Source organism: Lactuca sativa, chromosome 3 (assembly GCF_002870075.4).
Source record: "Lactuca sativa cultivar Salinas chromosome 3, Lsat_Salinas_v11, whole genome shotgun sequence".
Classification (NCBI taxonomy): domain Eukaryota; kingdom Viridiplantae; phylum Streptophyta; class Magnoliopsida; order Asterales; family Asteraceae; genus Lactuca; species Lactuca sativa.
The window spans coordinates 160,482,645-160,554,733 of record NC_056625.2 but is presented as its reverse complement, the minus strand read 5'-3'; the positions used below and the strand labels follow the sequence as shown (position 1 = coordinate 160,554,733).

General features: G+C 40.5%; 2 protein-coding genes across 3 annotated transcripts; both read left to right on the top strand.

The window, feature by feature from the left end:
* The first annotated feature begins 35,281 nt into the window (after window positions 1–35,281).
* On the top strand, window positions 35,282–35,620 carry LOC111900003 (protein RALF-like 33). The gene has a single exon (XM_023895886.1). The coding sequence runs from the start codon at window positions 35,282–35,284 to the stop codon at window positions 35,618–35,620; it is 339 nt and encodes a 112-aa protein (XP_023751654.1).
* Window positions 35,621–36,468: 848 nt separating this feature from the next.
* LOC128132657 (uncharacterized) lies at window positions 36,469–45,804 on the top strand. Of its 2 annotated transcripts, none has more exons than XM_052769432.1 (4): window positions 36,469–36,801; window positions 37,107–37,184; window positions 37,952–38,019; window positions 38,301–45,804. In XM_052769432.1, exon 4 carries the CDS (start codon window positions 38,961–38,963, stop codon window positions 40,206–40,208), a length of 1,248 nt encoding a protein of 415 aa, XP_052625392.1. In that variant the 5' UTR covers window positions 36,469–36,801; window positions 37,107–37,184; window positions 37,952–38,019; window positions 38,301–38,960; the 3' UTR covers window positions 40,209–45,804. The 2 variants fall into 2 exon arrangements, with proteins under 2 accessions (XP_052625392.1, XP_052625391.1); XM_052769431.1 differs by having other exon boundaries at window positions 37,102–37,184.
* The last annotated feature ends 26,285 nt before the right edge of the window (window positions 45,805–72,089 follow it).

Below are 72,089 nucleotides of genomic sequence, written 5' to 3'. Positions count from 1 at the left end.
AGTTATACTAGAAACATGAACATACACAACTATACTAGAAACATGTACATATACATCTATACTAGAAACAGGACATATACAACTATACTAGAACAAGAAACATTACATATACATGAATACGTTAACAGTTGTGATCCACTGTGTCGGAGCATGCCTTAAATGTCATGGCCCGAGTTATAGCCAGAAATCTCTTGGAGGGAGAGCGTGAGTTTGCGTATAGATCTATACTGGATTGACTATCCTACACCTTGCTGCTAGCTACAGCCGGACCTGCAGGTCTGCGGGTGCCAAACGTCATTTCTTTTTATTACGACCATTCAATATGTCGTTGTTACCAGTCGATAGCATGGTGCAATTTATCACATTATACCTTAATATAAATCCGGTTTAAGGTGGTAGTAATTAGTACAGCAGTAGTTCTTATTATACAAAGCTACAGTACTACAATGATTTACCCATTACATAGTTTAGTGATAATCTCACTTAAGCATTAATGTACAAACTATATATTATCAAATGATAGTTATACTTGGGTAATTACACACTTTTACAACAGACGAGTTTACAAAACAGTTAAGCCTTGGTAGAAGGTTACTTTAATAGAAAATATAGGATTTTCTGAGGGATTCAAACTTTTACAAACACTTTCGAACATTTACTTACACTTTTACTAACTTATACATTGAGACAGGTTCAAACGTTTTTGACAACAAACATTGACACTAAAATACTTATGAACTCACCAGCTTAATGCTAATAAACTCTTTCAAAATAACTTGTATTCTCAGGTCATCAGTAGACAGGTACCGAGGCCAGCTTTTGAGAAGATGGAGTGCATTCAAGACTCATCTCATATTATTTGGTGTTACATTATTTTTGGTGTCTATAGCTGTACAGAACACACTTGTATTAAAATTATATATATTTAATGCAATGGATGATGTTGTTTGCTTATTTACATTTACTGTGTTGTGATACTATACATGACGTCCTCCGCCCCAGAACGTTTCCGCCGTTCTTGGTTTTGGGGTGTGACATTTACGGCCGTAAACTCCCTTGGGAGGGTGTTTATGGTGTTTTCAAGTCTCTAAATTAACTAGGAACTAATCTAGGCTTTTGTACTTGGCTTTAGAAGAGTTTATGGCACCATTTGGCACCATTTTATGGAGTTCACGGCCCTAGAACCTTTTGGGCCGTAAACTCCCTTACTCTTGGTGTTCTAAGTGTGTTAGCTATTCCAAAACTCATTTAGGTACATGCCCAAATTGGTCTCTTGGCTTAAGGAAGGAGTTAGGGTGTCATTGACCCCTTTATAGGTGTTTACGGCCCAAGAACTTGTCTTGGCCGTAAACTCTTCAACACTTGTGCTTCCTTATGTTTTCTAGGTTCTAAACACTTTAGGGTACATGTCTAAAACAAAGTCTAATCCTTGGGTGCCTTAAAAGCATCATTTAGAGCATGTTCTTTGGAGTTTACGGCCTAAGATATTCTTGGGCCGTGAACTCCCAAACTTGGGTGATTCTAGCTTGATTTCATGTTCCTAATACACTCCTATACAAGCCCAAGGCAGTAGTACATCACGGGGGAAAATCTAGGCTTGGTTTCGGGAGTTTACCGCCCAAGAACACCTTGGGGAGTAAACTCCTAAATCGGATGATTTAGCTATGTAATCTATGTTATGAACACAATTAAAGCTTTCTAATAATACTAGAAAGAGTTACTCACAAATTCGGATAAAAACCCGAAGATCCGTGAGAGAGAATTTTGACTTTTCTCTAAATGGAATTCAACAAATGAACCAATTTGGTTCAGAATTCTATTTATAGTCCTGAGATATTTTTGGCAGAAAATATTTTTATTCCTGGAACGAACTCTAATGTCCTAGAGTCTTGGAATAACAGTGTTGCACAAAACCCTAGTGCATCCACTCTCCTAATATCTCCTTAAGTGTAAAATCCTGAAAACTGCCAAACTTATACTCGACGTCTGAATTTTCACTGTAACTGCTCTACTTCTATTGGCTTGATATGGTTTGTTCAGAATGGAAATTTCGGGTTGTCACAACCGTAACCTGTAAGCAACTATGACACACTCAAAAGATGATGTATAGTCTTATTGTAAAACAAAACCATAAAAAGATTGTGTTTGAATATGAAAAGAACTGTATCTGTTTCTTTTCCCGTGAAAACGTAATACCACGATAATTGTCTGTCCGGTGAGTTTTTATAACCGCACTATCATAATTTTCCTGTAGCGACGTTCTTCATGCGTCGAAATGAGATTACGCTTGTCACTCGGGGACTATAGCTAGCAGTCAGGGCGCGGGATCATTAGTCCCGTATAGATCTATACACACCTGTCACGTTCTCCGGATGAGAGATTCTGGTTCTAAACAGGACTTCTAGCGGTACCTTAGAAGGTATATTGAAGATGAATCACTCACGAATTCTCAATTAACTCACATATTAGAATGAATATGTTTCCTTCTGAAATAATTACCCTTTTCTACATTTTTGACAAGGCAATATAATGATTCGTATGTTCTTACATGTTTATGAATGTTATAGTAAAAATGGTTACCCTTGATATGATGCAAACATATAAATAATACTTGAAATATTCATAATCATGTTTCATCCCGAGAGGGTAAAGTGGTGTAAGATATTTGCATGTTAACCAAATCCATGTAGTAGTTATAAAGACAACATGAAATGTTTAATAAAAGATTTATGTTTGCACATGGGATTAACCGTGTGTTAACTTGTATTCCACCCCGTAAAGTGTTCAAAAGCATTTAAAATCATTTAAAAGCATAGAAATGGGGGTATAAACTCACTTGGTTGAAGAGGCGGGTTGAAGAAGATAAGGCAATAATCGAGCAGAACTTCGACAGGAGAAAGCGGATTTCTCGGGATTCTCGGGAATCCTGGGAGCGTAAAACTTCCTTCGGGACTTGGATATGAAAACCGGGACTTCGGGATATTTCTTGCATGAAAAACGAGGTAAAAATGCAAGAGAAGGAGAGAAAATGTCACACCCCCGAACCAGACGGAGGAAACATCCGAGGGTTATTGTGACTCAATTGAATACCATCACAATGAATATACATGAAACATAACATCATACATTACCAAGCATTGAAATGTTACAATTGGTAGCGTTTACATTCAGTACATTGATCCAAGATATTATATGCCCAAAAGTAAATTGTTCGATACTATTTAAAACAACAGCAAGACGTTACTGAGTACATTTTTCCTTTTCGATTTACCTGTTACCTGAGAATACAAGTATTTTGAAAAACATCAACATATGAAATGTTGGTGAGTTCATAAGTAATGTTTGAAATATAGTGGTTTGTATTGTTTTGAAAATCACCAGAAAATCCGATATTTTCTGAAAAGAGCATAGTATAAAAAGTGTGAAGATCCGTAAGTATGCTTGTTTGTTTCTATAAATGTAAAAGTACGATTTGTAAAACTCGGTATGTAATCTCATAGGTGTATTTATTGAAAACCCTAGGAAAACCCGATGTTTTCCTAACACTTTGCATCAAATGATTTATGTCTTGTTATTTCATTACGACGGGTGTATTCGTTGAGTCTCGGTGACGTTGGATTAATTATGGATTGTGAATTGTTATAAACACACATTAATGAAAATGACTAGTGTACAACCATAGAAACGATCTCTTAGGCGTCGCTCGCACTATTCACTTAATCCAATCACCCGGACCTCTTGTAGCCCCACAACCGAGGAGGAAAAGAGGGTGCAAAGCCCCGATATTTTCCGTAAGTCGTTCAAGGCTATCGTGAATGCGAAGGGCCCTTAGCCCGACTCGCATTTGGTGAATTCTCGACTTTACTAGCAGCACCAGAAGGCCCTTGGGGTCCAACAGCACAAAGCCTGTAAAAGTCCTTTTACACGAAATTAGGTCATATAAGACCCAACTACATGTAAGCGAGTTTCCTTCGGGCCTAAAGATCATGTCATTGGGCTAGCTAGGCCCAACAAACACGATTTGAAACTTTTGGGCCCAAAGACGGTTTATTGACGTCTGGTGTATTCTCACGTGTGTATTGACTTCCCGAAATTTCCGCGTGTGTATTGAAGTTTCGTCGTTTTAGTAATTTCAGATTCATTATTGATTCGAGACCGAATCAATTCGTTTGATAACGATTTTTGGTGTTGAAGGTGTATTATGATTCGCCGATAGTCGAGGTGCTAGTATTTCATCATGTCGGATTTATTGTTTAAAACATTAGGATATTTCATTATTGCAGCCCCTTTCTTTTGGGTAATTTACACATTTAACCCTTTGTATAAAATAAATTTCTATTTTAGTCCTCAAACCATTTTTCTTGACACTTTAGTATAAAAACTTGTAGAAAAGTTATTTTTCAGCTCAAAGTTATTTGAAAAACAGTTTTAGTCCATCAAATGAAATTTTTCTCGGCTGAAACCCTTGTTTTCGCAATTTTTACACATTTGGCCCAAAATAGAAAATTTTTGCATCTTTGGTCCCTTTTAAATATGAAAAGCATTTTTAACCCTTGAAATGGGCTTGGAGCATTAGTAGTCCCCTGTTTTACAGAAAATCACAGTTTCAGCCCCTCTAATTTGAAAATCTCGCATATTGGGCTTTATTGGGCCGAAAAATTCATTTTTGGCCCATTATGCTTAAAAATTTCACATTTAATCCTTCAAAGAGAATATTTCCAGAAAAATACATTATTGAAACTGTTTTGACTCATTTCATCCATCAGAATTTGTATTTTGTCATTTTGGGCCCTTTAACTTTATATTTTTAACATTTTGAGTCCAAAAATGGGATTTTTAGCCCAATGAGTTCATATTAACCAACTTGGTTATTTCTCTAGAAATGATTTGTGTGTAATAATATGTTTAACACTTGTTTCACACATCCTGATGCAAATCTCGATTTTAAGGACTTTTTGACTAGTTTCATCACCATAATCACATAAGAACATGTGAATAAACATAGAAATCATACGAAGCATACATATACTCATAGATCTACACATTTGCTTGTATTCCCCCCCCCCCCACAGAACTTATAAAAACCGAAAATTAGGGGGTATGAAGCTCACCTTGAGTTGTAGTTTCGGTTTTGAAGAGAGAAAAGGGGAAAATTTCGATCCTAGCAAGTCTCCTTGGTAGATCTCGAGTTTAGTGACTTCTAAGGTGCATGATCATAAGTTGGAATAGATTTAGAAGAGATTTTTGATGAAATGAAGTAGCTAGATCATGGATTAGTCATCAACTTACCTTAGATGATGTGTTTGTGGGAAAAGCCTCCTTGAAAAGCTCTTGATTCTCGAAATTATTAAAGAAGGAGGGAGGAGATGTTCTTCAAGATATTAGAGAGAGTGGAACAAATTTTTGTGAGTGTGTGTGTGTGTTGTGTTCGACCGAGAGCAAGGAGAAGAAGAGAGAGGGAGTGGAAGTGACACTTCTAGATACATGTTGGTCCATGCATGGAGGCATGTGAGGTATAAGTGAGGTGACACTCCAATAGTCAACTCTTCACCCTTAGATTTGGGCTTTGGGCCGAGATTTTGAAAGAAAAAGGAGAGTATTGGGCTTTAATGCCCCTAAGCCCATATTAGAGTTAGGTTTGACGATTGTTGGCCCTATAAAATATAAGTGTGATTTTTATACTTTGTTGGGCTAGTTTAGGTTAATTATGGTTCATAATATTTAATTTATTTCATTCTAGGCCCAATATGGCCCAAAATGTTGAAATAAATGAATGTGGGTCCAATTAGAGCACATTTAAAGGTTCTAACCCCATGATAGTAAAATTGGAAGCTTATTGGTCCATTGAGTCCAATAAAGAAGTCCTAGTCCAAAATGGACCTAAACAAGAACTTCTAGGGTTTCCAATTGCTTGTTGACTATTTGTAATACTTGTATGGTGTATTTGATTGAAAATTTTGATGTCATAGAGTAAGCATCATACATGCTCTTAAGTTTTTGATTCTACCTTTTACTTGAGTGTAGTGATCACAAGACACAAAATTTCTAGTTGTGACAGAAAATGAGCAAAGAAACCTAGAACCCACGCATCCCTTTTATAGGGGCTGGAACCTTCGCGTACGTGGGGCGTACCTCTGGGTTACCGTGGGCGTACCGGACATCATGCATGATGCACTTCGGATGGGAGGTCCGATGGGAGAGCCTATGGACGATGGGACGAGGTTCCTATCCTTTGGTATGCGGGCGTACCTCTTTACGAGGGGCGTAATTCGAATTCACAAACTTCTAAATTACATAACTTTCGCGTACGAGCTTCGTTTTTCGCGTTCTTTATATCCACACGTAGGGGAGAATGTACTCTACAACTTTCATTTAGACTCCGTTGGCTAGTTTTGGCTAGTTTCATTTAGACTCCGGGACACGAAAATTCCGATAAAAATCCATAACTTCTTCATCCAACGTTCGTTTTTGTCAGACTTTTTACTGTTGTTCTACTATTGATGAGTTCTTCGATTCTCTTTAGGTTGTGCCGGCCACAAATCACTCGATCACCGTTTCGAGATTTTAGCTGTCTACTGCCACTCCGAAACTTAGAAAAATCATAACTTCCTCATACGAAGTTAGATTTGGGTGTTCTTTTTATGCGTGTTCATGTCTTAACATAATCTATGACTTTCGTTTAGATACCTAAAGATAAAAAGTGGTTTATTGAAACTTCGCGTTTTTACGTTTAACAGTGCTTTACCGGTTTCGTTGCCAATCTTACATATATTAACTATTCCCTAGGTTCGTTAATAATACCAATGAATACTTCAAGCTCTAGTTGATAATGAATAACCAGGTTAGATCATATCAGAGGTAGGATCTATTTGGTATACAATATAGACTATTTGGAATATCCATTTTGAAACACCTCACTAGATATAACCTAGATATCACTCCTGCAAGTAGATCAATTAGTATTAAGTTTGGATCCCTAATAAATCTTATTATTGGTTCATAATAACAACTATGAATATAAATATAAGTTACACTTAAAACATAGTAAGTGCAACTTTACATATAGAGTTTTATGAAAAAAGTTCAAAAAGTTCACCGGTAGATCCTTGACTCCAAAACTTATTTTCATAAGCTCTCTATTGACTCAGAGCTTCACAACAATACTCCAAATAAGTAGGAAACTCCGACTTCGAAGTAGAAATTTTTAGAGGAAATTGATTTGCAAGATATGAAGAAAATGGGATGCTTTCGCTTCAATTTGTAGGCTATCTGAATGGGAGGCATGCCATGCTTCAATATGGGCAAGCCACATCTATGTATAGGTGGAAAGGGATGTCCTTTGGTGATGACACGTTGCACATTTTGACTATTGTTGCGTCGATTGTGCCGGGTAAAATCATGAATCATCGAAATATAATTTCATTTGCATATGAGCTATGTTTTTCGACATTTTTTTATATCCCCGAGTATGTATCGATGAGTACTACAACTTTTATTTAGATTATGTTGGCTAATTTTCAATCTATTTTATGGTTTACGATCTATGAAGATTACACTCTAAAATACCTTGCAAAATTCCTAACTTTTTCATACACTCGCTGTTCTCGATGTTCTCTATATCAACGATTTTATATTTACGAGAAGTCAGACTTTTATTTAGGTTGTTTAGGCTAACAGTTAACTGATTTTTACTTTATTTTCAGGGTTGCACAATATTGTACTGTATCGCACGAAAATTTCGAAAAATTATAACTCCATCATATGAAGTCAGATTTAGGAATTCATTATGTGCACGCTTTCGTAATTACGATTACTAAGAACTTTATTTACATCACTTAGTATAATAAGGAACATATTTCCGATTCACATTTTATGACACACATTGTTGTGTAGGGTTAAATGTGAAACTTCATAAAATCATAACTTCCTCATACAGAGTAAGATTTGAGTGTCTTTATATCCACGTGATCGGCATCACAACTACTACAAATTTCGCTAAGTTTATTTATCCTAAATAATATATAATTTTTTAATTTTATTTTATCGCTTCATTGTTAAATTTTACAATAAGATTTGTAGTTTGAATAAATAGAGTAAAGTGAAAGAAATCAGAGGACATATCTAACAAGAACACAAAAAGTAAATAAGATATGTTTGGCTCTATTATCACTTCAGAAAGAGTATAGGAAATGAGAGAATAAAGTGCACACTCGTTACCCTTACCCTAGTACTTATCCCTAATTATAGGAACAACTAAAGTGCACAAAAAATACATAAGGACGTAAACATGAAATCTTTGAAAACTAAGCTACCCTTACAAAATTCATATATTTGAATCTAACATATAGACTTTGAATCCTATTAAGCTACAATTGACTTCAACACCTAATATTCGAACCCAACATTCTCCTCCTTTGTGGGCAGTGTTGAACTTAAGTCATTAACAACTTTGTAGGCTGATGAAGTATTCTCCGAACCTCAGTATACAATGTAATATTCTTTCGAAATTCAGCTATATCTCCTTAATTATTCTTCTTGCAATTTCTCATTCAAACCAGAAGATTAGTATACTGGGAATTCATATACTTATCAACATGTCAAAGTTAGAAAAGAAATTTTGTCATTTTGTTATTCTTGTTCTTCCCAACAAACACCACTCCTAGAGGCTTCAAAATAATTTCCCCATCATCCAAATTCTTTAAAGTTCTGGGAACCGTTAACATTGATTGAGGTATTTTCACTTGAGGACCCATTACTAATGCCAGCTCCACATCGGTCAAGGCTAGACAATCATAATAATTGTCTATAAACAACTTGATATGAGGAAGTCATAACAAGAAGTCTTCCTTGTTATTGACTTTTAATTTTTGATGCATCCACAGTGGTTAAAATGTTAGAAACATTGATGAGGTCGTTCATGTTAATTAACGGAAAATCGATCACTGAGAAATCGCATGCTACATTGTTGGTTCTGACCACATAAAATTGATACTTCTACAACAACCCTTCGAATAACACATCGTTCAAAATGTTGAGAACTCTCACTATCTTTACTAAAGACCAGATGTCTTCTTTTCTTTTACCAAGTACAATGTGAAATCTTAACTTCAACATTTTGTATTCCTCCTTGTCTTCGAATTTTCAACAATTTGATATTGTGTTGAAATAAACATCATTTCGTTGAGAAGAAAATCCAATTGATTGAAATCAGTGTTTTTAGTATCAAAACTCTTTTTGGGAACTTTCTCAAAATCATGCATGATCTTATTAAAAACTATATCTTCAATTGTCTCATAGAAAAATGGCTTTCTTGGATCACCCTTCTCAAGCCCCGGAGGATCATTTTGCCTTTGACAAACAATGTTATGGATTTGCCTTTGCCTTTCAATTTCAGCCTCTTAGGCTTTCTTGTTTTCTTCTGTAGAAGTCTCAATCCCCTTCCCTTTATCACCTTTAGCTTCTTTTAAGATTGGTGGTTTTGAACTCGAACCTCCACCTGATGAACCAATGATAATTCCCTTAGTCAATGGCTTTGAAGTCATGGTAGTTGAGGTTGCTGATAAAAAAGTGGGAAGCGAAGTTAGAATTTGTGTACTGAATCTTTTGATGAACCAATACCAGCAACTTTCGAAGAGCCCATGCCAACACCTCTTTCTACCCTTTTGCACCACATGAGACGTAGGTGGGGCATTAGTTGGCATCAAATTAACCAATCTTAATAAAAGGGGCAACTTCAGCTTTAAGATGAGTTTCGAAGGAAGAAAATAACTTTGAAAGAGACTACTGAGAAATTGAAGTTGAAGGAGAAACCTCAAGCTTTGACAAAGATTCTTTCAAACTCCCCAATAACTCTTCCAGCTTTGCAAAAACTTTAGAATCAGACTCTGAATTCATATCAACCTTGGTGAGAAGCGAATTGTCGAACTCGACAACCTTATTAACATCATCAACAATTATATCAACCTTATTATGATGATTGGAATAATTCTAATCAAGTTTAACTATCTCCTTTGTCATCTCAGTACAAATCTCCTCAACTTTGAAATTAACATCCTCCACTTTCTTAGCTACTTCGACAAAGAGATTATGCCATTGTTTGGATACAACCCTCAAATCCTTGACCTCATGGTTAAAAGAATCAGACTGATGCTTTAAACGCTCTTCAATTTTCATTTCAATCTGTTCCATGATTGTTTTCAAATGATGTTCTTGAGCTTTGTGTAAGACATCAACTTCGACCCAAGAGAAACTATTTCTCCTCCCAGTATCCACTTAAAGTTGTAGTAAAGAATTAAACTTTCGATTGAGGATCTTGAATTGCTTACCAGATATAAGCATGTGATCTGGAATATTTTCCTCGTCAGGATCAAATTGGATATCAGCAAATGAAACCATAACATCATCATCTTCTAGATTATCATTATGAATGAATTTTTGTCCTTCAGTTTATTGTGAAGGAAAAAGAGTAGTGATGGGTTGATCCATAATGTTTGAAAAAGTAGGTGATATAGTAGGAGCAGGTAATGAAGTGGGTGTAGGAGAAATGAATGGTGGTAACGAAGTAGAAGTATCGATAATGGTTGATTTGAGTGTGGATGATGGAACAATGGAAAGAGGAATTGATGAAGTTGAAAGAGAAGATGAACCGTGGGCTACAAAAGTCAACATCACATCACCTTTATTGATATTTGTGTCCATATGAGATATGTTCACAATGATGAACCTCCTTAGAAACTGATTCGACCATCGATACTTCAGGTGTTACGAGTTGAGTCTGCTCAGGGATGGATGAATTAGAAGGATCACCCATTGTATTGGTTATGTCCATATTAGATGCTTTCATATTACCACCAGGACTTCTAGTCGCCTCAATACTCGACAGAGTACCATCATCAGCGAAATCAGTCTCCATCACGACTTCAGTCTGATATGATGCGAAGTCCGTGTCTTCAGTTTGAATGGGAGACAGAGTACCATCATCTTCGAAATCAGTCTCCATCATGACTTCATCAAGTAAGACTTCCAACTACCTCTTCTTCTTTAATCTTCTTAACCATATCATGTGCTCTTCGTTTCTTAGACACTAAAGAAATTAGAGCTGGGATTTCGCGAATAAGCCCCCATTTGATTTGTCCGGGGTTTTCGAATCTTTTGAAGCTTCAATGGAAAATTAGCTTTCGGTGAAGAAAGTGACCTCTCAGGAACTAAAAATATCCAAGTTCTTGTGATCATGGTGTATTTGGCTTATGATTCATGGATCATGATGATTAAAGATGTCAAATACAAAGTTAATGAGAAACATTTTTATCGGTTATTGTTGAAAGTCGGGTTGATTACTAGGAAACTTTGATTTATTATGGTGGCTTGGCAGATGATCATGGAAGATTGATATTTCAACCTCTTTAGAATATTGTAAGTTTGATTGAAATAACCTTGAATACGTTATCTTGGTGTGAAAATCAAAAGGAAGGAAAAGAAAGAGAATTATTCAAAAAGGAATTTGTTTCTCTTATTAAAGACCCAAATGATCTTGATGTTCTTAAATTTGTTGGAGTTCAAGAAATGGGAATTCAATGTGATTTTGATGAAGATGCGAAAGTTTTTCGTTCAACTCGAGTTCAAACCAATGCATGCTTGAGTACTTTTGATTAGTTTGAAGGAATGGTACCATATCGAAAGCCTTCAATTCAAGAAGTTCAAATGTATCAAACTCCAAAAGATTTGATTCAAACTTGCTAAATTAAAGTTGTCAACACTGATATTGTTCTTAAATTCAAAACTTCAAGATCCAAAAATATGAAAAGGAAGAAAAAGAAGAAGAAGATCAAAAGCAAGAAAAATTGGGCTTCTAAACAAAAATCTTCAAATGTTGTCTTGAACCTGAAATCTATGAAGCAAAATTGGGCTCCAAAGAAACAATCATCAAGTGTTGCCATGGATTCGAATTTCAAACCCAAAATTGTTGAAGATTCTCATGAAGATGATGTTAGATCTTGTAAAAATGAGAAGAACGGATCATACAACATGCACCTTTGGTGGTACAATGTGAAGATTGAAGATTTTCTTGTTCTAACGAAAGAACCAAAATCTTCAATGATTGATTTATGTGTTGCAAACGGAAAAAGAATTATCAAGAAGGTTTATAAAATTCTCAAATGGATTCCAAAAAATTCTCATTAAGATCAAAGATTAACGATGAAGGTTTTTCTCAAAATCTGAATTGAATAACTTTTTTTAAATAGTGATTTTCGTTTTTTATTGTTGATCGTTTTGACTTATTGGATCTATTTTGCTTCAACCCCATTGATTATCCAATAATTTTTTTAGATCAAGACTAATAAATTTTATTTAATGATTCATGATCCATACTTCGAAGCCACATTTCTAATCAGTCGCTGTTCATGGTTATTTTGAGCCCATAATTCATTTGGATCGATATCAACTATTTGACATTGTTCATATTTGACTGTTGAGCCCAAACGAATCAGATTCCGAGTATTGTTCATATAATTCGAGCCCAATTCACTATATATACATGTAAGCTATTAGGGTTTTCAACTAGGAAACCCTAATTTGACTGCTTATGCCCTAAGCAGCCCATGGGCCCTTTTAGAATATCCCTTGGACGATTTCTAATGGTTTTCCGCATAGAATTCGTCCAACCTATTATTCCAAGGTAATCCATAGCCCAAATGGAATTATCTCATAATTACAGTTCCAGTCCCTTACGTTTAATTAATCTCTTTTAACCACAAAATTAATTATCAATTAATTCTTGACTAATATTAATTAAACAATATGATTTCTCCTTTAATATATTATTCTCATAATATATTAATAAATCATAATTAATCCTTTGTCACCATAATTCATCCTATCAAGTTGCTTTAGTGAAGGCAACCCAAAAGGACCATGCACCATCGGGTCAAGTACATACCAAAATAGTTATGGAATTAGACACTAATCCAACAGTCTCCCACTTGGATAAGTCTAATAACTATTCTGCTTATGACTTCAGATCCTAATCTGCAATCGTAGCTTTCAAAAGCCGCTGTCAACTCTGAGCTTGTCAGATCCGCGTCCTTTAGATAAGGGATCATATATTCCTCCATTCTAGATATCATATAGACTGAGACATGGATTTAAATCATTCACCCTGTCTATGTGTTGTTTCTCGATTCCCGATTTATGACGACTGACAACAGACTACAATTGAACACATCAAATTAGTCCTGGCTTGGCCAAGCACTTAGTGTCATCACTAAATCATCGAGGGGCCCACAGATATTGCTTTCATCCTACTTTGGATAAAAGGAAGGGATAAACTTTGATTCAATGCTTGCTTGCACTCACTCACCAAATCACACATAATAATATGTTTTATCACACCAAGTTACTGGTGAATTTACATATTATCAATGTGTAACCTACTTGCAAGATACAACTCACACATCTCGGTTTCAAAAATACAAGATGTTATCGTCTCACCAATCACTCGTGATAAAATCCATGAAGTGATCCAAGAGAGCGTGGGTTTAATCCAATGCTCAAATCATATTCATAAGCACTCATGAACGTTGTAGCAAACATTTGCTTATGTCTAATACACTTTAGAAAATCCACACACCAATTCACGATAGTCTTCATTCATACCTACTTCCAACATATGAACGCCTGTGGTCCGTTCGAATAATTTGATTGTTCAGAATCAATTTAATTATTCAGGAAGTCAAAACATGCAAAGTGAAACACAAGAATAATACTAATCCTATATGGCTCCAAACTCTGGGTATAAATAAAACATTTTATTTAATCACCGTATTGATTACTCATTATTTGTTGTTTCGGGTAATCAACTTTTTACTTGAATTATAACAACAATTGTCCCTTGCTCTTCGCATGCACACAATGTTTACCTATGGTCCTTACTTTGTGAAATAGATCAAATGAACACATTTCCAATCATACTCATTTCACAACTCCCAATCCTTATCATAAGTATAAGAATATCAAATTCTTGCCACTTATAGAATATGCTAGATTCTAACATTTAATGCAATGATCCTTTCGTAAATTCATAGCTCAAAATCATCAAGACTTGGCCATTCTCTATCAGAAGCAATTCTATAGATATGATGTCTCTCATTCAAAGTACATTCCTTTGAACATCCTTCTTGCATAAAAGTTTATAATCTAGACATAGATTCTCAATATCCAACTCCCAATATGGAAACATTTCCATATTTTGCTATGTGACAATTCATTCTTAATAGAATCTTATCTATTCATAATAATGTCAATATGGTCCATCCAATACCATACTTCCAACTACTCACAAGTGACCAATCCTTAGCGAGCTTTGGATTGTCCTTTGATAGTTGTTTAATTATCTTAGTCAGAACCGATTCTTGTCCTTTTTCCCTCTTAATGTGCTAGACATTTGGAAAATTTTAGAATGGTCAAATATTATATCACTTGCAATTGATCCTTTACCCGAAGCGTATGGGACACGATGCATAATGTCTTACATAAAGCTTTGATACTTTATCAATCTTTTGCCATAATATTTTATGTGTCATGTTCTCACAATTCGAACTATGAAGAGGGATGCCATAATCATAATCGAAATTTTGAGAACACACTATGTCTCCTTGACTAAATTTATTAACATTCCACAACCTAAGCCTTTAGATTTGAAATGAAGCATAATATTCTCTCCCTTAATTATAGCAAAACAACTTTTCAACCCTTATGACTTTGCAAAGTATAACTCTTGTTTTCTATAATTAATATTGCTAACCTGCAATACTTGCCTTAATAATCATACAAGCGCAAAATTTATGCTCCCACTATCATGATGATTATTATCATATAAGCATAACACTTATGCTCCCACTAGCTTTGACATGTATTTAGAAACCAACTTAACTTCCAGAAAAACAATACCTATTGAATTTCTATATTTCTAATACCTTATACACCTTTGTCTTAAATAGCTCATATGTGTGTCTAAACAATTCAAACTAATTGCGAAATCTCACAAATCGAATTATAGAATGGGATACCGTAACCATAATCGAATTTGAGAATACAATTTCACAATCACTATCTTCTTAAAATCTCTCTTAGTGAAAGCATTTCCTCACAGCCATTTTCATGAAGGAGGGAATCTTATGACACTTAGATTTTAATGGTGTATGTGTTCCTATCCATGCGAATTTGCCCAAACCCAAAGTTTGCGACAAATCCAAACTCATATGGACCGAACTTTCTTAATCTTGATTTCTTCCCTTATGGTAACACGAGTGCCCACCATGTCTTCCAAGTAGTTAAGCAGCTCATCCGTTCTTATCAACGTACCTTTCATTGATCAAGGTCCTTGCCTTTTATGCATTCAAATGAGAACTCATAGAACTCACATGCATAATTAACTCAATTGGAACGACACATAAAGAAGATAGTGTCAACACGATAGGTTGTAAACCTCAAGTCGTGTGCTTGTCATGATTGATAAGGTTTACTCTTGATTAGTTCTTGAAACCTTTCAAGACCATTAAGACTCCCACTGACTCCTTAACATATAAGATTCTCTTTTCAACAAACATTTCTTGACAAACAAATACTCAAGAGTTAGTGTAGCTTTTATCAAGACAAAACACTTCACAAAATTGGTTCTAGTTGGTCTTTGTCTTATTAAAGACATCACAACTTTCCAATTTCAAAAAAATAAGAAAACTTTTTCAAATTCCACATTTGATGAATGTTATAATCCTTCTTAAGACTTGTCACTCAATGTCAAAATCTTAACTCTAAGACTTGTTTTGGAACGAAGTATGACTGACTTCTTGATTTAACCATTTCTTCAATTCTTGATTCCTCTTCTCAGACATACAATTGCACTAAGACTCACCTAGAGGATCAATTGTGATATGGTTCTTAATCATTAAGACCTATCATAAAACATAATAAAAGGTACTCTCCCTTCTTCTTAGAATAGAGAGACTTTTATCTTTTTGCCTATTTGATTCTTCTTATTCGTTCTGCTATTGATTGAAACTCTTTCAATCAACTGAGAATTACACTTAATCTCATAAGTATAATCATATTTACTTAACCTTAGTAAATCATGACGAATATCTTTGTTACTCTTGTGGTGGACTTGATCAACACACAACCTTGTGTACTCGATCTCCTAGTCCTTCACTTGACACTTTGTCAGTGAACTAGTCTAATTTCCAAATATGAAATTTTTGATTCATCATGCAACCAAGTTGTATGATTCCAAGTTTCTGTCCATTTGAAACTTGGGCGATAATAAACTTTCCCTATTTGGTAAATTCTTGACCTTTCCACAAATAACATAATTAAGAATCAAATCCATTATTGCTAATAACAGAAACATTCAAACATCAATTTTTTATACACGCCATTGCAAGGATAAATATAAAATCAAAATCTATTTTATTGTGGAAAAATTTGTCCTTACAATGCAATTCATTGAAAAAACTATTTCAATACGTATTTCTTAGCAATCTATTCTAACTCTAAATAGTAGCTTAAGAATCCAATCTTCAAGCAATGCGATCGAAATCCATTTCTTCACGATTAGATTCCGCTCACTTCTTCCCTTAGGTTTCCTTTCCTTTCTTCGATCCTACAAAAAATCAATTGTAATCTTATCACATCATGTATCAAGAATCTATAATAGGAACTTAAAAGAGTTAGTTAATGGATTTTACCTAAAGCAGAGCCATACGTTTTGACTCTCCCATCTCTTAGATCTCTTAGGTAAATAGGACAGCTTCGTCTCCAATGCCCTTCTCTTGGCAATAAAAGCAAATTGACTCTTTTGGAACAGCGCATGGAACTACTTCAGACTTTGCCTTTCTCTTATGATCAAACCCTTCGATCATGGCATGCCTTTCGTTGCCTATATCCACAGAGGTCTGGAAGGCAGATCCACCAATCAACTTTGCTTTTCCGGTGCGCCCAATCATTGCTGATTTAGTAGCAATAAGCATATAGGTGAGATCAATGAGGGTTATTTCGTGGTTCATCATATAGTACTCTCTTACGAACTCACTATATTAGTCAGGAAGTGACTGAAGAACCCAGTCAGTAGCCAGCTCCTCACAGACAACAGATCCCAACTTTCTTAACCTATCAATGTGTTACTTCATCTCTAGGATGTGTGCACACACTGACTTTCCTTCTTCATGTTTACTTGCCAAAAAGGGATTGAGTGAGTTTAAACTTTTCAATCTTTTGAATTTGTGGTTTAGGGAGAATAATAGGAGGAGGTGGAGGAAGTGAAGCATGATCTCGTGTTTCTCGATCGAATCGTGGAATATCATCTTCATGTGAAAAACTTATTCCACGGGATTTGTGAATACCATAGTTGTCATACTTTGACATCTACAAAACGGCAGAAAAATTAAATTCAAGTTAGTTGATTGATTGAGTCCTTAATACATCACCCAAATGATATATTAAGGCTAGGAACCAACACAATACACTACAACCTAGAAAAGGGATGTCGTAATCTGGTTGCAGAATATTTGAAGGTAAGTGAATGACGATTCACTAATTTCCACCATGAAAAACGAAAAAGAAATTTAAGTTTTAAATCTATTGAAAATTCCTAGATCTTTTGAGATTCATTGAACTTTTCAATGGCATGTTTAAATCTCGATATGCCCCTCTAGTTAGTGACTGGGATACCGAGGATCACAAAGCGGGTGTGAATAACCATGCAGACTTACATGGTGCCCCCACATGTTACAGTCACCTATTCGATGTGTCGGTTAATCACACACACTCCACCAAACTATGACAAACATTGAGTCACCCTTTGCTACCTTTGCTTAGAACCATTTAGTGTGTCGGTTAACCACACACGCTCCACTAACGTCTTCGCAACGGCACAAAGTGTAATTTCATGGAATTGCATCAATTCACTTTTTCCTAAAGTAACTAAGATTGGGAATTTGTAAAAGCATTTAGTTACTTTTGTACTTCATTATACTTATAATGGAAGGTTTCAGTCCTATCCTACCCATTCGGCTAGCGACCCTCCACTAGTCAAGAGTGCGGTGGGTAAGAGTGGATACCCATTCAATCGCCATTTTATAGGCAATTTCCTTAAACACCCCTTATAGACCAGCTTCGTAAATGAGGCCTACTAACGGTAAGACTGAATTTTACTCATACATATATATTAGACTTTTAATGTTATATATAGTATAGGGTGTATTTTACACTTTTAAAATACTAGGTGGTCAAATTTAATCATCATGCATACACTTTAATTAATTAATAAGACCATAAGGGTGTGATTTGAACTTTTCAAAACAATACTAGGGTTTTAGAATTTAACATTTCTAAGTTAAACTTTTAATCAACTTTTAAATTCCAAAACTTGAGGGAAAGTTTTGAAACATTTCCAAACATTAGGGTTTCAACTATTTAAATTTCAAAACAAAACCTTTAAGTTCAAATTTAAACCATAAAACTTACATGGGCACAAATGAAACCTTTTCACAACACAAGCATCAACTAACAAATAATAAAAATTAAACAATTAATTTTTTTCATTATCTATATTTGACCTAATTTCAATTTCTTGCAAGATAAGTTACCCAATTAATACAAATAATCAATCTTTATCATATAAGGAAGTTATTATCTAATCAATTGGCAATTATCTTGTGTTTTGGAAAGGATAATCTTTTAGAAACATTAAAAATCGTATTTTATAAGTTGAAAATGAATATGGCAATTATCCTTAAGCAAAACAACAATAAATTCCGAAATTCCCTCTGTCTGACGCTCTGACTCGCTGAGTCACACATTGGAACTCGCCGAGTAGGGCAGACTCGTCGAGTGCATGTAGTGACTCGCCGAGTCAGTTCGAACAGAAGGACAGAATTCGATTTTCAGTTAATAATTCAATCATAGCATCACATACAACAGAAACCAATCAAGGCTCTGATACCACTGATGGGTTTTAGCCAAAAGAACATCCTATATGCTCATGCAAACCCTAATGCTTGGATCTAGGTTTATGTATTGTATATGTAATGTATCCAAGACTTACAATCTTAGATATAACATATTATAAACTGAAATTAGGGTTTAGAGAATTACCTTTGATTGTTATATAGCAATAACAATCACAAATCCTCCTTGTAATGACTTTAGAAAGCTTAGAGTCACAATTGTCACTCCTCTAATGGCTCACAAACACCAAGAGCAAGAGGATGAAGAATAAGCAGAGAGGAGGCTGCCCAAAACGTCCAGAAACCCTAGTGGCACTCTTCTAGCCACGTTTTTGGGGCTTAAGGGTACTATATATACATGTAGGCTATTAGGGTTTTCAACTAGGAAACCCTAATTTGACTGCTTAAGCCCTAAGCAGGCCATGGACCCTTTTAGAATATCCCTTGGACGATTTCTAATAGGTTTCCTCATAGAATTTGTCCAACCTATTATTCCAAGGTAATCCATAGCCCAGATGCAATTATCTTATAATTACAGTTCTAGTCCCTTATGTTTAATTAATCTCTTTTAGCCACAAAATTAATTATCAATTAATTCTTGACTAATATTAATTAAACAATATGATTTCTCCTTTAATATATTATTCTCATAATATATTAATAAATCATAATTAATCATTTCTCTCCATAATTCATCCTATCAAGTTGCTTTGGTGAAGGCAACCCAAAAGGACCATGCACCATCGGGTGAAGTACATACCAAAATAGTTATGGACTTAGACACTAATCCAACATCATGATCAAAATCAATGAAGTGGAATAGATGTTCTTCGATTTGACTCGTATGGATGAATTTCGACTGAAATCGAACTTGGCTAGAGCAATAAAGCTTAAAATCAAACTCCATTTTGATATTATTTTTTGATTGAGTATGAGTCAAAGCTGATTTCGTTATATTAGTCATTAGTTCAAATCAAGATAAGCTAGAATCGAATTGTGGTTTGCATTGGAGTCGAATCCATAGTATTTTGAGTCGAAAATTGGTTGGTTTGTATACTGCAAAAACATTGGAGACGAATGTTTTTGGTTAGCATTGAAATCGATTTCGAATTGGTGAAAGATGTTGAGTCTAAGTTGAACGCTGTATTGGAGTAGTTTGATTTGTATTTTGCTATTTCGACTTATGTAAGTGGAATCTAATTTCAACTAATGTACTTTGATTTCAAAAGTTTGTGCTAACTAAAGTCGAAATTGGAAGTAAAGAACGTAGTTGTTTAGAGTCGAACGCCTTAAGCTTGTAGACGATTGAAAAGTCAATATTGAAAGTCAAAATCAGGTTCTTGGTGAATATGGAAACAATTTTGATTTCATCTGGATATTGTGTTGGGGTCAATTGGAAGTCGAACAATTTTTTTGATGATGTCGATGGTATATGTGTGTTAGTTCGCGTCTACAGGGAAGGTAGAATTGAAGCTCGATGTGCATGGTTGTAGAGAGAATGTGAGATTGATTAAGTTGGAGTCGTTCGATGTGTGCATGGCTATTTCAACATGTGAAGGATCTGAGATCGCATTCTGGGTTCATAGTCGAATTGAAAATACTTGGGTCGAGATATGTTGCTTGGTTTAATTGGTATCGAAATCAGTTTCGACTTGTGGTGATTGATTTGGATGTCGAACACCATTTCGACATGAGGTCAAAGAAGTCGTGCGACCTGCGAATAGAGATTTCAACATGTGATGCTTATTGTTCGCATTTGGTATCAGTTTAGGGAAGGAAGGATTATTTCGATTCGAATCCCTAAAGTTTCAACGAATTGACAGATTTTACCCACTTTCGATAGGGAAAAGGACTGATTTTAAGAGAGTGAGCTTACCACCAAAAGAGAGAAACTGGCCTTCCATCCGTCAATCCTTTTTCTGATATTCATTTCTAAATCATTCAAATATGATGTTTTTCTTCTACCTTTGAAGATAGGGGCATCAAAATACACAATAGGGGACTCTTGAACTGAAAACCAGTCCAATGATGAATTAAAGTAAAGACCCTATATTTGTGTTTTTTGAAGAGCAGAGAAAGCGAACTTCTTTTGAATCAAATCAAAGCATATAAGAAGTGGCTTGGAGAACACACTTTTATGTGAAGAATGCGTAATTTTTATTTCGAATCCCTATTGTTTAAGCAAGTTGGCAGAATTTACTCAGTTTCGACATTGGGGTATAATTATGAGATATGGGGATATTTTCGAATTCAGTTCTTGAAGCTTATGCGAATTGTCACTTTATGCCCAATTTCGCATTTGGGGTACAGTTTCGAATTTGAGGCTGTTTTGACGCAACAAGTTCGTCCAGAATTTTTCAAATTAATAGTTTTAACTAAGTTTTCGAATTTCTTGCAACTATCACCCAAAAGTCAAAATTTTCACAAAATTTGGAAATTTTTCTTTGGTTTTTTGTGCAAGATTTTCATGATTTCATTTTGGTCACACTTCGCGGGCGAAATTCGTCAAGTTTATTCCTCGAGAGCTTCTCCTCCTTTGTGGGTTTTATAATCACTTGTTGATTGTAAAAGGGGGGGGGGTGTAGAAATGGGTATCCGAAGCTTCTCAGGTATTCATTTGCAGATTTGAAGATCGGTGTTACTTCGAGGGGTAGTTGGTCTTAATCGCACGAGCTCGTTTGGAAATTGAAGTCGGGACATCCAATCATAACTTTGAGGGGGGAGAATGTTAAGGTAAAAAGTTCTCCTTGGATGTGGCTTAACCTCTTGTATGTATAATGAGTTGAGTCTTTCCTATATACGAAGTGAGTGACTCCCTTTTATGGATGAACTTGTAAGACCCATTCGGAGAGTTAGGTTAGTCAGAGAAATAACAAAACCCACTTGTACGGTTACTATTCTAATGGACCTTAAACATCTTTATTTACTACTGGTGTTCTTGATGTTTGTATGATTCATTAGATCTTTACAATTCGCACATGTGATCATAATCTGGGTCACTACACTTTAATTTTGTAATATGCGGTGTAAATCCGAATATACCATTGAATCATTTTATAGGGAAAATAAGACATCAGCCCTATAATGTATTTGCATGTTTTTCCATTCAGTCCCTTAACTTATTTTCATGCTTTCCGAGTGAAATAAAACTAACTTTTTTCAGGTCTAACAGGTTACTTTAGAAAAAATGAAGGGTCACCCGGTTACTCCTTTGCCACATAAACATTTGTTAACACATTTTCTTTTAACCTACATTTGCTTTAAATGTACAACCCCATGAAGGACCTAACAAACCTAATACTATTCATCTTCTTCATCACCCTAAACCCACCATATAACTCTATAACCAACCCACCACTCACAGCCGGTTCATTACGTTCGAATACCACCGAGAAACCTCCACCAAAAGCTCACTTGTTTCTATTGAAACCCAACTGAAAATGTGAGAAACACCACCCACACTCACCTCAAGTCCTCATCTTCATTGACTAGTTTGTCATCTGAAGCCATGTTACTGATATTATGGTGCATACAAACTTTTCAACTACAAGCTGGTCCAAGTGATTAAAAACACACTGTTTGAAGACAAATTTTGGTTACAAATACACATATGAATTTTTCTTGTTGAACATAGAATCTTAGTGGGCTTATCCTCTTCAGGTCTTCAGATCATTCTTAGTGATTCAAATACTTATGTGGCTTATGAAACAAATTATAGTATGTTGTAGTGATTAATAAAGCACGGTGACAACAACTTTATCCCTTTAAAAAGCACAAAAATAATTTAATAGACTGAATGAACAAATATGCAATACATTGCAGGAGTAATTTGTCATTTTCTCTTTTTTATATGGTTAAAAAGAACATTTAATTACTTTATATTGTTGTAAAGTACTTTTGAGTATTATTTAATACGTTGTATACCATTTCATTATTTTGTTTTTCATTTTCCCTTTTTTATATGGTTGACATAATTTTTGCTTAGTTTGATATATATCAACATACCATATTCAGTGTAACGCCCCGATTCTCAGGTATTGTTTAAATACGATTTATTGGGTTAAGCTCTACTCGACGAGTTGGTTGACCTACTTGTCGAGTAGCAGCGGGGTGGGATCATGTGTTAACTGACCTACTCGATGAGTCCATATTGGGACTCGGCGAGCAAGAGCTGGCAGATGACATCCTACATCCCAGGGTTTGCACCTCTATTTAAAGGAGCCTCAGCCTCATTTGGCCTCTTTGTAGTCTTTGAGAGCTCCTTAAATCAATAATACACATGTGTGTGCCCATTGTGTGTTTGAAGCTTGAAAAGAGGATCTTCGGAGGGGAAGGCTTGGAGGAGAAGGAAACCGGAGCAAGTAGAGTGTGGGAAGCAACACCTATCTCAGTTATCATCTTCTGGAGGTAACCAAATCACCTTTTTCCTTTGGATCTATTCTATTGGTTGAGTTTTTGGATTTTTGTGGGAATATTAAGTTGGAAAGAGGAGTTATAGGCTAGATCTGAGGTTGTAACTTCGGATCTAGACCCTCCATGGATTCTAGAAGCATAAAGTTTCAGTTTTGGTCATGATTGAGGTCCCTCTTGACCATGAAGCTCCATTAAGAGCTTAGATTTGGCATTTAGAACCTTTGCAGCTACGCATGCACATAAAGTTTGCAACTTTACGTGAAAAGCATGTCCTAGAAGCTTGGATCTGTGATTTGGAGCCGTTGCATGGCTCAAAATAGGTCTGTATGGAAAAAGGACTGAATGGACTCGGCGAGTCACATGAAGATGGTCGTGAACTCAACGAGTTGGATGAACATGTCGGCGAGTCCGATGAAGATTACCATAAGACATGACGAGTTGAAGAACAACTCAGTGAGTCAGATGAGTTTTCCCTAGGATATGTATGCGTGTGTATCCGTTGAGTTAGAAGGAGGGAACTCGACGGGTGGCCTTAAAGTTTGGCTAAGAATCGAAGGAACTCCACGAGTCACCCTGATGACTCGGCGAGTTGGAATGTGCTTCAAGGAACTCGGCGAGTAGCCAAGGGTACTCGGCGAGTTGGGGGTCAACCTGGACTGTTCACCTTGACTGAGGACTTTAACTTTGACCAGGGGTTGACTAGTGGGTTATGGAGTAACTTATATGGTTAAGGACACATGAGTATTTTGTACTATGATAATAGGTGCTGGAGCCTATGTCAAGTGATCCTAGAGTTCGAGTTTATCTTCCGAGTCGACATCTACAAGGTGAGTTATCCTCACTATGTCGATAGGGTCTACGACACGAAGTGTAACGCCGAAATTTTTCAAGACAAATTTTTCATTTAAAATTACTTTTTTCCTTAACACTTGTCATAAAAATCGCATTTTCTTTAAATTACAATACATGACTCTTTTGTTCAATCAATTAATAAACCAGGATCTTCAAAAAAACCGCTTCCTCTGGTGTGTACAATCGAGCCGGTGCCGTCACGTGATCCGGAGAAAACCTGAATCACATAACACAAAACACTGTAAGAACGAAGCTTAGTGAGTTCCCCAAAATACCACTCTAACACATATTAGCCACTCAAGGCTATAACTCTGTTGACCTTCTGGTCAGTGTGTCTCAGTGGGACCCTCCAGTCCCAACTCTCGATGGGGCCTCTGACCCTAACTCTATGGACCCAAAGGTCCTAACTCTGAGAACTCTGAATCACATATCACAATAAATCTCAACACATAAACAACATACAAATACACTGGCACATAATTCTAAAAATACCACATATAACATATATTAGCCACTCGAGGCTATAACTCTATGGGCTTTTGGGCCCTAACTCTGCGGACCCTTTGGTCCTAGCTCTGTGGACCTTCCGGTCCTAACTCTGATATACACACAGCATAAATCACATAGAAATAATGAAGTGCCACACATCACATAGATAGCATATAATATCTCTATCACATAACTCTGTTACGACTCTAGGTAAAGTATAATGAGAAGACTCGCCTGCTACTGCCGACTGAAGAACAGTCCACGCTGCTCCGACCAGCGTCACGAACTCCATCATTGAATCACCAAAACCAATAATCACCAATAACAACCAAAATACTCCTGGAAGTCAACTGGTCAACTCTTGGTCAAAGTCAAAGTCCTCAGTCAAAGTCAACCCTCATGGTTGAACCTACTCGCCGAGTCAACTCGTCGACTCGTCGAGTCCCCATGCTCAGAACTTCCCCAAACTGCGACTCAACTCCCTGAGTCACCCCGAGACTCGCCGAGTCCCAAAACTCTGAGTCCCCTCCCACTCAACTCACCGAGTCCTCCCTTGACTCACCGATTTAATGGCCAGAAGGTGGAAAAGTGTGGTAAGGGGGAGGGAGGCGACCCTTGCTGTATCAGAAGATCGAGGTACATAGTTCTCGTGTTCACGGCTCAACCAGAAGAAGGTTAGGACCTCACGACCAGACTCGCTGAGTCCAAGAACAGACTCGCCGAGTCCAAGGCTATCTTCAACCAACCCGCCGAGTTGTTCTTCCAACTCGCCGAGTTCCTGCCCATCTTCAAGCAACTCGCCGAGTACACCTTTGTGACTCGCTGAGTACCTCTAGATCTTAATCCATACAAAAGCTTTCCAGGTCATGCAAATGATCCAAACCATAGATCTACCCTTCTACAACCCATCCATCACGTAAAGTGGCAAACTTTACGTGAATCCAAAGAGATATAAGCATATAACACTCTAGGGTTAGGGTTTGGGACAAGATGGTTTCACCAATCACTCAAGAACAGGGACTTTAATGCACTCTAGACCTTCTCCATTCCAGATCTGAGGTAGAAACCTCAGATCTAACCTCCAACTCAAAACACCACATGCTATCTTTTCCAAAAACCTCAAAATGAAGAATAAAAGCCCAAGCAACGAAATAATACCTCAAAAGGAAACTCCAACAGAAAAGAAATCCGAATCCTAGCAAAGCCCCTTGCTCCAAGCTTCTTAACTCTCCAAGATCTCTTCCAAAATCTCTTCTCCAAGGTTTAAATGCTCTCAAACCACTCACAAATGCTCCCTAGGGTTTTCTGGACTTCAAGAGAGGGTAAAGAGGCTGGGGAGAGGGTATAATGTCCGTTATATAGGGCTCATCATCAAAATTAGGGTTTTCTCCACACAACACTAACTCGCCGAGTCCAACCGCCGACTCGCCGAGTTAGCCACTTAACACGCGACCAAAATCGCGACCCTACTTGCCGAGTCCACCCATGGACTCGCCGAGTTGCTCTTTTGCAATTACACTTTGAACCCTGAATTTGCACTCCTGAACTCGGGATGTTACACCAAGGCCGACACTTTAGTTTTTATTGTTATGGTATGCTATATGTGGTTATGATCTGTTAGATCGGAATCAGGGTAGACAGTATGTTGTGCTCTTATGATTCGTAAGGATTGGTATGTTAGTGACCTGCTAGGTCGGTACTCTAGTTACGAGAGAATTCTATGATTGTAGATCAGTGAGATAGATATGTTTGATGTTTGTGTATGACAGTATATGATTGTTATGCGCACATGGTTATTTATTTGTTGGTTGGGTTGAGGCGGTCCTGCTTTGTGCTGAAGGCCAACATACCCTATGAGCGGTCTGGGGAGACTGCATGCCCACGTGACGGACCAGTCATGCCAAAGACTCAGGATGGATTCAGATAGACTGTAGGCTCAGTAGGGCGGTCCAGTCAGTCCGATGGCCCAGTATGCATGTTGATTGATTGATTGTTACTGATATGGCATTGTCAGTGTGGTATTGGTATTTTGGGTGTAGCTCACTAAGCCCTCGGGCATACAGTTTCAGTTTGTTGTTTCAGGTACTTCAGGAGATCATGGCAAGGCGAAGGCGTGACCGAACCGCTCCTCATCCTTATGTTATGATTTTGGGAGGCTCTGATGGATATTCATTTGAAAACATTTTTGTAAATGATGCTATTTGATTTTATTTATCATCTAAAAAGTTGAAATTTGGTGTAAAATTTATGGATGTTACAAGTTGGTATCAGAGCCTTGGTTTAAGTGAATTGGAGGAACACTCGTGTGAATCCAGTCTCAAATCAAGGAGGTTTTCAGAAAGTAAGTTTTAAAAATGGTTTTCAAAATAAAGGATGGAGGATGCAGAGGGTACGATCAGCGGGAGCCAGTAAGTAAACCCAAAAATACCATACAGTTATTTGATATTCTTATATGTTAGAACAACATGCTAGTGCTAGGCTATGGATCTTCAGGAATCGCATGATAGATTTGCCTGATTATATGATACCTATTAGCCTAGCTTTTCTTTTATATGGAATTGACATCATAACTTTAGATGTTTAGTGTATGCATCACGGCTGTGTATAGTCAAGATCTTATAACTTGAGGATGTGTGATTCGACCTTAGGGTAGGATTGGATATTCGAAAGTCTATCGGGTCCAGCGTTATGTGCAGCTAGCATACACCAGCGCTGTAGGGGCTGATGGAAGTTCCATTGAGGTGTGAGTTGTGTAGAGCTATGGGAATCAGTTGTGAGATAGGCGATGTCCCCTAGTAGTGAGGGTTGAGCGCACATTATGTTGAGTATAGTATTAGGGCGTTGTGGTGATAGTTGAGACAAATTTGGGTAGGTGTGGAAGGTTGTATGGTCCCGTACTACTGGAAGCTCAGGACCCATACGCGTAGCAAGGAAGTCACAACCCCTAGGATTTATGGGTTTTGGTCTCCCGATATTATGTTGTTTATCTGATGTCTTGGGTGTACCTTTTAGTATGGTGGTGACGAGACGTTTTGCTGCTGGGTACGGATCAGGATCGGGATCCGGATCAGGGTCAGGTTCGGGAGACAGAGGGTCAAAGGTGCCGATAGCACCTGAGCTCGTGGTTCAGATAGGGACTAAGGAGCTGGATGCCAGGATCCGGGAGATTCTGCACGATGAGGTCGTTGCGGCTTTCTGAGCGTAGCTACCAGAGATGTTTGGGTCGATCAAGACCGAGATGGTTGAGTATTTTGATGAGCGATATGCAGCTCTTTCAGAGACAGCAGTCGCTGCAGCCACTTCGACTGTAACTACGGCAGGGGTTGGATGAGGAGCCGTCAGGGCTTTCCAGTACCCGGACTTCGATAGTATGAAGCCCCTGACATTTGATGGTACACAGGATACGATCAGAGCTATGAGGTGGTTGTCTGATGTGGAGGGTTGTTTCTTCATGTGCTCTTGTCCTACTGACCAGAAGGTCAGGTGTGCCTTGAACCTGCTCAGGCTCAGGGCAAAGGACTGGTGGAGATTGATGACAGGTTCATATTCTAATGATCAGCGGGCTGCTGTTACTTAGGAGCAGTTCCGGGATATGTTTTGCACCCACTTTCCGCGCATGGAACGGGAGCGGCTTGCTCAGGAGTTTTTGACATTGATACAGGATGGGGAGTCTGTGATGGAGATTACCAGGATGTTCACTGAGAGGGCTATGTTTTTCCCGGAGTTTGCGTGAGAGTAGTCTCAGATGACTCGTTATCTGAGTATGCTCAAGACGGATATACAACAGTTTGTGGCTACTCAGCGTTGTGATACCCTCTTGGATCTAGAGGAAGCCGCGAGGCAGTGTGAGTTGGAGATAGAGCTGCAACTGAAGGAGCAGCGTCAGGAACCGACACAGTCTCAGCCGGCGCCTAAGCGGTCTATGACCGTTGATACACGGTTTGCGGGTCAGCAGAGCCGCACTTGTGGAAAGTGTGGCAGGCTTCATTTGGGAGTTTGTAGAGCAGGTGGTGGGTGCCACAAATGTAGCAAGGAGGGTCACTATGCCAGGGACTGCCGTCAGTCCGCCCCTCCCGCAGATATGATGATTTGTTACCATTGTCATCCGGTTGGTCATGTGAAGACCAACAGTCCGCAGCTCGCCGCCAAGTCGGCGCAGGGTTCCATGCCAGCTACTGTGAGGATTAGAGATGGGAGGCCAGTCAACGTGGAGCCTCCGAAGGCTCAGGTTCGCGCCTTCCAGCTCATGGCCGAGGAGGCCAAGGCAGCACCAAATGTGGTTACTAGTACATTTCTATTTTATGTCTCAATTATTGTAATTGTGTTATGCTTATGGATTGTACCTGCGATTTGGTACGTTTCTAGTAAATTCCTTGCCTTCTTTGGTTTTATTTTACTCGGGAGCGAGTCGGTCATTCGCATCTCAGACTTTCAGTAAAGGGTTTAGTGTGTCGATAGATGATCAGGAGTGTCCGTTGCGAGTTTCGATCGCCAACGAACACGGGGTTTCTGCTTCTTCGGTCTACCAGGGATGCGAGTTGGAGATTTTCGGGGTGTCCTTCCTGATATATTTGATTCCTATTCCCATGGGGGATGTATGCGTGATTGTAGGGATGGATTGACTTAGCCTTTTTGGGGCCATGATCGACTGTGAGGGACAGCGGGTGGTGGTTCGAACCCCAAGTGGGGGAGAACTGGTAGTATATGGTGAGGGCACCAGGTCAGGATCAGGGTTTTGTTCGGCAGCCAGGGCTCGACAGTATATTTACCACGAGTGTGCCGGTCGTTTGGCGTATGTGGTAGATATGCGGGTTAGAGAGCAACTCTCAGTTTCAGAGGTCCCGGTGGTTAGAGAGTTTGCTGATGTGTTTCCGGAGGAGTTACCCGGAGTGCCTCCGGTGAGGCAGGTTGAGTTCAGGATTGATCTAGTGCCAGGTGCGGCCCCTATCGCCAAGGCGCCGTACCATTTGGCACCGCTTGAGATGTAGGAGCTATCATCCCAGTTACAGGAGCTGCTGGGTAAGTAGTTTATTCGACCGAGTAGTTCACCCTGGGCAGCACCGATCCTTTTTGTCAGGAAGAAGGACGGTTCACACAGGATGTGCATTGACTATAGGGAGCTGAACAAGTTAATGGTGAAGAACTGTTATCCGCTCCCAAGGATATACGACCTTGCCGATCAGCTGAAGGGTGCATCTTGGTTTTCCAAGATTAATTTGAGATCAGGATACCACTAGGTCAGGGTAAGGGAGGAAGACGTGGGGAATGCCGCGTCTTGGACTTGTTATGGTCATTACGAGTTTGTGGTGATGTCGTTTGGTCTCACCAACGCGCCAACAGTGTTCATGGATCTGATGAACTGAGTCTGCAGACCGATGCTCAATCGCTCGGTCATTGTGTTCATAGATGATATCTTGGTATATTCCAAGACCCGAGAGCAACATGAGGAGCATCTAAGGGAGCTGCTGGAGGTTCTGCGGCGAGAACAGTTGTATGCCAAGTTCTCAAAGTGTTAGTTTTGGTTGCGAGAGGTCCAGTTCTTTGGACATCTCGTTAACCAGGAGGGGATTTTGGTCGACCAAGCCAAAGTGGAGGCGGTTATGTAGTGGGAGACTCCGAGATCTCCCTCAGGCATCAGGAGTTTCTTGGTTTTAGCAGGGTATTATCGGAGATTCATTCGTGATTTCTCCAAGATTGTCGTACCCGTCACTCGTCAAACGAGGAAGGGGGTGGATTTCCGATGGGACCCTGAGCAGCAGAGGGCGTTTGAGACCCTCCGGCAGTGTTTATGCAAAGCACCGGTGTTGACACTCCTCGAGGGAGTTGAGGATTTTGTGGTATTTTGAGATACATCCATCACAGGTTTAGGGGCAGTACTCATGCAGAGAGGACGGGTGGTAGCCTATGCATCGCGGCAGCTGAAAGCCGCATGAGACGAGATACCCTATGCACGATCTTAAGTTGGGAGTGGTGGTTTTCGCTCTCAAGATTTGGAGGCGTTATTAGTATGGTGTCCGATGTACTATCTATACGGTTCACAAGAGTTTAAGGCACATTATGGATCAACCGAACCTGAATATGAGGCAACGTAGGTGGCTGGATGTGGTCAAGGACTATGATTGTGAGATCCTTTACCATCCTGGTAAAGCGAATGTGGTTGCGGATGCTTTCAGCAGCAAGTCAGCTGGGTCCTCTACCCCAGCCAGGTGTACGAGGATATCGATGGATTCCCCGCTGGTGGGCTTGGTCAGGAATGCCCAGATTGAGGGTATCAGACCAGAGAACTGGAAGTTGGAAAGGATTAAGGGAGAAAGCGCCCGGTTTGTTCAGGATAGCCGAGGATTGTTGACCCGTTAGGGTCGGTTTGGGTTCCGATGTCCGGAGGGGTCCGGCAGACAGTGATGGAGGAGGCTCATAAGTCTTGTTTTTCTATTCACTCGGGAGCCACCAAGATATATACTGTGATTTGAGTTCGACTTATTGGTCGCTTGGTATGAAGCGAGATATCGATTGGTTTGTTGAGAAGTGCTTGACCTGTAGGATGGTCAAGGCCGAGCATCAGAGGCTGCATGGAAAGTTGCAGCCTCTGGAGATTCCCATGTGGAAATGGGAACAGATCGCAATGGATTTCATCTCGAAGTTTCCGAAGACGGCAAAGGGGTTCGATGCTATATGGGTCATCATGGATCGATTGACCAAGAGTGCCCATTTCCTAGCCATACGGGAGAGCTCGTCGGCAGAGAAGTTGGCCGACCTGTACGTCAGAGAGATTGTCTCTCGCCATGGGGTTCCAGTTTCTATCGTTTCCGATCGAGATGTCAAGTTTGCTTCCCGTTTTTGTTAGAAGTTCCATGAGGAACTGGGTACGCGGCTGCATTTTAGCACATTGTTCCATCCATAGACTGATCGGCAGAGTGAGCGAACCATACAGACCCTCAAGGTTATTTTGAGGGCGTACGTCATTGATTTCGGTGGGAGTTGGGATTCCCACCTACCGCTTGCAGAGTTCGCCTACAATGACAACTATTATTCTAGTATTGGCACCCTGCCTTTCGAGCTGTTGTATGGGCGGAAGTGGAGGATCCCAGTCTGCTGGGGCGAGGTTGGGCACAAGGTGATGGGTCGGACAAAGTTAGTTCTGCAAACTACCGAGAAGATACATCATAGTACAGTGATTGCAGACCGCTCAGAGTCGGCAGAAAAGTTATACAGACCGACGCTGATCTAAGCTAGAATTTCAGTTAGGCTACATGGTTCTCCTAGAGGTCTCACCCTGGAAGGGTGTGATCTGCTTCAGGAAGAGGGGAAAATTGGGTCCCCATTATATTGGGCTATTCAGGATTGTTGCTAGGGTTGGCAGGGTAGCTCATAGGCTAGAGCTTTCGGAGGAGCTCAGCCGAATCCACAACACATTTCATGTTTCTCAATTGCGAAAATGCATTATGGACCAGGAGGCAGTGGTATCGTTGGATGACATTCAGGTCGATGAGCGCCTGAACTATGTGGAGAGGCATGTGGCTATCTTGGAAAGGAAGAAGAAGATTCTAGGGAATAAGGAAATACCTTTGGTAAAGGTACTGTAGGAACATTGGAGGGGATCCGAGTGGACATGGGAGTCGGTGGCGGAGATGCACTAGCATTACCCGACATTGTTTATCCCAGCGGACTTCGAGGGAAAAGTGTAGTTCAAGTGGGGGCGAGTTGTAACGCCCCGATTCCCAGTTATTGTTTAAATATGATTTATTGGGTTAAGCTCTACTCGACGAGTTGGTTGACCTACTTGTCGAGTAGCAGCGGGGTGGGATCCCGTGTTAAGTGACCTACTTGACGAGTCCATATTGGGACTCGGCGAGTAGGAGCTGGCAGATGAAACCCTACATCCCGTGGTTTGCACCTCTATTTAAAGGAGCCTCAGCCTCCTTTGGCCTCTTTGCAATCTTTGAGAGCTCCTTAAAATCCTAATATGCGTGTGCGTGTGCCCATTGTGTGTTTGAAGCTTGAAAAAGGATCTTTGGAGGGGGAAGGCTTGGAGGAGAAGGATATTGGAGCAAGTAGAGTGTGGGAATCAACACCTATCTCAGTTATCATCTTCTAGAGGTAACCAAATCGCCTTTTTCCTTGTGGATCTCTTCTATTGGTTGAGTTTTAGGGTTTTGGTGGGAATATTAAGCTGGAAAGAGGAGCTATGGGCTAGATTTGAGGTTGTAACTTCAGATCTGGACCCTCCTTGGATTCTAGAAGCATAAAGTTTCAGCTTTGGTCATGATTGAGGTCCCTCTTGAGCATGAAGCTCCATTAAGAGCTTAGATTTGGCATTAAGAACCTTTCTAGCTATGCATGCACATAAAGTTTGCAACTTTACGTGAAAAGCATGTCCTAGAAGCTTGGATCTACTATTTGGAGCCGCTGAATGGCTCAAAATAGGTCTGTATGGAAAAAGGACTGAATGGACGCAGCGAGTCGCAAGGTTGACTCGACGAGTCACATGAAGATGGTCGTAAACTCGACGAGTTGGATGAGCAACTCGGCGAGTCCAATGAAGATTACCATAAGACTCGACGAGTTGAAGAACAACTCGGCGAGTCGGGTGAGTTTTCCCTATGATATGTATGTGTGTGTATCCGTCGAGTTGCAAGGAGGGAACTCGACGGGTGGCCTTAAACTTTGGATAAGAATCGAAGGAACTCGGCGAGTCACCCCGATGACTCGGCGAGTTGGAATGTGCTTAAAGGAACTCGGCGAGTAGCCGAGGGTACTCGCCGAGTTGGGGGTCAACATGGACTGTTGAGCTTGACTGAGGACTTTGACTTTGACCAGGGGTTGACTAGTGGGTTATGGAGTAACTTATAAGGTTAAGGACTCAAGAGTATTTTGTACTATGGTCATAGGTGGTGGAGCCTGTGTCAAGTGATCCGAGAGTTGGAGTTTATCTTACGAGTCGACATCTGCGAGGTGAGTTATCCTCACTATATCGATAGGGTCAACGGCACCACGGCGGGCCCTATAGTTGTTATTGTTATGGTATGCTACATGTGGTTATGATTTGTTAGATCGGAATCATGGTAGACAGTATGTTATGCTCTTATGATCCGTATGGATTGATATGTTAGTGACCTTGTAGGTCGGTACTCTAGTTACGCGAGAATTCTATTATTGATGATCATTGAGATAAATATGTTTGATGTTTGTGTATGCTAGTATATGATTGTTATGCACACATGGTTATTTGCTTATTGGTTGGGTTGAGGCGGTCTTGCTTTGTGCTAAAGCCCAACATACCCTATTATAGATCCGGGACTGCATGCCCACGTGGTGGACCAGTTATGCCGAAGGATCGGGATTGATTCAGATTGACTGTACACCCAGTATGGCGGTCCAGTTAGGCCGATGACCCAGTATGCATGTTGATTGATTGCTTGTTACTGATATGGCATTGTCAGTGTGGCATTGGTATTTTGGCAGTGACCCACTAAGCTCTCAGGCTTACAGTTTCAGTGTATTGTTTCAGGTAATTCAGGAGATCATGGCAAGGCGAAAACGTGACCGTACCGTTCCTCATCCTTATGTTATGATTTTGAGACACTCTGATGGATATTGATTTGAAAACATTTTTGTAAACGATGCTATCTGATTTTATTTATGATCGAAAGAGTTTAAATTTGGTGTAAAATTTATGGATGTTACATTCAGAGGCGGACACAAGATTTCACAGTAGGGGTGTCATGTGAAAGTTAGTGTTGCACGACAGTAGAAAAATAAAATTTTCGAAAATTTTTCCACTGCGTCCGGAAAAGTTAGAGGTTGCCGTTACCACTAGCAATCCACCCTAAAACCGCCCCTGAACATATTATCGGTCGCAAAACATATTTATTGTATTTCTTATTTCCATCAACGTTGATATACAAACTAAACTAATATTATCGGTCGCAAAATATATTTTTGTGTATTTTTTTTTGCCGTCGACCTTGATATACAAAGTTAATATCATCCGGTTTTGAAACTTATCACATGGTTATTATAATTATTTCCAGTGTTCCCTTTGCATTGATTGCAAACAAGATAAATGAAATTTTTTATTATTTAAATAAAATATATTAAAATTCAATATGTTTACAAAAATTATATTTAGCAGAGTCTTGACAATGAAAGGTTTTCTAACAAGGAGGTTATTTACACCCGTGACTCCGTGAGTATCAGTACCCACTTTTCTTCCTTTATAATTTACAGAGTTAATTACGAATATATATGGTCACTACTCACTATATATATTTTATTCAAAACTGAAATTTGGTTCAAAACTTCAAATTGTTTTAGTATCGTTTTAGGTTTGCATTTCATTACAATTATGGTCCCTATCAGTCACGAACTATATTCAATGAAATGAAAATATAATAACGCGATTTAGATAACTTTAAAATTTGACTGCGCATGCAATAGTCGGTAAAACACAAGGACCAAACATGTAATTTTCTCTAACTTATATGCATCAATAATATCAACACAATTTGTTTCCCAAAATAAGTCAACTCATGGCACCAAGAAGCACCATCTTCATCTGCTTTACTTTTCTTATCTTTCTACCATCAATCATTCTCTTATCGATCAACCACTGCGACGCTTCTCCATCATCATGGGACCAATATGCTGATCAGTGTAATGGCACTGTGGGTGAATGCCCAATGTTAGTGAAAGACGATGAAGAATTTCTGATGGACACTGAAGAACATAGACGGATTCTGGCCCAAACAGTGAAACGTACTTTGGCTAGTCAAAACCGTGGAAATCCTGCTTGTGGAAACAAGTGTCAAGGAGCGTATAATGTAGGGAATAGGCCATGTACTAAAGGTAATTACTGTGATAGGGGATAAAGAACATGTGTAGTTTGCAACTGATGGAAGGACAGATGGTTTTCTTTTTCTGTTTCTTTGCTACTCTAGAAAGTAATTGAAGTTTATGGTGTTAGATTGTGTTCTTTGTTGATGACTGTTCTTTTCTGTTCGTGTGTAAGTGTGGGTTTTCAATTAAATGTCCACCGGAATAAAAAAGAATTATAGATCTTTACTTATTTTATGATTGATTTCAAGTGTTTTTCTACCTTTTCGTTACTGTTTTCCACTCAGTTTTGATTGGATATGTGTAAAAGACGGTGTATCGTGATTGTGTGCCATGAAAAATATAAAGAACCGTTTTGTACTGTAAGTAATGAAACAGGATTTGTAGTATAATAGTTGGTGTTCATGTAACTGAAGAATGGTTGGTGTCTCCAATGGTAAATTATTGATTTATTGATGCTAAAACTACAATTATCACAATTTTTAAATGTAAATGTTGATATTCAAATGGAAATTTAACTTTCTCCTATAAACATGTGGGAGTTTTCTTATCACTCACCGACGCTTGGAGTGGCTTTAAATTCTTGGAGGTATACAAATCAAATTATTGGTAGTCAAATTTTTTCATTAAATTATTCACTTGAATATAATTATTTATAATTTAATTAATACTACAATATATAATAGTCGTATTAAATAGTTATTAATATAATTAATTTAAGTATATATATAATTACATATTACCGAAATCTATTAATTTGTTTCATAATGTAAGTATTTTGTGCAACCAAGTGTTGTAGGGATAGATTACGGAGGGATGAGTTGTAAGAACTTGGTATATCTTTATAACTCAAGCAATTATTTAGGAGCTTTGTAGAGATTTTGAGAGCTAAAAATCGCTTAGTGATATGTAATATGGATGAAGATAAATGGTGTTTGTGGGAGAAACAAAGGTCCGGTCCTCTTGCATGAAAACACTAAGGTACTATTTGTTTCTTTTTTTCTTGCAGGTGATCGTGTATGACACACGAAATTATATATGTTGGGAGTAGGCCTTGCGGTGCCATGATGGGTGCTGGGTTATGGAAGGATTGCTTTGGCACCTTGGTCGTGCTCGAAGCCCGATTGTGGTGTCGCTTTGGCCCGTTTGGTTTTTAAGTTTGCTATTCGACTTGAGGTCTTTATGTAGACTCAGTTGCAACAGTCCGGATTTCCAGGTATCCTTTATGGCTTTGCTTTTTTTGGTGTTTTGAGAGGGGACTCGGCGAGTTGGAGCTCAAACTCGCCGAGTAGGATCGCGATTCTAGACGCGGGATTTGATTGGACTCGGCGAGTCCAGGATCTGGACTCGGCGAGTCCGCGCTGTTTAATGAAACCCTAATTTCTCGGGTTTGGGACCTTTTTAAAGGGCCTTATGGCCGTCATTTGTACCCAACAGTCCATAGAGAGAAACCCTAGAGTGCTTTGGCGTTTTGGGAGAGAAAGGAAGCATTTCTTGACCTTTGTGTGTTGTCTAGAAAAGAGGAGGGAGGTTCTAGCCAAGAGGAGGCAAAGGAGGTTGCTATTCTGCGGATTTGAAGCTTAGATCATCGATCTAGAGGTATGATTTCGGTTCATCTTCTGTTTTGTGGAGTATAGCTGGATTTAGGGTTCCTTGTGGCCTTGTTGAGTTGATTTGATGGCCAAATAGTCCCTTGCTAGTGATGAGGCTTTGGATCTGGATCCATAGAGGTCCAGAGAGCCTCATTCATCAAGCTTTATGGAGAGCAATGGAGGTCATGACCTTGGGTAGTGATATTTGTTGGTATTCCTTCATTTATAGCCATATAGAGGTTGTATGTGCATCAAGTTTGGGGCTTTACGTGTCGAATCAGTCTAGAAAGGCCAGATCTATGAATTGTTGGAACAGATCTGACCTTAGAAGCGAGTTTGAGCGATTGCATGGCATGGACTCGCCGAGTCTGATGAACAGACTCGGCGAGTAGCTTGAAGATTGCCTTGGACCGGCCAGTGAGTGGTCCAGTCGAGTCATGGGTTGACTCAGTGATTCAGGGCGAGTTAGAGAGGGTTGACAGGTGGACTGAGTCGAACTGGGACTCGCCAAGTTGTTCTTGGAACTCGGCGAGTTGAGTCGGGGTGGCCCCGCGATTCTGCCAGGTGGAACTCGTCGAGTCAGGGGGAGTACTCGACGAGTAAAAAAGGAATCCTAGGGTGTTGGTGGAAACGTCTAGACTCGCCGAGTTGCCCATGTGCACTCGCCGAGTCCGGTCAAAGTTGACCGTTGACCATAGTTGACCTGTGTTGACTTCTTAGGGATAGTCAACCTTAGAGATAAAAAGTGTTAATTAGAGTCATGTGATATTATAGGAGGATTAGAGCTCGGAGGATCGAGCACGAGGGATTTCCAGGATTCGTGAGATACCAAGACACGCGAGGTGAGTCTTCTCACTATACTTTACCTTGAGTAGGTAACCAGAGTTATGTGACAGAGTATTGTATGCTATATGTTGTACTGCATTATTTCTATGTGATTATGCTGTGCATGTTTACAGAGTTGGAGCCGGAAGGTTCCTAGAGTTAGAACCTGAGGGTTCACAAAGTTTGGGTGCACGGACCCATAGAGTTATAGCCTCGAGTGGCTAATATGTGTTTTATGTGTGGTATTTTGGGGAACTCACTAAGCTTCGTGCTTATAGTGTTAGTGTTGTTGTTTCAGGTACTAGCGATGACCGTGAGAAGGCGCCGGCTTGATCCGTACACACTCAGGGGACTTTTGATATGTATTTATGAGATCTTGGGATTTGTATGACATGATTTGGAATTTTAATCTTAACGTTTTATGAAATTAAATGAGAAATGTTTTTATATTTGCGAAAAATCATTTTGAAAATTTACGGCGTTACAAGTTGGTATCAGAGCCTTGGTTTGAGGGATTCGAATACACCTTCGGGCGTATTTGAACTCAAACTGAGGATGTGAGATGTATTTTCAAAAAAAAAAAAAAAGAAGAAAGAAGAGAGTAAAAGATTTTTGAAAAAACGCAGAGCAAGAGATGTGTGTACGATCAGTCAGCGCCCGAACGGTGGTTTCTCAAAATACCTTCATATTATGTTAATATTGATACGATGTATATGCATGCTAGAATAGGCGACGTATTACTATTAGGATTAGAGTGGCCTGATTTGTGATGCCTTAGCCTAGGGAGAGGTGAGCTGCTACGAGATGCTTGAGAGTGAGTAGGTAGCAGTGAGGGGCTTATGAGAGATCTATTAGAGAGTGATTTACGCATGATAGAGTACTTGGGACTTGGGATCCGAAGAGGAGGACTTGGAGTGCATTCTGGTGCGGTGCGGACAGTAGTATTAGGCCCGTACTAATGGAAGCACCGGAGCGGTGTGCAGCCCAAGTAAGAATCTTTGGAATGCCAAGAATCGAGGAGGGAAGAGTTGTCGAGTGTAAGTATGCTCGTGTGGATTATAATTTATCGTATGTTGTATTTCAGAGGTTGATCATGGTGAGGACACGTTTGATGCCCGAGAGCAGTGGTACCAGTGAGGAAGAGATCCGCCGGATCATTCAGGAGGAGGTGGCTGCGGCCATCAGGGCAGAGATACCGGAGATGTTTGGGTCTATAAAGACCACTTTGATGGAGACGTTTGATGAGCGTTATGCCGCTCTTTCTGAGGCTGCTGCTGCAGTGGCTACTGCAGCAATTGCTGCTGCGAGGCCGCAGGGTGGTGATGCGTTGTTGTTCCGCGACTTCAGCAACACAAAACCACCAGAGTTTGATGGGACTCAGGATCCGGTGGCAGCTATGAGGTGGATATCTGATATTGAGGGGTGTTTCTTCACTTGCTCATCTCCTGAGCATTTGAAGGTTCGGTTTGCACTGAACCAGCTTCGCTTGGGAGCGAAGGACTGGTGGAAGTTTGTTACGGCGCATTATACGCCTGCTGAGCTTTCGGTAGTGACCTGGGAGAGGTTCACTACCATGTTTCAGGATGAGTACGTTCCCCAGGTGGAGAGGGAGCGTTTGGCACAGGAGTTTCTGACCCTCAAGCAGGGTAGTGAGTCAGTTACAGCGATCACGAGGATGTTCCAGGAGAGGGCGATGTTCTGCCCGGAGCACGTGTCCACTGAGCAGGCACGTATGAGCCGCTACTTGAGCATTCTGAGGCGGGATATTCGGGAATTCGCTGCGAACTCCTCGTACCGGACATTTGCTGAGCTTCATGCAAATGCCCGGAAGAGGGAGATTGAGCTTGAGACTCAGGCCAGGGAGGAGGCGGAGTCTCAGGGGAGGGATCGGCGACCGGCACAGTCTCAGCCGGCAGCCAAGCGGGCCAAGCCCGCTGATCCCAAACCAGGGAGCCAGAAGGGCCGCACTTGCGGGAAGTGCGGCAAGGGTCATGACGGAGTTTGCCGAGCGGGGTCTTGCTACAAATGTGGCAAAGAGGGGCAGATGGCCAAAGACTGCCCCAAGGGGTTTGCAGTGTGTTTTCACTGCAACAAGACCGGACACCGGAAGGCCGAGTGTCTGCAGTTGCGCGGAGCATCTCAGGGATCTGCTCATGCCGCCATCAGAGCTACTGAGAGTCGGCCTGTGAAGGTCGAGGCGCCTTGAGCTCGAGGGAGGGCCTTCTAGCTGACTGCGGAGGAGGTCCGTGCTGCACCCGATGTTGTGGCTAGTATGTTTCCTTTCATGTATTTATTTTGATGTTGAGATATTATGCTTATATTATGTTATGCGTAGGTACTTTTCTTGTGAGCTCTGTACCTGCTTTAGCGTTATTCGACTCGGGTGCGAGTCGGTCTTTTGTATCTTCGGCCTTTAGTCAGCATATCAGTGTTAGTCGTGAGGCATTGAGTCGACCTCTGAGAGTTTCCATAGCTGACGATAGAGTGATTTGTGCCACGGAGGTTCTCCGGGGATGCGTGTTAGAGATTTTCGGGGTCGAGTTTCTGATTGATCTGATTCCTATTGCGATGGGTGATGTCTGTGCCATTGTGGGCATGGACTGGTTGAGCCGATTCGGCGTGGTTATCGACTGCGAGCGTCAGCTGGTGACCATATGAAACCCTAGTGGAGGAGTTCTTTCAGTGTACGGCAAGGGTACACGTTTAGGATCAGCTTTTTGTTCGGCCGCTAGGGCAAGGCAGTGTCTACAGCAGGGCTGTAAGGGTTTTGTAGCGTATGTGATGGATACGCGAGCGACTTCCGAGAGACCGAGTTCAGTTGAGGAGGTACCGGTGGTGCGTGAGTTTCCAGATGTTTTTCCCGAGGAGTTGCCGGGTGTGCCTCCTGTGAGGCAAGTGGAGTTTGGTATTGATTTGGTTCCAGGGGCCGCACCTATTGCTAAGGTGCCTTATCGTCTTGCACCTCCAGAGATGCAGGAGTTGTCCTCGCAGCTTCAGGAGTTACTGGGGAAGGGATTTATTCGGCCGAGCAGCTCGCCGTGGGGAGCACCTATTCTGTTCGTCAAGAAGAAGGATGGTTCACACCGGATGTGCATTGATTACCGGGAGTTGAACAAGCTGACGGTCAAGAACCGTTATCCGTTGCCGAGGATCGATGATTTATTCGATCAGTTGCAGGGAGCATCTTGGTTCTCCAAGATCGACTTGAGGTCGGGATATCATCAGGTGAGAGTATGGGATGGGGACGTCCAGAAGACAGCGTTCAGGACGCGTTATGGGCATTATGAGTTTGTGGTGATGCCTTTTGGGCTCACCAATGCCCCGACTGTGTTCATGGATCTCATGAACAGGGTATGCAGGCCGATGTTGGATCGGTCGGTGATTGTATTTATCGATGATATTCTGGTATATTCGAGATCTAGAGAGCAGCATGAGGAGCATTTGAGGGAGGTCCTTGGGGTTTTGAGATCGGAGAAGCTTTATGCAAAGTTCTCCAAGTGTGATTTCTGGTTGCGGGAGGTTCAGTTCCTTGGACATCTCGTTAATCATAATGGGATATTGGTCGATCCGGCCAAGGTTGAGGCAGTGATGAGTTGGGAGGTGCCGAAGTCACCCTCTGAGATCAGGAGTTTCCTTGGATTGGCGGGGTATTATCGGAGATTTATCAAGGATTTCTCCAAGATCGCAGTGCCACTCACCAGATTGACCCGAAAGGGTGTTGCATTCTCATGGGGTCCCGAGCAGTAGACCTCCTTTGAGACCCTTCGCCAAAGGTTGTGCGAAGCCCCGGTATTAGCTCTCCCGGAAGGGATGGAGGATTTTGTAGTATATTGTGATGCATCGATTATGGGGCTGGGTGCGGTAATGATGCATAGGGGACATGTGATAGCTTATGCATCGAGGCAGCTGAAGCCTCATGAGACGAGATATCCCACGCACGATCTAGAGTTGGGGGCAGTAGTGTTCGCCCTCAAGATTTGGCGTCACTACTTATATGGGGTTCGGTGTACGATATACACGGACCATAAGAGCTTGAAGTACTTGATGGATCAGCCCAACCTAAATATGTGGCAGAGGAGGTGGTTAGATGTGGTCAAGGATTATGATTGTGAGATCCTGTACCACCCGGGTAAGGCCAATGTGGTGGCCGATGTGTTGAGCCGCAGGGCGGAGAGCACTCCACTGCGAGATGTATGTTTGAGATTGACCGTGATAGCTCCGGTATTGGATGCCATTCGTGGGGCACAGGCCGAGTCTGTGCGACCGGAGATGCAGAAGAGGGAACGGGTCGTTGGTTTGGTTTCAAAGTTCGTTACGGATGGTCGAGGGCTTATGACTTTTCAGGGTCGGATTTGGGTACCGTTTGTGGGCGGTACGCGTACTACTTTGATGGAAGAGGCTCATCGATCGAAATTTTCGATTCATCCGGGGGCTACAAAGATGTATTTGGATTTGAGGAGAGAGTATTGGTGGCCCTGAAGAGGGACGTCGCCTGGTTTGTTGAGAGGTGCTTGACCTGCCGCAGGGTTAAGGCCGAGCACCACAGAGCGCATGGCAAGTTGCAGCCATTGGAGGTTCCCGAGTGGAAGTGGGAACAGGTCGCTATGGATTTCATCACCAAATTGCCGAGAACTGCCAGAGGAGTTGATGCAATTTGGGTGATTGTGGATAGATTGACGAAGAGCGCTCACTTCCTTGCCATCAGTGAGAGTTCTTCAGCGGAGAAGTTGGCAGAGATATATGTGAGAGAGGTGGTATCTCGGCATGGGGTGCCGATCTCGATCGTTTCGGACCGTGATGTGCATTTCACTTCCAGATTCTGGAAGAAATTTCATGAGGAGTTGGGTACTAGATTGCATTTTAGTACCGCATATCACCCCCAGACAGACGGTCAGAGTGAGCGGACGATTCAGACGCTTGAGGACATGCTTCGAGCATGCGTGTTGGATTTCGGGGGTAGCTGGGATGCGTATTTACCCTTGGCAGAGTTTTCCTACAACAACAGCCATCATTCGAGCATTGGTATGCCACCCTTTGAGCTGTTGTATGGTAGGAGGTGTCGGACCCCTATTTGCTGGGGAGAGGTTGGGCAGAGAGTGATGGGCAGTACAGAGATCGTGCTTCAGACGACAGAGCAGATTCAGTGGGTCAGACAGAGGTTATTGACCGCCCAGAGCCGTCAGAAGAGTTATGCAGACAGACGTCGGTCCGAGCTTGAGTTTCAGGTCGGCGACTTCGTTCTCCTGAAGGTCTCTCCTTGGAAAGGAGTGATCGGATTCAGGAAGAGGGGCAAGTTGGGGCCCCGGTATATTGGGCCTTTTCGTGTGATTGCGAGGGTAGGCCGGGTAGCCTATCGTTTGGAATTGCCCGCAGAGTTAGGGTAGATCCACGACACTTTTCATGTGTCGCAATTGCGGAAGTGTATAGCCGATGAGTCGGCAGTGGTTCCATTAGAGGATATTCAGGTGGATGCGAGCCTGAATTATGCCGAGAGGCCAGTGGCCATCAGGGATCGGAAGATCGAGGTTCTAAGGAACAAGGAGGTACCTCTGGTGTTGGTTCAGTGGCAGCACCGGAAGGCATCGGACATGACCTGGGAGCCGGAGCGCGAGATGCGGGAGCAGCATCTGGAGCTATTTTCAGAGCGAGACTTCGAGGGCGAAGTCTAGTTCTAGTGGGGGAGAGTTGTAACAGTCCGGATTTCCAGGTATCCTTTATGGCTTTGTTTTTTTTGGTGTTTTGAGAGGGGACTCGGCGAGTTGGAGCTCAAACTCGCCGAGTAGGATCGCGATTCTGGACGCGGGATTTGATTGGACTCGGCGAGTCCAGGATCTGGACTCGGCGAGTCCGCACTGTTTAATGAAACCCTAATTTCTCGGGTTTGGGACCTATTTAAAGGGCCTTATGGCCGTCATTTGTACCCAACAGTCCATAGAGAGAAACCCTAGAGTGCTTTGGCGTTTTGGGAGAGAAAGGAAGCATTTCTTGACCTGTGTGTGTTGTCTAGCAAAGAGGAGGGAGGTTCTAGCCAAGAGGAGGCAAAGGAGGTTGCTATTCTGCGGATTTGAAGCTTAGATCATCGATCTAGAGGTATGATTTCGGTTCATCTTCTGTTTTGTGGAGAATAGTTGGATTTAGGGTTTCTTGTGGCCTTGTTGAGTTGATTTGATGGCCAAATAGTCCCTTGCTAGTGATGAGGCTTTGGATTTGGATCCATAGAGGTCCAGAGAGCCTCATTCATCAAGCTTTATGGAGAGCAATGGAGGTCATGACCTTGGGTAGTGATATTTGTTGGTATTCCTTCATTTATAGCCATATAGAGGTTGTATGTGCATCAAGTTTGGGGCTTTACGTGGTGAATCAGTCTAGAAAGGCCAGATCTATGAATTGTTGGAACAGATCTGACCTTAGAAGCGAGTTTGAGCGATTGCATGGCATGGACTCGCCGAGTCTGATGAACAGACTCGGCGAGTAGCTTGAAGATTGCCTTGGACCGGCCAGTGAGTGGTCCAGTCGAGTCATGGGTTGACTCAGTGATTCAGGGCGAGTTAGAGAGGGTTGACAGGTGGACTGAGTCGAACTGGGACTCGTCGAGTTGTTCTTGGAACTCGGCGAGTTGAGTCGGGGTGGCCCCGCGATTCTGCCAGGTGGAACTCGTCGAGTCAGGGGGAGTACTCGACGAGTAAAAAAGGAATCCTAGGGTGTTGGTGGAAACGTCTAGACTCGCCGAGTTGCCCATGTGCACTCGCCGAGTCCGGTCAAAGTTGACCGTTGACCAGAGTTGACTTGTGTTGACTTCTTAGGGATAGTCAACCTTAGAGATAAAAAGTGTTAATTAGAGTCATGTGATATTATAGGAGGATTAGAGCTCGGAGGATCGAGCACGAGGGATTTCTAGGATTCGTGAGATACTGAGACACGCGAGGTGAGTCTTCTCACTATACTTTACCTTGAGTAGGTAACCAGAGTTATGTGACAGAGTATTATATGCTATATGTTGTACTGCATTATTTCTATGTGATTATGCTGTGCATGTTTACAGAGTTGGAGCCGAAAGGTTCCTAGAGTTAGAACCTGAGGGTTCACAGAGTTTGGGTGCACGGACCCATAGAGTTACAGCCTCGAGTGGCTAATATGTGTTTTATATGTGGTATTTTGGGGAACTCACTAAGCTTCGTGCTTATAGTGTTAGTGTTGTTGTTTCAGGTACTAGCGATGACCGTGGGAAGGCGCCGGCTTGATCCGTACACACTCAGGGGACTTTTGATATGTATTTATGAGATCTTGGGATTTGTATGACATGATTTGGAATTTTAATCTTAACGTTTTATGAAATTAAATGAGAAATGTTTTTATATTTGCGAAAAATCATTTTGAAAATTTACGGCGTTACATCAGGTCTTCCTGGGGTTGTACATCAGCATACCATAATGTCCATTAAGACTAAGTTTCGAGCATTCTTCTCCTAATGATGTCCCTTTTCGCGATGTTGGAACCTGAAAGTCAACCTCTAGCAATCTTTAACCTTTGGATGTTCTGAAGTCAGTCTTAGGTCCGAAGTGGGACGAGGTACGGGATCAGTCTATGGTTAGAAACGAAGTTGGTGTCCGGAGTAGAGATCATGGCTCGAAGTGAAGAAGTCATCCGAAATAGTGCATCTGTTTGAGCATTAATTATTCTTGTCTTTTACTTGATGTAACACTACATAGGACTTAGTCTTCTTGTCAAATGGGATAATCAGAGTGTCAGATGTGACTCTTTTATCCGGTCCCGTGTATGTATTTTGGTATGTACGATGTACTTCTTTCTCCTATATAAGGCGTGTTTAATGACAAGAATCGAAGATGGATTCTTGCTTCAAAGATAGATATATGCACATCTACTTCACTTTAACTTTTCTCTCAAATCACTCTTTCAAACATTCTTCGTCTTCATTTATTGTCTTTACTTTGATTATACTTATTACTCCATATTTAATACTTGAAGTACTTTGTTGATTCTCATCTTAAGTCTTGACTGGTCTTGCCAGACTTGACTGGAACGCTTAATCAGAAGCAGACATTGATCTTAAGCATTAACTCAAGGTTTTAGTTTTCAAGTCTTGTCACTGCGCAATCAGATCCATGTTCTCACATGCGATAAGCTTATAAGGCTCGTACATCTTGAGGAGCCTCTATTTTATTTATAGGTGTGTCGTTTATTAGGGTGATAGTTCTATCATGTTTTTCTAGGTCTTTATGAGACGATCTGTGTATTTGGTCCCCAATGCTTATAAGAAGAGAGGGTTTTCTCCTTTAACCGTTTTATCTTTATTGTTATTTTTCCCTAATTTCCATGATGTCTTTCCATCGTTTTATTTGAAAATGGAAGAATATCATGCTATCAATATGATGTATTCGATTATTATAACGAAGCAAGTTGAAAAGTATCTTTAGATTATTAGTTTTGGTGATGATTACAGTGTTCTTCTTATTGAGCAAGATTTGTTGATTACGTGAGCATTAGAAGTGAAAGTGGGTGTGTATTTGAAATTGCTAGTGACGATTTTAGAATACATAAACATGTGATTCACTATTAAGTAAATATGCTTTTTGTGTTTCATTTTTTTTTTCTTTTATTTAATTTTAAGTTGTATTGGACTATCTCTTATTAGATTATATCTTTAAGTAAATTGGGCATTTGGGGTTTTGGCTATTGAAATATAAAATTCAAGCTTCAGAAATCTTCACCTTATACATATCTTTTTTGACAAAAACATTAAGGTAGTTCATCTCACATATTTAAGGTAATTCCTAAATTACTTTTATATATAACTATCTTTTTTACCTATAGCCTTTCCCATGGAAATTGTTGTTGCTCAATAGGATTTTTATGTTTTGAAAAAGAGGAATCGCCAATGTGCGAGTGTTCGACCGAGGGAACTCAACTGTGGTGACGATTATATGAGGAAAAAAATAGAAGTTAGTTAAATGAGATGAGGAGAAGATGGGGTTCGTAATTTGTGTTGATGGTGAATGACTATGAATGAGGCATGAGCAAGTGTTGGCCTATAATCCTCACCCACGGAGAAGAGAAAAGTAAATAGAACAAGAAAGAAAAAGAGAAAGAGAAAGGATGTGTGTGGATGGCTGGTGGCACCTTTAATTAGAGAAATAGTTGGAGCTACACCAGTGGATTAATCTCTTCATCATTGCGTAATGAGGGAAAAGAGGGTTGATTGGGGATATTAACTGTGAACACCTTTAGCAGTGAAACACATGTATTAGCGGTGATAACTGAATTAACATGTGGGACTTGTTTTTGGCTGTTTAGGGGATATTAATGGCCACAGTCGTTGCAGCTATTTCTTTTATGCGATGTTCAGTTGAATCCAACCATTGAATCAGCGAAATTAATCAATGGCGGCAGTTTGTCTAAAAACACTCACACAGATTATGGTTACCAGGCATTATCAGCAACGAAAGTGTCGACGCTATTGTCCGTGTAGCCGCTAAATACATCGTTGGTAATTAGTGAATTTCCTGTAGTGATATATGTAAAGTGACCTATACGAACATTGAATAATTGGTTATTGACATATAATTTTACAATTAACAGTTAACATATACCTTTTCTATACTCCTATAACTGTGTAATTATATTATTTTTTGTTATCAAATTTTATGTTTAATACAAGAAACAATAACTGTGAAGTTTTTTACTTCGCCACCTCATGTAATGGTCCTATCCATGTGTGTTGATGAGTATAGAAGTATGTTGTTGGCTGTCCAGGTGTGTTATTGCACCTAAACATGAACCAAAAGGGGGATCACCTCAAAATTGATGATTTCACATCATTGCGGCATTTCCTCACCACCATCAATCAACTCCGGGTTCAGACAATGGTATAAAAAACCACTTCTGCATAGTTTTTTTTTCAATTGCTAAAAGAGTGATTTAGGGTTTTTATTTGTTTTGATTGAATACACATTTTTCAATTTGTAACTAAAAAAATATTAGGATTAGTGATTTTTTGTTGAATTGATTTGGTTGGATTATACGTACACCATTGAAATATGTTGAACAAATTTATGAAACGAGGACAACAGAACCCCTCGAATCTGATACAGATGGTTACAAGTTTGCTCCTCCTAGAAACTGGAATTCCAAGTCTTTTCTTCTTCCAATGTTGTCGTAAACCAAGCCTCTCGTGATGGTGATGTTCCCGTGGAACTTGTTTTTCAGAAAGTGTCAGGTTTGTCATTTCCAATTTGATTTCATATATTCTTTAAAAATGGTTAGGGAGAAAGATATTAAAATGTTGAATCTGTTGGATTAAGGTGTCTAAGATCATAACTAAATTGGTATAAAGCTAAACATGGAAGCAAAGTCCTTTTTGGGTTGCCCTCATAACCAGAAAAAGCTAGAAATGATATTAGGAGAGAGAGAGAGAGAGAGAGAGAGATGGAGAGAGAGATAATTTGTTAATATATTAACTAGAAATAGATAATTGATATGTTAATTTGTTATGTGATTAATAAATTAACATGAGATCAATACTTAACTAATTGATTTGTTAATTTATATGGTTAATAAATTAATATGAAATAAGTTAGAATTAATTAATTATTAATCAGAAATTAATTTGGGATTAATTAGAATTAATTAAAGGTGCAAGGGGTAAAATGTAATTGTTCAATAGTTGTGTTTGGTCCATTATGTGTTGCGTCTTGGGCTCGGTCCATACTCCAATTTTGTATCCAGATTGGGCTTGTCCATCTGTTATTTTATGATTAGGGTTTAGTATTAATCTATGGTTGCATGCATCTTTGTACGAAGAAGTTTTTCGATTATTGTTTTTATCGATTGTAACCCTAGAAGCCTCTACAACAGAAGTTCTTTATCGAGCTCTACTTAGGCGTGAATCTATTGAATCATTCAGCTTATTTCTGATTCATTCTCTTGTTAGTTATTCTATTTGCATTATTCTGATTAACCTGTGTAAGATCTAAACGATCAAAGAGTTTTTCAAACTCATCAATTGGTATTAGAGCAGGAGGTTGTGTAATTCATACACATCTCTTCTGCGAAAGAAGTGATTAGGGTTCATTCCGCAATCATTGATATTTATTGATCCGTCACTCCATAATTGACATATCTCATTAATTATTAATCTTGCCCTAATATTACGTATTACAAAGTCTGATCTTATAATAGGTTAAATGATCAAGCATGGACGATTCTCAATCCAATCCCATCAACATCTCTAACAGCATCGGATCAACAACCAAGATCCCAATTGTCTGCACTCAAGACTATGAAGTGTGGACGCACCATTTTGAAGATTACGTTATTGGATCGGAAGATAATGGGTATCTGATATGGGAAGCTATCACAGCTGGCCCCTTTGCTCACTCAAGCACTTCAAGAATCATTAAAACTCAAAAGGAGTACAATGATCTATTAAAAGATGTGAAGGACGTCGCTCAGGACGAAAAGGAGAAGTTCCAATGCAACATTAAGGCATTGAGACTAATTCGATTCACCCTTCAATCTGATACATTTCGGTTGGTAAGTTCTTGTGGTATAGCAAAGGAAATCTGGGATCGGCTGCGAGAGCTGTATTCCACAGATGAAGATCTGGAGCACTCGATTCAGACCCTACTTCTCTATGAATTTGGAGAGTTCAAGTAGAAGCTAGAGGAGGTTCTTACACAAACATTCGATCGGTTCAATCATCTTCTCAGTAATATGATCAAACATGACATAGAAAGAAAGCTCATCGAACAGAAGGTCACTTTCTTAAATGGCCTAAGACCCGAATGGAGGGCGGTTGTGTCGACGGTTAAAGCGCATGAGCAGTTCAAATCATATTCTTTGGCGAAACTGGTGGAGATTCTGAAATCCCAGGAAAAGATTGTGCTACAAGAGAAGAGCATGGTTTCAAACTTGGGGTCTTTGGCCCTTCTGTCTAAAGGTAAAAGTGCAGCAGAAGACGAAGAAGATCTGAATCTGGGAGACTACGATCTGACATCTGAAGATTATGCAATGATGGTGTCAAATCCTAGGAGGTTCATCAAGAAGAAGTTCTGTACCAACAAGAACCGAAATTGGCAGGGAAGCTACAGCTCTGAAAAGGTGAAAGAGGAGCCGAAGGCTGAAGAACCAAAGAAAGAAGCGAACGGTGAAGCTGATTCTGGTGTCAACTGTTTTTATTGTGGAGGGAAAAATCACTACGCAAAATATTGCGTGTTGAAAAAAATGGCAGAGAAAGATGAGGAGAAGGATGAAGAAGCAAGTCTCCTGAAAAGACTGGAGGAGATTAAAAGGGAGAAAGCTGCTACTAATCCCTCTATGAATGCTCTTGTTGTGCAGGATTCGGTAGATGACGATGAGTTCGGTGGTGTACAGGTGTGGTCGACCGACTCAGAAGATGATGAAGTGAGAAGGCCTACTCATGGAAAGACTTACGTGGCGAAGAGTGGTGATGCTGGTGGACGATGTTTGATGGTGACAGATGTATCCCAGATGAGAGGATACAACATTGATGGTGGAAACGAAGCGGATAAGGGGCGAGAGGACGTGTGCTTTACAGCGAAGCCTCTTAGTGTGCAAATCAGTGAACTAGATGAACTGATCAAGAAGGTACAATCCATTTTTGCTTCGTTTAAAATTCCACAAACATCATATGAAAAAGAATTAAATAACTTGAATTCAAGAATTTCAAATCTAGATAGTTGTTTAACTCAAACACGTGTCACGAATTCTAATCTGACTGACCAAATATGTCACACCCCCAAACCAGAATGGCGGAAACATTCGGTGGTGGATGACTTCACGTAGTATCACAACAATTGAATATTGTAAAGAACGTAACACAACCATCATATATATAATAAAAACGTATATTGTTGCGTTATACATATTTCCAAAAGAATATTACAATATGATGATATAAATGTTTAATGATAAACGTCCTTAGCGTTCCTTCTTTAAAAGCTGGTGGTTACCTGTATTACAGATTCCCTGAGAAATACAAGTGGTTTCGAAAAAGTGTCAACAATTAAGTTGGTGAGTTCATAAGTGTTTTGTATTGAAAAGTATGTCCTTTTGGTAGAATATCGATGAACGTGGTTTTCAGAAAATCCAATATTTTCTATATATAGTTTGAAAAGTTCCCAAAATTTGGAGTGCGTTAGTATTTTTCGTACTTGAATGATAAAGATAAACTTTGTGTTCCAAAATAATGTAAATACTAAATGCATGTATGAATCTCGTAAATCAAACTTGTTTTTATACATTCATGTGAGTTTTATAACCATACTAATGACACTGATTGCCTGTAGCAATATTCTTCAGGTGTTGTAGTGTTATGACATTTGTCACCCCAGACCTGCCGGTCTAACTGTAGCTAACAGTTTAGGTGCGGGGTTGTCAATCCCGTATAGATCTATACACAAGTATCACGCTCTCCCTCCAAGAGATTATGGTATATAATACAGGACTTGAAATGCATACATAAGAGTACGTTGAAGTTTGAATATCTCACATTGCTTAGTATAAATAGATTTACGATAAGAAATACTTTACTTTATTTGAAAGTATTTCGTTTTTCAAGATGTATATGTAAAAATGTATGAATGACTTGCTAACTATACCCATTATAGTTTTTCAGAAGGTATGTTCCATTTAGAGAAAATAACTTGATGATATACTAGCCCTTTATACGTAAAGATGTTGGTATCGATAATCAATAAGATAGATGTTACTTTTATGTTTATAAAACGATACTTTTTCTTGTATTGTACTTGTATTTCCCCCCTAAAACATGAAAAGACTTGAAAGGTAGGGGTATGAACTCACTTGTTTGGTTTGAAGAGAGTGGGGCTAGAGTCGAGAAGTACTTCAACCGCGGAAAGCTGCGTCTTCGAGTTCTTCGGGGATCTTGGTAGCGTAGAATCTTCGACGGGGGCTCGGGTGCGGAAACCGAGGGTGTCAAGACAGCTTCTGGAGCTTGAAAGTATGAGAGGGTGATTGAGAGTTTAGAGAAGGTATGCTAAAACCCATAACTCATGCCTTCTATTTATAGTGCTGGAAAGTCGAGTACGCTGGGCGTACTTCGGTTACGCTGGCGTAACTTTGCGTCATGGCTTACGACTCGAGTCTAGCTAGGCGTAGAGCTGCAGCCGATGGGACTCGACCCTGCCCCTAAGTACACTAGGCGTACTCCTATATTACGTTGGGCGTAATCCCGACTTCCGTCTTCTAAATTCCGTAACTTTCGCGTACGGGCTCCGTTTTTCGCGTTCTATATATCCACGCGTAGGTGAGATTGTGCTCTACAACTTTCATTTAGACTCCGTCGGCTAGTTTTGATTTTATTTTTAATGATATGTTTTTAATAGGCCATGACTGCTAAAGTTTGTTAAAAATTCATAGCTTCGTTATTCGACGTCGGTTTTCGTTTGTCTTTTTATCATTTTACTCCTGTTGCGGAGGTCTTCAACTTTCGTTTAGGTTACGATAGGTAAATAACGCTCGATCTTCAATTCGAGTTTTTAGCCCTCTACTACTGTTACGAAATTTAGAAAATTCGTAACTTCTTTATACGAGGTCCAATTTGGGCGATCTTTTTATGTACGTTTACAGTTTAACGAACTCTACAACTTTTGTTTAGATACTTAAGGCTAAAATACATTTTATTGTAATTTCACCTTTTATGTTAAATAATGTTTTAACGATGTGCCATAAATATTCGTGTGGTTATAATTTCTTCAATATAACTCGGTTTCAAATGTTCTTTATGTTTTTGGAAACCTTGCCACGATATCTAATATTTGATGCATCCCAATTTAGATATTTGAACACTTTATTTTTGAGGTTAATTTCGCTGATTCCAAATAGTTTTCGTTGTATTTGACTTTTGAGTGTTACATCGCTTTTGGAAAATATGGGGTTGTCACATCATCCCCCCGTTAGGGGAATTTCGTCCCGAAATTTAATCTAAGATAGAGTTTACAGGTTAGGAAAAAGATGCGGGTACTTTTGTTTCATCTGATCCTCGCGTTCCCAGGTGTATTCAGGTCCTCGCTTGGCGTTCCAGCGGACCTTTACAATAGGTATGCGGCTTTGTTTAGTCCTTTTTATTTCCCGATCCATGATCTCTACTGGTTCCTCTACAAATTGGAGATTCTCATTTATTGCAATTTCGTCTAGAGGGATGACAAGGGTCTCATCGGACAAGCACTTCTTTAGGTTTGATACGTGGAAGGTAGGGTGTACGTTGTGGAGCTCCTGAGGTAATCTAAATTTGTATGCCACTGGACCGATCCTGACAAGGATCTCGAATGGTCCGATGTATCTTGGGTTCAGTTTCCGACGCTTTCCGAAACGTATCAACCCCTTCCAGGGCGAGACTTTTAGTAGGACTCGATCTCCAACCTGGAATTCCAAGGGTTTCCGTCTTTTATCCGCATAACTCTTTTGTCTGTCCCTTGACGCTTTCAGACGTTCCCGGATCCGGACAATTTTCTCCGTAGTTTCCCTTATGATTTCTGGTCCAGTGAGTGTGTTGTCTGTTGCTTGTCCTTTTGCTACATGGTGTGCCCATATCTACTATCTCGGTCCGAGATAATGGATATGGGCACACCATGTAGTCGTACAATTTCTCTGAGGTATGTCCTAGTTAGCTTCTCCAATTTATCCGTCTCTTTGATCGGTAGGAAGTGCGCTGATTTAGTTAACCTGTCGACGATCACCTAGATAGTGTCGAGTCCGGTTGCCGTTCTGGGTAGTTTGGTTATGAAATCCATGGTTATACGTTCCCACTTCCATTAGGGTATTTCTGGTTGTTGCAACGATCCTGAGGGCTTTTGGTATTCTACCTTGACCTTGGCGCACGTCAGACATTTACTCACGTAGGTAGCAATTTCGGCTTTCATGTTCGGCCACCAATACAATTTCTTGAGGTCGAGATACATCTTATCGGAGCTGGGGTGTATGGAGTAACGTGTTTTATGGGCTTCGTTCATGACGACTTCTCTGAATCCGCCAAACTTCGGCGTCCAGATCCGATCCATGAAGTAATGAACTCCATCATTCTTGACCTCAAACTTCTTATCCATTCCCCTTAAGGCTTCCCCTGCCACATTTTCAGATGTTAAGGCTTCTATTTGGGCTTCCTTGATTTGCGTGGACAGATGTGAATGGATTGTCATGGTTAAAGACTTCACTCGGCGGCCTGAGTATTCCTTCCTGCTGAGTGCATCGGCCACCACGTTAGCCTTTCCGGGATGATATCGAATCTCGCATTCATAATCATTTAGTAGTTCTACCCACCGTATTTGTCTCATCTTGAGTTATTTTTGGTTGAGGATATGTTGGAGGCTTTTATGGTCGGTGAAGATCGTACATTTCGTGCCATAGAGATAGTGCCTCGATATCTTTAGAGCGAAGACGACTGCTCCTAGCTCAAGATCGTGCGTTGTGTAGTTCACTTCGTGCGTCTTTAGTTGCCTTGAGGCCTAGGCGATGACCTTCCCTCGTTGCATCAGGACACACCCGAGTCCATGGTTTGATGCATCGCAATAGACCACGAAGTCCTCCGTTCCTTCTGGCAAGGTTAGGATGGGCGTACTACATAAGGCTCGCTTTAGCATTTGAAACGCGGTGTCTTGTTTTTCTCCCTAATCGAAGGTCACACTCTTCTGAGTTAGGGTGGTGAGTGGCTTGGCAATCTTGGAGAGATTTTGTATGAACCTTCGGTAATACCCGGCGAGTCCCAAAAATTGCTGGATTTCTGTAGGGGTTCTTGGAGTCGTCCAACTCTCTATTGCCTTGATCTTAGAAGGATCCACGTGTATCCCCTCCTTGCTTACTACATGTCCTAGGAAATCCACTTCCCGGATCCAAAATTCGCACTTTGAAAATTTTGCGTTAAGCTTCTCTTCCCTCAATGTTTCCAAAACTTGGCGGAGGTGTTGGCAGTGTTCTTCCTGGCTTCTTGAATAGATGAGTATATCATCTATGAACACAATCATGAATTTATCCAGGAAGAGACGACATACTCGGTTCATCAAGTCCATGAACACTGCTGGAGCATTTGTCAACCCGAAGGGCATCACTACAAACTCGTAGTGACCATAGCGTGTTCGGAAGGCTGTTTTGGGGATGTCTCCTTCCAGCACTCGCAGTTGGTGATAACCAGTTCTTAGGTCGATCTTTGAGAAGTAGCTTGCTCCTTGCAGTTGGTCGAACAGATCGTCTATGCGTGGTAGGGGATATCGGTTCTTGATCGTGAGTTTGTTCAGCTCCCGACAATCGATGCACATGCGAAAGGATCCGTCCTTCTTTTTCACGAATAGGACCGGTGCTCCCCATGGTGAGAAGCTCGGTCTGATGAAGCCCTTGCTCAGCAGCTCGTTTAATTGACCGGACCATTCCTGCATCTCGGCTGGGGCTAAACGGTAAGGCGACTTTGCTACTGGAGTAGCTCCGGGGATTAAGTCGATTATGAACTCCACTTGGCACTCTGGTGGAATTCCTAGAAGATCTTCTGGGAAAATATCTGGGAAGTTGCTGTGACAACCCGATATTTCAACTCTTTGTAATGGCCTAATACGTCAAGTATTGTAACCACTTTTAAGTTAAAGAAATTAACTTTGATAATAAAATGTCCAAAAAGTTTCTATTTAACTACCTACTATGTTTAATATCATTAAACCGGGATCGTACGTAAAAAGAATGCCCAAATCCGGCTTCGTATATTGAAGTTAAGATTTTTCCAAGTTCGGCTTAGCATCAGACAACTAAAAACTCGAATCGGAGATCGAGCGACTTTTGGCCGGAATGACCTAAACGAGAATCGAAGATCTCGACAATGGTATTTCAGCGGTGAAAAGTCTGGCAAAAACCGACGTCAGATAAAGAAGTTATGAATTTTTAAAGAAATTCCTTAATCCCGTCATTTTATGAATAAATAATAAAAATAATTTCGGAATTTGCCAACGGAGTCTAAACGAAAGTTGTAGAGCGTAGTCTCACCTACGCGTGGATATAAAGACCATCGAAAACGGAGTTCGGATTATTAAGATATGATTTTTTGAAGTTTATTAAATAAATTATATATAAATTTAATTCAAAATCCGGTAATATCCGAAGGAGGAGTCAGCGTCCTCATCCGAGTTACGCGCCGCGTAACCTCGTACGCCCCGTGTACGCCAGGGCCTTGGTCTCGGTCCGTCCACATCGCCCCTATGCGAAGCTATCCCCTTTCCGTCCCATCCTAAGCCGAGGCAGTCGAGGACTCGGTCATGCATGACGTACGAGTACGCGCTGCGTACGAGCGTACGCCCCGCGTACCGAGGCGGTTCAACCCTCTATAAATAGAAATGCGAGGGTTCCCGGAAATTTTGCTCATTCTCTCTCTACTTTCTTGCGTTTTGCCTCATTTTCCGTGCCCGCACTACCCCGAAGCTCTGGTCTTTTTGCTCAAGTCCCGAGGGTCGATTTTACTCCCGAGATTCCCGAGAATCCCGAGAAAAATCCGTTTCTCAAGACGAAACTCTGCCCGGTTTTCCATCTCGCTATCTTCAAACTTTCAAGTGAGTTCATACCCCTTAATTAACCTTTTTTTAAATATTCTAAATGCTTTTATATGCTTTCTAAGGGGGGGGGGGGGGGGGGGAATTACAAGTAAAACACACGACTACTATCGGGTGTTATATATAAAGATTTTTATACACTTTTATTAAGTAGAATCATATGTGATTTATAAACTTTATGGGGAACTCTCGTATACAAAATATATTACAATAGAATCCTATCTTTAAAAATATAAATTGTTGTAATGCATGTATAAACTAAACATCTTCTTAGATTATATGTATACTTACCTACCTTAGGCTCTGCAAAAATCTATACAGTTATAAAATGTGATTCCTTTTCTAGGCATTTTTCTAAACAAACAAGTCACACTTTTAGAAAACTATAATAGGTATAGTTTTACGAGGATATTGCTAACTTTTACATACTAGAAACATGATTTTCAAGAAGTCACTTTCATATACAAGAACAAACGAACATTTTAACACGTAAATTTGTTTTTATACCACGGTTTTGTGAGACATAAACTTCACGTACCTTCGAGTACACATTTCAAGTCCTGTATTATATATCAGAATCCCTTGGAGGGGGAGCATGGTGTTTGTGTATAGATCTATACGGGCTTGACAACCCGCGCCCTGACTGTTAGCTACAGTCCACCATTTGGGGTGACAAACGTTATAACATTCCAACGCCTGAAAAACGTTGTGTATAGGCATTCCGAGTCAATAGTATGGTTATAAAACTCACATGGGGTATTCAAAATGAATTGATTTACAAGGTTTTCAAACACATTGGTTATTTTACACTTACATACATTTTAGAAACGAACATTGGTCTTGAGAGAAGGCTACTTTTATACTAGTAGAAAATATAGGATTTTCTAAACACAACACAACCAAGGACCAAAAGATTTCATTTCATACAAACATTGTCATTGAAATACTTATGAAACTCACCAGCTTAAAAGCTGATCTACTCTTTCAAAATTACTTGTATGTCCCAGGGAATCAGTAATTTCAGGTATCATTATGCTTTTGATGAAGGGATGCTGCGGCGCCAGTTTAATCTCATATTTTGACATCATATTGTAATTGGTTTTGAACATGTAACTTTTTGACAAATGAAAACTTTCAATTATATATATGATGGTTGTATTGCTTTCTTTACTATGTATTTAATTGTTACGTTACCACATGAATTCATCCGCCCCCGAACGTTTCCGCCGTTCAGGTTTGGGGGTGTGACAGATTGGTATCAGAGCAATGTTTATAGTGAACTAAGTATATCAAACCACATAAGATATACAAACTATAAATGCTTAAGGGACTAATACCCTCTGACAAAACATTTTTTTTTCTTTTTACGCTTAAGCAGCGTTATGTTTAACTTAAATTGATAGTTCATTTAAGTACAATTACATGCATACAACAAATTATTTTCATGATATCTAACTATACAACAAGTATTTAGACAAGTTGACACTACGATTAAGACTCGATATATGTAATCAGATTTTGGACAAATATAGCGTGATCAACTATATTTGCCCGAGATTGGACCAACGTATATCGAGAAATGATCGTAGTAAGCAACAAGTCAAAACTTACCAAACCGTTACTAGAATCAAACACAAGAATTTAAATACTATAGGAGTATTTGCTACCTAAACTAGATTAACTTACATGTTTTGCATGTTTCAACTTTATTCAATTCTTATAACCCTATTTCTCGTACAGTCAAATGGCTGGATTTCACCACCCCGGCGACCCCTACTTTCCCAACCAAGGCAACGAAGGATGGGTCGAACATGATCCCGAAGAGGACGAGGAACCCATAGAAGTGGATGATGACTCCGGTACCGACTCAGAGCCGGAAGTGATCGATCCACCACCCGTTCAACCTCCCGTCTTCGTAAGGAACTTTCAAGGACCGACTCCCGTCTGGGGAAGTCACCTCCATCATTGGAGCCAACAACAGAACTTACGCCCTCCCTACGACATGTGCCGGGACTTGTATGATGTCCGCGGCGGAGGTTCGGCTGATCGGGCACTCTCGGTAATGGTGGGTAAGCTAGCCAATCAGTCGTATCAGTCCGGAGTTCAAGCTAGCCGACTCCGGAATGTGAACGTGGAAGTGCAGGTTCACACTTCTGACATCCGTAGGCTGGACAAGATACAAGACAATGCTCAACTCCAAACTGAGGCATTCTAAGCGCAAATGATTGCAGCCATCGCTGAATTGAGGGAACACCAAGCCGGTTTTGATAGGCGTCTAATGGAGTCGAAGCAATCAGATGCAGAGTCAAGCTCCAAGCGCAACCTACGTCGCAAGTAGTGCTTGTCAAAGACTCAAATTTTGTTATAGCTTAGGACCTCGGCTAAAAGTCTTTAAATTTCTCGAACTTTGTAATCGGAGACCCTTATAGGGGTCAAATTTTCATGATCGTTGTATCAACTTTTATATTAATATAAGTGACACTATTATTACTACGTTGAGTATTTCATTCAAACCTTGAAAAGTCTTTGAGAAACCAAATACTTGTTTCATATTTCAGTCTTACAAATAACTTTCATTCTTCTATTTTAAGACTCATACTAGCATCTGTCGTTGAACTATAACAGTTTAGTTCATGAGACACATTAATTTTCTATTCTATGGAATTCTTATCTTTACCTTTTCAACTTATAGTTGAAGGATGCCTCCGCGTAGGAATCCAAGGCGAAGCAACGGTGGGGAAGCACCTGTACCACCACCACCTCCACCACCTCAATTTGATGTTGTTATGTTCCAAGCAGCAGTCACTGCAGCGGTAGCAGCTGCCATGTCACAGATCAATAACTCGAGTACTAATGGCTTGGGATCTGGCACACACCCATCCAACCATGGCGAGAGTCATGGACTACCCCGAGAATGCACCTATAAGGACTTTACTAATGCCAAGCCCCGAATGTTTTATGGATCTGGTGGTGTGTTAGCCCTGAGACAGTGGATTGAAAGGACAAAGTCAGTCTTTGAAATCTGCTCCTGTCCCGAGCACAGCAAAGTCAAATTTGCAACTTTCACCCTTATTGATAGAGCTTTAACTTGGTGGAATGGCCACGTTAAAGTACTTACCCTGATAGTAGCAAACTCAATAAGCTGGGAGAGCCTAAAAGCCATGATGATGAGAGAATACTGCCCACGGGGAGAGATTCAAAAGCTCGAACACGAACTATGGACTCTCGGAATGGTTGGTACCGACATCGCAACTTATACCAACAGATTCTGCGATCTGGCAATCCTTTGCCCAGATATGATTGCTCCCGAGAGAAAGAAAATACAAAGGTACATCTGGGGACTGACGCCCCAAATACGATCAAGCGTGTTAGCTTCCAAACCTAACACCTTGGAAAGTTCTAAGGAACTGGCACAATCTCTGATTGACTACGGAGGTCATCAGAACTCAACCGTTTCTGCACCAGAACCACAGAAAGGAAACAACAACAACAACAACAACAACAACAACAACAACAACAGGAAGAGAGTATGGAATAAAGGGAAGGGTGGGTCTTCCCAAGAATCCGCAAAGAAACAAATGGTTTCAGTGAATGCTGCCACTGTACCTACTACAGCTCCTACAAATACCTACCCAACAAAGCCTTATGTAGGTAACCTTCCAAAGTGCACCAAATGCACTTACCACCACCATGGACCTTGTCGGGAAATGCAGTGCGCCAACTGCAACAGAAAAGGACACACAGCCCGTTTCTGCAAGGACCCCGCAAAACCGATCACTCAAGTTCCTAGTGCGGGTGTAGGCCAGACTTGCTACGGTTGTGGCGAGGTGGGCCACTACAAGAGGAACTGCCCTAAGGCAGCAGGCACCGGCGGTGTGGGACGAGTTTTGGCGTTAGGCCACGACGAAGCTGTAGCTGACCCAACTGTAGTTGCTGGTACGTTCCTTCTCGATAATTCATATGCATTCATATTATTCGATAGTGGAGCGGAGAGAAGCTTCGTGAGTCGAAACTTTATTCATTTACTTAAACCTAAACCTAGCAAGTTAGAAAAATCATTCACTGTAGAGATGGCCAATGGAAAAACCGAAAACACTAACTACATATACATGGGATGTACGTTAACTTTAGACGGCCATTCTTTTCCAATCAATCTCATGCCGGTCCAAATTAAAAGTTTCGACGTCATAGTCGGCATGGATTGGTTGAGTCTTCTTCGCGCCGACATCATGTGCTTTGAGAAAGCAGTCCATCTTAATCTTCCTAACAACGAAACATTAGTTATCTATGGCGACAAATCAAGTACAAACCTTCGCATCATTTCGTGCATCCAAGCTTGAAAGTGCTTGCGGAAGGATTGTCGAGCATTCCTAGCGTACATCGTTGATACAAGTCAAGAACTGAAGGACATCAAGAACATTTCAGTAGTACGCGAGTTTCCCGATATCTTTCCAGAAGAACTACCAGGATTACCACCACAACGCCAGGTCGAATTCAGAATCGACTTAGTTCAAGGGGCTACCTTAGTAGCGAAGTCACCTTATCGTCTCGCACCAGCAGAGATGCAGGAAATTTCCAGTCAACTTAATGAACTCCTTCAAAAAGGATTCATAAGACCAAGTTTCTCACCTTGGGGAGCACTGGTCCTGTTTGTAAAGAAGAAGGACGGATCGTTCCGTATGTGCATCGACTACAGAGAGCTGAACAAACTTACTGTCAAGAACCGTTATCCTCTACCCCCGTATTGACGACCTATTCGATCAACTTCAAGGAGCAAAATACTTCTCAAAGATAGATCTACGATCCGGATATCACCAATTACAAGTTCTAGAGGGGGATATTCCAAAGACAACTTTCCGAACTCGTTATGGACACTACGAATTTGTAGTGATGCCGTTCGGATTAACCAATGCACTAGCAGTATTTATGGACCTAATGAATAGGGTATGCCGTCCTTACTTGGATCAGTTCGGCATCGTCTTTGTCGATGATATACTTGTCTACTCCCGAACTAAGGAAGAGCATAGTTAGCACCTACGAAAAGTCCTAGAAACACTGCGAACGGAGAAACTCTATGCGAAGTTCTCTAAATGCGAATTTTGGATTCGAAGAGTCGAATTTTTAGGCCACGTTGTTAGCAAGAAAGGTATACACGTGGACCCCTCCAAAATTAAGGCCATTGAGAACTGGTCGGCACCAAAGACACCTACATAAATTCGTCAATTTCTAGGTCTCGTTGGCTACTATCGCAGATTCATAAAGAACTTCTCTAGCATTGCGAAACCTCTTACTACATTAACCCAGAAAGGCATGGCCTTTGGCCGGGAAGCAAAACAAGGGAAGGCATTCCAGACGCTAAAACAGGCGTTGTGCACCGCACCGATACTATCCCTCCCAGAAGGGATAGAAGACTTCGTAGTGTATTGCGATGCGTCAAATCATGGACTTGGTTGTGTTCTTATGCAGAGAGGGAAGGTTATTGCTTATGCCTCCCGACAGGTTAAGACACACGAAGTGAACTATACGACACACGATCTTGAGTTAGGATCAGTGGTACTTGCTCTGAAGATCTGGAGACACTACTTATACGGAACAAAGAGTACTATTTTCACCGATCACAAGAGCCTTCAACACATTTTCTATCAGAAGGAACTCAACATGTGACAACGAAGATGGGTTGAGTCACTAAATGACTACAAATGCAAAATTCGTTATCATCCTGGCAAGGCCAACGTGGTAGCTGACGCCCTCAGTCTAAAGGAATACACTGGTCAGAGGGTCAAATCTCTGACTATGAGTATCCATTCCCACTTATCCACACAAATTAAGGCGGCACAAATGGAAGCTTTGCAACCTGAAAATGTGGCGGGTGAATCCCTACGAGGAATGGAAAAGAATCTAGAAGTCAACGGTGGCGGAGCTTACTATCTCATGGACCGAATCTGGACCCCGAAACATGGTGGTTTTAGAAACGTAGTCATGACCGAAGCACACAACTCAAGATATTCCGTTCACCCATGTTCAGATAAAATGTATCTGGATCTTAAGAAACTGTACTGGTGGCCTAACATGAAAGCAGAAATTGCTACCTTCGTAAGTAAATGCCTTACTTGCACTAAGGTTAAGGTCGAGTATCAGAAACCGTCAGGATTACTACAACAACCGGAGATACCAGAATGGAAATGGGAGCGGATTACTATGGACTTCATAACCAAGTTACCCAAGACGACGAGTGGACTCGGTACCATATGGGTCATCGTCGACAGATTAACCAAATCCACACATTTCCTACCCATCAAGGAGACTGACAAAATGGAAAAGCTTACAAGAACTTACTTAAGGGAAGTAGTGCGACTGCATGGTGTTCCGATATCCATTATCTCCGATAGAGATAGTAGATTCACTTCAAGATTCTGGCAGTCACTACAAAGTTCCCTGGGGACTAGGCTAGACATGAGTACAACCTACCACCCACAAACAGATGGGCAAAGTGAGAGAACGATACAAACTTTAGAAGATATGCTAAGAGCCTGTGTGATTGACTTTGGAAAGGCATGGGATATCCATTTACCCCTTGTCGAATTTTCATACAACAATAGTTATCATACAAGCATAAAGGCTGCTCCGTTTGAAGCCCTCTATGGTCGAAAGTGCAGATCCCCTCTGTGCTGGACTGAAGTTGGCGATACCCAGTTAGCTAGAGGAAGAGTTCCTGAAAGCACTCTCACCGGTCCGGAAATCATACGAGAAACGACAGAGAAGATCGTTCAGATTCGTGAACGATTGAAAGACTCTAGAGACCGACAGAAAAGCTACGCTGACTAAAGGAGGAAACCTTTGGAATTCCAGGTAGGAGACCACGTTTTATTAAAGGTCTCACCGTGGAAGGGTTTAATACGCTTTGGAAAAGCGTGGGAAACTAAATCCAAGATACATAGGGCCTTTCGAGATTCTTGTCAGAATCGGCCCTGTGGCTTACAAGCTTAACCTACCGCGTGAACTTAGTAACATACATCCAACCTTCAACGTCTCGAACTTGAAAAAGTGTCTGTCCGATGAGACTCTTGTTATTCCACTCGACGAGATCGAGATCAACGAGAGCCTCAACTTTGTGGAAGAACCGGTAGAAATCATGGACCGAGAGGTCAAGCAAACAAAACAAAGTCGCATACCCATCGTGAAGGTTCGCTGGAACGCCAAGCGGGGACCTGAATTCACATGGGAATGCGAAGATCAGATGAAACAAAAGTACCTTCATCTCTTTCATGTTCACTAGTATCTTTACTACTTTAAATTTCGGGATGAAATTTCCTCTAACGGGGGGATGATGTGACAACCCGATATTTCAACTCTTTGTAATGGCCTAATAAGTCAAGTATTGTAACCACTTTTAAGTTAAAGAAATTAACTTTGATAATAAAATGTCCAAAAAGTTTCTATTTAACTACCTACTATGTTTAATATCATTAAACCGGGATCGTACGTAAAAAGAATGCCCAAATCCGGCTTCGTATATTGAAGTTAAGATTTTTCCAAGTTCGGCTTAGCATCAGACAACTAAAAACTCGAATCGGAGATCGAGCGACTTTTGGCCGGAATGACCTAAACGAGAATCGAAGGTCTCGACAATGGTATTTCAGCGGTGAAAAGTCTGGCAAAAACCAACGTCAGATAAAGAAGTTATGAATTTTTAAAGAAATTCCTTAATCCCGTCATTTTATGAATAAATAATAAAAATCATTTCGGAATTTGCCAACGGAGTCTAAACGAAAGTTGTAGAGCGTAACCTCACCTACGCGTGGATATAAAGACCATCGAAAACGGAGTTCATATGAAGAAGATATGACTTTTTGAAGTTTATTAAATAAATTATATATAAATTTAATTCAAAATCCAGTAATATCCGAAGGAGGAGTCAGTGTCCTCATCCGAGTTACGCACCGCGTAACCTCATACGCCCCGCGTACGCGAGGGCGTTGGTCTCGGTCCATCCACGTCGCCCCTATGCGAAGCTATCCCCTTTCCGTCCCATCCGAAGCCGAGGCAGTCGAGGACTCGATCATGCATGACGTACGAGTACGCGCTGCGTACGAGCGTACGCCCCGCGTACCGAGGCGGTTCAGCCCTCTATAAATAGAAATGCGAGGGTTCCCGGAATTTTTTCTCATTCTCTCTCTACTTTCTTGCGTTTTGCCTCGTTTTCCGTGCCCGCACTACCCCGAAGTTCTGGTCTTCTTGCTCTAGTCCCGAGGGTCAATATTACTCCCGAGATTCCCGAGAATCCCGAGAAAAATCCGTTTCTCAAGACGAAACTCTGCCCGGTTTTCCATCTCGCTATCTTCAAAACTTCAAGTGAGTTCATAACCCTTAATTAACCTTTTTAAATATTCTAAATGCTTTTATATGCTTTCTAAGGGGGGGGGGGGGGGGGGAATTACAAGTAAAACACACGACTATCGGGTGTTATATATAAAGATTTTTATACACTTTTATTAAGTAGAATCATATGTGATTTATAAACTATATAGGGAACTCTCATATACAAAATATATTACAATAGAATCCTATCTTTAAAAATATAAATTGTTGTAATGCATGTATAAACTAAACATTTTCTTAGATTATATGTATACTTGCCTACCTTAGGCTCTGCAAAAATCTATACAGTTATAAAATGTGATTCCTTTTCTAGGCATTTTTCTAAACAAACAAGTCACACTTTTAGAAAACTATAATAGGTATAGTTTTACGAGGATATTGCTAACTTTTACATACTAGAAACATGATTTTCAAGAAGTAACTTTCATATACAAGAACAAACGAACATTTTAACACGTAAATCTGTTTTTATACCACGGTTTTGTGAGACATAAACTTCACGTACGTTCGAGTACACATTTCAAGTCCTGTATTATATACCAGAATCCCTTGGAGAGGGAGCATGGTGTTTGTGTATAGATCTATACGGGCTTGACAACCCGCGCCCTGACTGTTAGCTACAGTCCACCATTTGGGGTGACAAACGTCATAACATTCCAACGCCTGAAGAACGTTGTGTATAGGCATTCCGAGTCAATAGTATGGTTATAAAACTCACATGGGATATTCAAAATGAATTGATTTACAAGGTTTTCAAACACATTGGTTATTTTACACTTACATACATTTTAGAAACCAACATTGGTCTTGAGATAAGGCTACTTTTATACTAGTAGAAAATATAGGATTTTCTAAACACAACACAACCAAGGACCAAAACATTTCATTTCATACAAACATTGTCATTTAAATACTTATGAAACTCACCATCTTAAAAGCTTATCTACTTTTTCAAAATTACTTGTATGTCCCAGGGAATCAGTAATTTCAGGTATCATTATGCTTTTGATGAAGGGATGCTGCGGCGCCAGTTTAATCTCATATTTTGACATCATATTGTAATTGGTTTTGAACATGTAACTTTTTGACAAATGAAGACTTTCAATTATATATATGATGGTTGTATTGCTTTCTTTACGATGTATTCAATTGTTACGTTACCACATGAAGTCATCCGCCCCCGAACGTTTCCGCCGTTCAGGTTTGGGGGTGTGACAGTTGCAGACTTCCGGAATGTCTTTAATGTTCTTTGGTTCTTGTTTCTGGTCTACTACATGGGCTAGAAAGGCATGGTATTCCTTGCGAAGATATTTTTGTGCTTTAACACAGGAGATGATTTGTAAATTTGAACTACGTTTGTCTCCATATATGTCAAGAGTTTCGCCGTTGGGCAGGTTGAGACGAACGGCCTTTTTGTGACAAAGAATATCGGCATGGTGAAGACTTAGCCAGTCCATACCAATGATTACATCAAAAATTCTTATCGAAATGGGCATAAGGTCGATTTGAAATAAGTGTTCGTTTAAATTTAATGTGCACCCTACGTACATATTATTTGTGCTTTCCATTTTACCGTTAGCCATTTCTACAGTGAATATTTTATTGAGTGGTTGGGGTCTTTGATTAAGTAAGTGTTTGAATTTATGACTCACAAAAATTCTCTCCGCACCGCAGTCAAAGAGTATGCATGCATAAATGTTGTCGAGGAGAAACGTACCCGTAACCATCGTTGGGTCGGCTATTGCTTCATTTTGACCTATTGCCAACACTCTCCCAACGCCGTAAACGTTCCTTGTCTTGGGGCAGTCCCTCTTGAAGTGCCCAATTTCTCCACACCCATAACATGTCTAGCTTATCCCAGTACCAGGAACTTGAGTGACTGGTCTCGCTGGTGCCTTACAGAAACGGACTATGTGCCCTTTCCAGTCGTAGTTCTTACAGTGCATCTTGCGGCAATTACCGTGGTGATGGTAGTTGCATTTGCTGCACTTTGGTAGGTTCCCCGCATATTGTTTTGTTGGCACAGGGGTAGCAGGAGTTGTGGTGGGAGCAGTAGCAGCATGAACCGTAACAATTTGTTTCTTTGAAGGTTCTTGCGAAGTTTGCCTCTTTCTCTTGTTCCAGAATTTCTTCTTGCTGTTGTTGCTGGCATTGATATCGTTGTTGTTGTTCCCTTTGGTTGGTTTAGCCATGATAGTCGTGACTCCTTGACAGACACCATGATCAACGAGAGATTGCGCCAGTTCCTTGGCACTATCGAAGGTCATGGGTTTGGAAGCTAACACACTTCCTCAAAGTTGGGGTGATAGTCCCCAGATGTACCTCTCGACCTTTTGGCTTTCCAGGATCAACATCCCTGGGCAAAGTATTATCAAATCACTGACTCTGTTGGTGTAGCCTGGGATGTCCGAGCCTACCATCGAAAGGCCCCACAATTCTTGTTCGAGCTTCTGAATCTCGCCTCTTGGTCAGTACTCTCGAAGGAGCATTCGTTTCAGGTTTTCCCAACCCATGGAGTTTGCCACCACTAAGGTTAGTGTCTTGACGTGGCCGTTCCACCATGTCAGGGCGCGTTTAGAGAAAGTAAAAGCAGCAAATTTTACTTTGCTTTCTTCAGGGCATGCGCAAATTTCGAATACAACTTCCGTTTTCTCTATCCATTGGGATAGAGCCAATACTCCCCCAGTCCCATAAAAGGGAATAGGTTTTCCGTTGGTGAAATCTTTTTAAGTGCATCCCCCTAAACGACCTTGACCTTGGCCATTTGTAAAGCTGTTTGTTCCTCCTGACCCGTTGTTGCTCATTTGAGCCATCGCTGTGGTTACAACAGTTTGGAACATAGCGGCATCCATAATTGGAGGATGTGGTGGAGGTGGTGTTGGAGTTGAGTTTCTGCGTGCTGATCTACGAGGAGGCATGTTCTGGTAGAGAAAAAAGAATGAATACTATAAGTTTCTAATATTTTGACAATCGTGTGCTAGAGGGTTAGTTGTATTTTGTAATTTGTTTTGACTTTAGTTTATGGTTGCAAGGTAGGTAGAGTAATTTAGTTAATCCCATAGGTTTCCAGAGGTATATAAAGAAGTACTTCATATTTGTATATATATATGTAACACCTAAGGTGTGTTACATTATGGTTCATGTTTTAGGAAAATTTCGACCTATGTAGAGGTCTCCGATTACAGATACAAAGGAAATAAGAGAAAAACTTTATCCGAGGTCCTATGCTATATCAAAATTGTTGGAGTTGAGCAAGTTCTACTTGCGGCGTGTTGTACGTTTGGAGCTGGATTCGGCATCTGACTGCTTGACCCCCATCAGGCGCCTTTAAAAATCTGCTTGTTGTTCTTTCACCTCTCTTATTTCTGCTAGTGCTGTCACCATATGATTCTGAAGCATCCTTGTGTAAATTTGGGTATTTTCATGTAGTCCTTCCAGACGACGGATGTCTGCGGCATTACTCTGTGTAGCAGCATTGATCTCGCGAACTCTGGCTGCTTGTTTATCCGCATGGTAGTTCTGGGTAGCTATAGTGCCCACAATAACAGGAAGTGCTCGATCAGCTGAGCCTCCCCCAATAACATTGTAAAAATCTCGAAACATGCTGAAAGGAGGGCGTACACCTAGTTGGCGGCTCCAGTAATAGAGGTGGCTTCCCCACATGGGAATGGGTCCCGGTTGATATAGTCTGATTTTGGGAGGATGAGGGATGGGAGGGTCGATTACTTCCGGCTCGGAGTCTGTTCCACTAGTAATTTCCTCGACCTCCTCGTCGACTTCGAATTCCTCTCCGACTTTGACTTCGAGTTCTTCTTCGACTTCCTCTTCGATTTCCTCCGGGTCTTCCTCCGGGTCTTCTTCTATCCAGCCGCCGTTGCCTTGGTTTGGGTAGTAGGGATCTCCCGGTAAATGGAATCCGGCCATTTGTCTGTACTAGGATAGAGGTATGAGAATTTCATAAGAAAATAAATTTCTATTTAACGACATCCTACTTTTAACTATATCTTACGGAGCGCAAGTTCTTCATTGTACTATTATTTATAACAATACTCTTATATTATTTCACATTGACAAATCTAAAATAATTTTATTTGGTAAGTTTTTGGCTTGTTGTCCGCTACGACCATTCCTTGACGTACATTGGTCAAATCCAGGATAAATATAGTTGATCAGGCTATATTTATTCTCGATTTGAGTACATACCCTGAGGCCCAATCGTAGTGTCGCAACTTGCCTTAATACTTTTTAGAAAACTTGTCATGATACGAGACTAATACATGCGAGTAAAAATGTATATTTTTAAAAGAAAATATATTGTTTATGAAAACGTTTTGTCAGAGGCTTTTTGGTCCCCTGTGGATTTATAGTTTGTATATCTTATGTGGTTCGATATACTTAGTTCACTATAAACAATGCTCTGATACCAATCTGTCACACCCCCAAACCAGAATGGCGGAAACATTCGGGGGTGGATGACTTCATGTAGTATCACAACAATTGAGTATTGTAAAGAAAGTAACACAACCATCATATATATAATAAAAATGTATATTGTTGCGTTATACATATTTGCAAAAGAATATTACAATATGATGATATAAATGTTTAACGATAAACGTCCTTAGCGTTCCTTCTTCAAAAGCTGGTGGTTACCTGTATTACCGATTCCCTGAGAAATACAAGTGGTTTCGAAAAAGTGTCAACAATTAAGTTGGTGAGTTCATAAGTGTTTTGTATTGAAAAGTATGTCATTAGTATGGTTATAAAGCTCACATGAAAATATAAAAACAAGTTTGATTTACGAGATTCATACATGCATTCAGTATTTACATTATTTTGGAACACAAAGTTTATCTTTATCATTTAAGTACGAAAAATACTAACGCACACCAAATTTTGGGAACTTTTCAAACTATATATAGAAAATATTAGATTTTCTAAAAACCACGTTCATTGATTTTCCATAAACTACATGCAGCAGCATGCTTCTAGGGACACTTAGCTAGTATAAAGTGTGAGAATGATACCTGCCCCATCGATATTCCATAAACTGTTAACATAAACAGAAGTAGAGACAAAAAGAAAGGAAATATTTTTGGAATCTTTTTGATATTTTTGTAAAGAAAAACAAAACAAACCAAACAGAAATTTTTTTTGAACCGAACCCGAAATGGACCGAACGCTCGGTTCATTTCGGTTCCTTAAAAAAATATTTTTGGATTTTTGGAAAACAATTGTACAAAAATATACAACCAAAGACATCACCTTTTTGAGATAAGCGAAATCAAGTGCAGTGGGACCGAACCCGAAATAGACCAAGAGTTCGGTTCATTTCGGTTCCCGCGTGAACCGAGACCGAAATAGACCGAGCGTTCGGTTCATTTCGCTTCCAACTTTTAGTTTTGAGAAGGTGTTTTTGGTACTAACTCCGATTCCATCATACCTAGGACTTGTAGGATTTTATTGAAACTTGCCTCAGGAAGGGCTTTGGTGAAGATGTCGGCCAGTTGATCAGTGGTTCGAACAAAGTGAATTTCGACGTTTCCATCTTCCACATGATCCTTAATAAAGTGATACCTCAGTGTTATATGCTTGGTCTTGGAATGTTGCACTAGGTTATGATAGATCCTAATTGCATTTTCTGAGTTGCAATATAGTGGGATCTTTTTCATACTGAGTCCATAATCCTGGAGTTGACTTTGGATCCAAATTACTTGTGATGTGCAGGAGGCAGCTGCAATGTACTCTGCTTCGGCTGTAGATAGAGAAACACATGTTTGTTTCTTCGATTGCCAGCTAACCAACTTTCCGTCTAGGAATTGGCAGCCTCCTGTGGTGCTTTTCCGATCTAGACCACATCCTCCTAAGTCTGCATTTGAGTAGGCTTGAACGAAGAAGCCTGAGTTTAAGGGATACCAGAGACCGAGAGAGGTGGTTCGCTTCACATACCGGTATATGTTCTTCACTGCCAGCATGAGTGGTTCATGAGGATTTGCTTGAAACCTGGCACAATAGCATACTGAAAACATTATATCGGGCCTGCTAGCTATGAGATACATCAGGGAACCAATCATTTGGCGATATAGTGTTATGTCGACTGCCGGTTTTTCTAAAGATGGTGTGAGCTTGGTGCTGAACGCCATAGGGACTTTGACCTTTGAGTCTCCCATCATGCCGAATTTGGCAAGGAGAGTCTTTGTGTATGCTTCCTTGTTGATAAAGATTCCTTCAGGTCCCTGTCTGATATTTAAACCAAGCAAAAAGTTAATCGGACCCATTGAGCTCATTTCAAACTTAGTCTCCATTAACTTCCTGAATTCAACTGTTAGGCTAGGATTCGTGGAGCCGAAGATGATATCATCGACATAGATTTGAACGATCATAAGGTGGTTACCTTCCTTTTTACGAAAGAAGGTTGGGTCAACCGAACCTTGTTTGAATTTAGACATCTTTAAAAACTTGGTTAACGTTTCATACCATACCCTAGGAGCTTGTTTCAGACCATAAACTGCCTTATCCAATATGTAGCAGTGATCTGGATGCTTTTCATTTACAAAACCAGGAGGTTGCTCCACGTACACGGTTTCTTCAAGTTCCCCATTCAGAAATGCACACTTTACGTCCATCTGGTAGACCTCGAAATTCTTGTGTGGAGCATAGGCAAGAAATATCCGAACGGATTCCAGCCTTGCAACCGGAGCGAATGTCTCTTCATAATCGATTCGTTCTTCCTGGCAATATCCTTTCACCACTAACCGAGCCTTATTACGTATCACATTTCCCTCCTTGTCCATTTTGTTTCTGAACACCCATTTGAGACCAACAACCAAGGCATATTTTGGTGTTGGAATGAGTCTCCAGACCTTATTTCTTTCGAACTCATTGAGTTCGTCTTGCATTGCTTGAACCCAATCAGAATAATTGAGAGCAATATTGACGGTCTTCGGCTCTATTTTGGAGATGAAAGAATTAAACATGCAGAATTCTACTTTGGCGAATAAAGTAGTTTGCTTCGCCTTCAGTTGTGATCGAGTTAGAACCTTTTCTGATGCATCACCCACTATTTGAGATATAGGATGATCTCTGGTCCATTTGGTGAGAGGAGGATAATTTGGATCATAGGATGG

What these genes read in the sequence shown, in the direction of transcription:
- LOC111900003 (XM_023895886.1), top strand. Translation starts at nt 35,282, where the DNA reads ATGGCACCAAGAAGCACCATCTTCATCTGCTTTACTTTTCTTATCTTT.
- LOC128132657 (XM_052769432.1), top strand. Translation starts at nt 38,961, where the DNA reads ATGGAAGCACCGGAGCGGTGTGCAGCCCAAGTAAGAATCTTTGGAATG.